The sequence below is a fragment of the Agelaius phoeniceus genome, chromosome 1, assembly GCF_051311805.1.
Source record: "Agelaius phoeniceus isolate bAgePho1 chromosome 1, bAgePho1.hap1, whole genome shotgun sequence".
NCBI classification, from domain to species: Eukaryota; Metazoa; Chordata; class Aves; order Passeriformes; family Icteridae; genus Agelaius; species Agelaius phoeniceus.
In genome coordinates, this window is record NC_135265.1 from 67,841,825 (window position 1) to 67,913,913 (window position 72,089).

Here is a 72,089-nt window from a genome sequence, read left to right on the forward strand (position 1 = left end):
CCACATGATTTTCACATTTACCCTTACAGCAGTCCTCTTTCCAGCTCTTCTCTTCCATTCAAATCCTAGCACATTCCTAACAACCACCTCACATAACTTCTCCCACAAGCAATACTTTGCTATAATTTGTTTTCATTCATTTTGTTCATCCTTTGCACTGAAACAGCAGTCACTGTGTTATAATTCACACACAAACTCACCACAAAACCCAAATTTGTACACCCTTGAAAAGCTTGCAAAGCCCACTCCCACAATATTTAACATAATTAAATACATGTGATACCAGACCTGATCTTGCATTCCAAAAAGGGTTTCATTGAACCAAAATTCCCACGACGCTGAGCAGAGCAGCAACACATCTCATGACACCCCAAGTCTTTCATATCCAATCAGTACAGTCAATCTCCATACAACTTAATTTGTGGCTGAAGAAGCACAGTTACTGACTGATGTGCATTTTGCAATGCTCTGTGCTGCAATCATTTTTATATCAAGCCTGTGTAATCACCAGACCACCCTGGGGAATGCTGCTGACTAAAGAAACAACTGATAACTTAACATTCAAAATGCACAATCTCACCGGATACCCTAAGACCATTGCTGGTATTTTTGCCATCACTAGAAGTTGCTGCTCCTGAGAACAACGATCAAATAGGGGGAAAAACCCTCAAAACCAAAACTAAATGTGTATATTTTCAGCATTATTATTATTATTGTTAACCCAATTTTGAGGTAAGCCAAATCATGGTGCAAAGCAGCTTAATCCTGTGACCTTCCTAAATAGCTGACTTCAGATTTTTATGGCACAAAAAATTCCATACTAAGTAATTTATTTTTAACTGCTTTTCTTTTGCTATTAAGATACTTAATGTCATGAATTATGAAAGAGAATACACATTCATGAAAATTGATATAAAATTCACAATAGGTGAAATTTCATTCAAGAAAAAAGGGCAACCAACAAGTTTAGAGTATTAATTATAGAATGTTGAACTATAGACAGAAATATAGAAACTAGTGGCATTGGTTTTCTTTAGTTTCAAAGGGTTGGCTTTCTGTAGGTTTTGAGCCTTTTTTGATTCATGTACAAATAAAAGTAACAGAAAATTTATCATTCTCTGGTTTTGTCTATTTGTGAGTGTGTGTGATGATCTATGGTACTGCCTAGATGATTATACTTCACCATCTGGTTAACCTTATCAGCAAGACACTAGAAAACAAATCCTGTGCAGTACAATTTTATCTATACTTCAGTTATTCCGATCAGAAGCAGTTACCCAAAACTATGAAAAATTGTTATGGAGACTTGAAATGTGCTGCATAAACCACTTGTGATTGAATTGAACTAAGGGCTCCTGAACTATTCAAGGAAAAATATTATCCCGCAAAACTCCACTCATGATCATGGTTTTCATGAGTGAGAATATGCTATGTTCAATACTAGACAAACAGGTAATACTGATTGGTACCAAAGTACTAAGAAAGCAGAGGACTTGGAAGCAGATTAAGTTCTTCACATGCAAAAAACCACAAAACATTCCCATCTCAGTAACGTTTTTGGAATTTGGAAAATATAAGCAGCTATTAAATTTTGCATTTGATTCTTCAGGACAAAATGGACATGTTTATCCTACAGATCAACAGTTACATTGAAAGTCTCACACAGCTGTTATCCATATACACATGAGAGAGAAAACTCTTGAATTTATAGCATAAGTGCTAAGCAGAACTAAATATCTCATATACCACATGACAGTCATGCTGATGATCATAAGTAATCTCTTATTAAGAAACCTACTTTCTAAAGGATGTATTTCTGTGTTAATTCTGGAAAATTGGTCTTTCTCAGTGTTTGAGAGTCTTCTAAAGAGGCCACTGAAACTTTAGAACAAATTTAGACCATGCTAGAAAGTGAAGTGGAAATCATAAGGCATACTGACTGGTTCTCCTACTTCCTCTGGGAAAAAGATTTGCCAGAGCAGACTTTTTTACTTGTAGGCATACTCAAAGAAAGCACAGTGACCTGCTTTTTCTAAATGGCAGCGAGGAAAATGTTACCGAATAATTTCTCCATTATTGGCAAAGGGAGAAGCCTTTATGAAGTAAAGGCAAACATTCTAACTGAAGTTGATAAAAGAATACATCTCCAAGAAATGGAAAAACCTTGCTAAGCTTTTCTCTTTCAGCTTTCTCTGGCAAAAATACCAGAGTCCCGCTTTCTACTGTAAGGCAGCTTCCAGCTGTCATAGTCATAAAGAAATGAGGAAGAGAAAACAAAGCATAAAGAGGAACATTGTTACTACCTCACAAGAGTCGTTCAATATTCCTCAGGTGATACTCCAAGTGGATTGTCCAGCCTTAACTTTTTGGTGCAGCAGTTTTTTGAAAACAATTAAAATTTATCATAGTTTGAATCCTATTTTGTGTTATGTACTGCACAAGGTCATAAACAAAGAGATTAGCTCTGGAAATGAATGCAAACTGCTCTACTTGGACAGAACATTTTAGTAGTTAAGCAGAGCTGCTTGGATTAACCACTACTAATGTGATAAACAAGCAAAATGAGTAAATCAGAAGGAGGTAGGAAGAAATTACCACAGGAAGGCAACACAGAGTAAACAAAACCGCCTTATAATCCATGCCAGTCCCTAGTACAGAGCAGGATTAGGTGTATGAAAACCTTGGATCTCAGTGCTATGGCAGATACATAGTATATTGCATGCCACTGCTGAAGAAAGGCTGCAATGAATTACAGCACTCCACATAAATTCTCTAATTTATGCCAGAAGCTGTCATAATCCCTCCCTTGACAGAACCTTCTTTATTTCAACTCCCAGGAGAGTTGCATCAAATAATCTGCTGCACTGAGTCATGCATATTACAGACACACACATCCTTTACAGCAGGACTTCAATATAGTGGGCAGCCCAGACTGTTATTTTTAGAAAGAACAAAGCCAGAATCTTCTGATAAACACTTCACTTAAAAGGAATTGAAAAATTTTTGTTTGCAAAAACAAAACACACACTCTTGTGCTTATTGTCACCCAAAAGAAAGACCAGCAATACAAGTTATGTTTTCTCTCAATATAAAATCTCAAAAATTACCCTAGAGGACCACCACATCCTGCTAACACAGAATTTAGTGTTCTACATTCCAGAGGAATTCTATCCTAACCCCTGTTACAATCTCTCTTTTCCTCATACCTACAGAATGCCAAGAGCTTTGAAATGCATTAGTATGCAAATATCTTGGGTGGCTTTACTACACATTTATATTGCAGAGTAATCAATAAATTATTATTTCAATATTTATTGGAATCTCAGAATAAGAAAGAAGACAGATTACACAAATCCATCTTAGTTGATTAATGGGTACTCCAGCAAAAGGCATACACTGATGGAGTGGGTCAGTATGCAGACTATATTACTGAATATTTCAGCTCAGTTGTAAATATAGTATCTGTTTCTCTTAGGGACTGTCACACTGAGTGCAGTATAAAAGGCAATAAATTTCAACAGATTAATTAACTCTTTGGTTACTGGGGCTGTGTGTCACCTATCCTGGCACCTAATAAAAAATCCTTTAATGCCAAGACATAAAGAAGGGCCTCTTTGAAAATGAGTTATTAACAGCATTTCGTGAATAGATGGAGAAATTGTAGCCCAGCCATTTAAGTGTCATAAAGTGCAGCAAAGGCTGCTGGAGGCCTCTGAGGGACGCCAGGCAATACCATAACAATCAAATCTGAGATGGAAGAGGGATTGAGCTGTCCACTCAGAATTTTTATATTGTCAAAGAGCAGCGAGGAAATAATGTGATCAAGAAGTGAATTAACCTTGTGTGTGAAAGAGAGGGGATGATCTGATGGAAAAGGCAGTAAAGTAAAAATCACTCCATAATGCCTACATTGCAGGCTGGTCATGAGGGGCCCCTAATGTCTGCAGGCTGTCAGGGAACAGATCCAGCCCTCTAAGTACCATAAACCCATTACCTGCATTAGTCAGTAATTGGAATACATTTATTCATACTTTCAAAGTTCTTAGGGTCCTGGTGCTGGCTAACTACATGGCATTAATTTCTAAAATGTTTTTTGTTTCTAGCCTTGTGATAGAGCAGGGACAGTCTTCTGGGGCAATTAATACTCAAAAAGGCATGAAAGACTTATATACCTTGTTACATTTATACATATGTCTATATAACACCATACAGTTTAATCTGGTTTCCTTGGTGTCAATTCCCTATGAAGCTATGCTGGCATTTCCAGTGAATAAAAAGCTACAGAAATTTGCACTGTTGGAATTGAGGCAACCATATGAGAGGACTCCACCAAGAAGGAAATAATCCATACCAAGTTTAACAAGGTTGCTTTTGTCTTTAGTAACATGCTAGTCAAGAAAGAGGCTGTGAAAATCATACAGTACATTTCTACTCTGTAGGAGCGTGGAAAGATTTTTCTTCTTCTTACACAAGACAAAAATCTTCCTTGAGCCACTCATTATGGAAATAGACAGAGTCTGGAAGTAGATGATGCCTACTCAGTCCAAACCTCTTGCATATATAAAACTTGCAATGAGATGTGACACCAACAAAGTCTAGTATAAGAATCTTGGATGGACATGCATAAATATGACCCACAAGACGAGATAAAGGACATGAAGAGTGGGCTCACACCTGATGTTTTGCATGTTTAAAAGTATCCTTTTATTCTTAAGGCTGCCTTCCTCATAAAAGAATTGCTAACCATTACCTCAAAGCAGAACATATAACTGTGCATTGAGACCTAAGACCATCTAGTTGCAGCATTACTATATAAAGCAAGCACTAGAAAAGCATCCTCTGGGGAAGGTCTCCCAAATTTTTATTCTATTAGAAGTATATAGAATTACAAAATCAATATGCAATTTTAACAAATATTTCAAAATGTAATATGGTTTTCCAAGAATTCTTACTTTGTGAGGAAATTTCAATTATCATCCATTCCTGCATACTGCAGTTCGTCTAGCAATCAAAATCATGTTGAGAAATGCAAGAATGCAAATTCTCCTTGTTGCTGCCAACAGAATTTGCCAAAAAGAGTATGTTTCCTAGTCAGCCACTGCCATGAGAGGAAAGGCACAGGACTTGTGGGGTAAGCCATGTCCCCTTAATAGCTCGTGTTCAGTCACCATCCTGAGATGGTACTGCTGGTGGTTGTTCTCCACTGGCAAATCCCCCCAGTCCAGGCCCCAGCACTTCTGACTCTCAGCATGTGAACACAGTTTTAGTTTAACAAAGGTCGTTTATTAAGAATTACTCTTGTATTTAAATTTCAGGGGGCCTAGAGTAAATACTAGTGCAGACTATCCTTTCCTTTATCAAACTGACATGAAGAAAACAAAGATTGCAACTGACATTTCTGCAAATACCACTTCTTAGACAAGCTTTTGTGAAACGGTGCTTGTATTTTTGCAGAGGATTTATTAACATAAGAAAGGGATATAAAATAAAAATAATAATAATCAACTAAGTATTTTCCACTCATTGTGAATGCATTATCTTCCTCAAATTCTATTCAGTGGTCAACAATAACAGAACTTGAATGAGTTTGGAAAGCTTTGGACATGCCTATGTAATAAATTACATTAGGAATATAACCATTGAGTTACTCTTCTCTGCTCCATCAAGATTGTCCAGACTCTTTTATGTTCATGACAAACACAGCAAAATACCTTGCTGTCTGTCAGCTTTATATTCACTTATCACCAGAAACTATGCAAAAGCTGCCTCTAGGCACATCTCTCCAGGGCATGGAAAAGAGCATCCCTAATCTCCCTTTCCCTTCTGTTCAAGCAGCCGAATATCCAAAGCAACTAAGTGAGCAAAAAATACTGGAGAATACATTCACAGCTGAAATTAGGTTAGTCACTTTCAACTCTGAAGAACAACAAGTGATGTACCCAAATCCATTGCCCAGGAAAATATGGAATCAAGATGTGCCTTGCTGAGCAGATTAAAAAGCACTTTCACGTAAAAAAAACCAAACCCAAGCATTTTTGCAACAAAACAGATGAATGAAAGTCTTTTTCTGGGTCTGCAGAGCAGCAGAAAGCACCAAACAAGGCTCAAGCACAGGAAAAGTATATCTAGCAGAAGTCCAGGTACAGACTGCCAAGTATTGTGTGCAGCAGGGAAAACTATGCATCCTCCTACCAGACTTTCAGTTCAGTAGTAGGTGAAAACACCTCATTATTTTTAGTGACCTCACACTGATAATCCAATTGCTTGAAATGAAAAATATTTTTGCCAAAGAATATTAAATTCAGGCAACATTTGCTGAGTCTAATAGTGTTCAAGCACATGGCCACAAATGTAGATCAATGTTTCAGACTCCTCCAGATTGGTGGGAAACAGACATTTTACCCCTCAACAAACATTACAGAAATTGAAATCTTCATGAAAAGCTTGTTTAGTTGTTCAATTGCATTTTAATTCCTTAAAATTCATTACTTAATCCACAAGCTTCATGTTCTGGTAATGAAATGGGCACAAACTATTAGGAGGAAAATTTACTTATACAGTAGTACTATTCACATTCACAATCAGAGAAGCCTTAATGATGACTAACTCTTGAATGTCATCCAGTGAAAATCAGGTTGAATTAAACTTTTCCCATGACTATGCTACATGCACAAATATTTCTAAAATAAAATAAATCATAGAACAGAAACATATGAGTAAATTTTAAACAAAAGGTGATAAATGCATCAAGCTAGCAAAATTTTGAGAACAAAAACAAACATGCCTGTCTTTGGCAACAAATTAAAAAATAATATGATAAGAATCAGCCTACATTTTAAATGGCAAAGTAAAGTCAAACCGTCCTTAAAGCTGGAGCATTCTGGGACAATGATCACTGGGCTGTGAAAGGAATTAATGAGCTACAACAGTACAAGTACTACTGCCCACTGTGTTATAAATGCTTCACTCACTTCTTCAGTTTTCTCACCTATAAACAGGAGCTGAAATAAAAACAGCATGGTGTGTTGAAAGACTACTTGTGAGACCTTACATCAGCTTCAGAAATTATCAGACACTGTCCTAGATTAAAGTATTACAGATAAATGGTTAGACTAAAAGGCCACATTTCTATGCAGATGACTTTTCACTTCAGGAAATGAGTAAACAAAATGGTTTTCACTCTTTCATAATAGAAAATACTAAAAATGAATGGTGTGAGTCATGAAACATCAGTGTTCACCCCTTAAGGTCATGCCTACCCCTACACTCCCTTTGAACTGACCTGAGTAGACGCTCAGTTTTGTAGTCGAGCAACTTAAAGACCTAAGTGGACACTCCAGCATGGAAAACACTGAATATTAAGAGACTAAAGAATCCCATGGAAAATTACACAAAGGAACTTTGCTTCAGTACAAATAAAAAATATATTTTTGTTTTGGAAGAGTCACTGAAAAATGTCCAGACATCTCAGCCAAGAACAATCATCCTGGTTAGGGAAAATTGTTCTGGTGATTGAACTATCAAAGAGCTTCTAATAGGGAGCAAACTAACGCAGTTCTAGATAGTTCTTATAAGAAATGGCCTTTAAGATAGCTGAAGTGTAATATCTTACAAGCAAAGGACCATGAAATTATTTTTCTGTACAACCAGGTTCTCTTCTAATACAACTGTAGTATAACATGTTTTCAGAATGGCCAATTGAGATTATTGCTCACACAAACAGAATACTTCTAACCAACTTTACCAGTCAAAGTATTTGCCACAGCCATTACCATTAAAAGAACACTGCTTTATGTTAATGAACCTACAAAATTTATTGTTCTCTTTCTTTAAAAGAATTGATTAATCTTCAAAATTAAATGCAGTGGGTGCACAGGAACTAAAGGCCACTAGTTTTTGCCTAAAAAAAAATGTTTAACACTATCTTTACTGCTTTACAGTGAACTCTGCTGATTCTTGCTTGTAGAAGGAATTTCTGCCACTACTTTTTGTGCCTCAAGTAATTTTCATCTTTCTCACACACCATTAATAATGCTACTGCTCCAGGTATCACTAAACAATATAATTAATGGAGCCCAAGAACACTGCAACCTCGCCATGTTGCGATGTGATTTGGATCTATAAAGAACATGCTGAAGGCTTTGGATGAATTGGCCAGATTAACCCAAATAATAATGCTGTGTAGGTTCAGGAAAAGAAAAAAAAATGCAGAAATACACTACCTTCAACATATCCAAGCAATCAGAATATAACTGTATTAAACTGAGAATAATATGCATGTTATAATGCTGCTTCACTTATTTGTAAGTATCAGTTTAAACTGCTTAGCAAAGGAAAAAAGCTTGTAAGATAGACTATAGGGAAAAAAAGACTTTAGATTATTGGCCTAAGTTCAGCAGCAGAGTTAGCAATTTATGGACTTGATTATACCTTCAAAATGAACAATAACCCAGTAACTACTGCAGTAGAAAGGTACTAAATTTTTATGATATGGGGTAATCAGGTTGGCTACCAAAGACATAGACATGCTGCAAAGAAGAAACAATTCACGTTAAAATAGTCAAGTAACAAATTCCCCTCTTGAAAAGGATATTTTTCTTTATATGATGTCTTTAGCAGACTGTAGGCTGTTTCTTTAAATGAATGCTTATGACACACTTAATTTTCAGGCACACTTCATTACAGAAACAGGCACCACAGTGTACATCATGTTTAGAAATAAATAGAGCTGTCATACTTGGATTCATATTGACATTTACATCAGACTCTTAATCTGTGTAGATTTGACAGATGGGAAAAAGTCAGCCACCCCACATATAAATGACACTTACATATTCATATACAACATATTTTTGGTTGTTTACTCAGTAAAGCAAAACTAGTTTATTTTTACATCTCTACTATGGCAGTAAATAGTCTGACATTTCAGCATATTTGGAGATGGCATACCATTTTATTGCAATTACTATTTCCAAAAAAAAAGGCAAAAAATAGTGCTGCTTTTCAAAAAAAAATATAATGTATTATTTTTGTAGAAGATTAAAAAAAATATATATTCTTTGCTTCATGGTGTAATGGGTACTCACAGACTGTGGAATTAGCAATTTCATGCAAAATCAGTAAACTTTTCCCTTCCATTTAGTGCATGAATTGTTAACAAAAATGAAATAAAAATGAAGTACCTATGGTAACTCAATAAATACCCAAAGAAATGTAGTGCTTTATAATTACCTAATGCCTACAGGAGTAATTCAGTGGCTATTAAAAATATGAAAAAAAAATTATAAAACAGAACTCAAAATTCAATAAAATTCAAAATTTAATAAAAAAATTACATCCAAAATATTTTGGACTCTACTATTTTTTCCAATTTCTTGCTATTATCTAGTATTTAAAACACTTTTTACACTGTCCTCTCATGACTGTTTGTGTAATGAGCTGAGAACACATTTGGGCATGATCCCTGTGTAGTTAGATGCTGAATGCACCCATGAGGATTTTTTAAGAAAGCCATGAAGTCACATAAGACACAGGACAAGACTTAAGGTATTGTACACAACTTTCTAGATATCAATTTATCTTTGTCAGTTGCAATTATTATGCCACAAAATATTATTTCATTCAAACATTTTAGATAGACTTTGGATACAACATAACTTACCCTATTTTGAAAAGCCAATGCTTTAGAAAGCAAAAAGAAAATTTACCAATATACTCAATCCTAATAAAAAGAAGCCAACAAAACACCAACAATGCAGGAAAACCTCAAGCTTTGAGAAGACAAAGGAGTTCCAGCTATCCTTGCATTCTCTTCACACACAGCAGGAGACACACAAAAAACTGTGACCATGCAGAGGGCACACTACACCAAAGGGAATGTGGATCATATGAATTAGTATATATTTCTACTTTTTTCCTAAATTATCCCATATTATAATCTCCCCTGGTTAGAGAGGCTTATTTGCTGTAAATTGATGCAAATTTGGCTACAATTCAAGCTTTGTCTGCTGAAAGAATCTAGATGTTATCATAGCAATAACAACAATTTAAGCATGGACAAACAAGACACTTATTATGTAACAATTTTTTAAAGCATTGCTCTAAAGTAAAATATGATGTAAATAAAATATTTAGAGACCTTCTAGGACATCTGTAACAGAAAACATTCCTGGTGACACTAAATTATACAAACCAACCCAACATGGAACCTTTTAGCAAAGAATAAGCCAAAGGGTGAAGTTGGCACTTACAGAAATGTCTGGCTTTGACAGCTTTGATCACTTGAATTTTGCAGAAATTGAATGACATTTCTCACCAAAAGGACCAGAGAAAGCTGTACCTGGCACATGTCAGTTTAAAAGAGAATATATCCAACGACAAGAAGACAACATCTTTGTCATCAGCTCTGTGACTTCTCTGGAAATTTCTAGTGATTTCATACATGGAAGACATAATTTTATGTTGATTTGGGGCAGGGAGAAATAGGCTCAATTGCACACAGTTTCACTGGTCATTCTTCACTACAGTGTGTCTTATGGATCCATTCTCAGATAACTGCAGAGTAGAGATAAAGATACCTTAACAGAATTTACCACTAAAATGGTTCAGTACACAGAGGACAAATTCCCAACCCTTGTAAAACACCAGGAAGAGTTAACACAAGAGGGAGATCTGCATTCCCTTTTTACCTTAGACATTGGAGCCCATTTAAATGTGAGCATAACATCATATCTTGTAGCATACCAGTTCTGATGCCAATAAAGCAGTGACAAAATTACTTCAGAGGAATGCTGCTTTAGTTTAGAAAGATACTACTAAGACACTATAAAATATCATTAAAACACCCATGAGTACAAAACAAGCGATGTGAAAATTCATTTCAATATCTTCCCATGCATAACACTTTAGTTACTTCAGATTATATTATGCTACAGAGGTTTTTCACAATCTTGCCTTCAGAAAATTTGAGAATACGTATAAAATCCATTTTTTATTACACCACATCTTTAGTAATAAACAGAGTATATTGCTTTTAACTTCAATTGTGACTAATTCCCAGACAATTTTATTTTTTATCACATCAGCAAATACACAGGCTTCTTTGACATCAATTATTAACTTATAAACTAATTCAAAAGAAGAAACCAATGTAGTATAAAAATTACTGAAATCCTCTTTTAAGAGGAATTAAGACATAATGAAGTATGAACTTCAGAAACTCAGGAGTTTTGTTTCAAATTAATTTCAATTCAATATAAAATATGTTTATGCTTATCTAAAAGTGTCATTCTCCAGCCAAGCCTATCCAAACTTACTCTCTCCCTAAAGTTACCAATCAGAAGTATAAAACATACTCCCGTATTCTTCTGTTCTTCTTCTGAGAAATGTCAATCTTTCCTTTTTAGTATCCACTTGAAACCAAAAAACCTGTTTGCTTTGTTTTCCAGGAACATAGCCTGCTTGCCAAACACTAACTTCCAAGTTTATGTACCTGGAAATATATTATATGGTAATATAATAAATAAGTATAATGATGGAGAAAGAGAAACAGAGAAAAAAAAAAGAGAGAGAGAGAAAAATAAAAGGAGAAAAAAGGAAAAGCTGGGGATGTACAGGCCAGTCAGTCTCACCTCTGTGCCCAGCAAGATCATGGAGCAGATCCTCCTGGAAACTATGCTGAGCCATGTGGAAAATAAGGAGGTGATTTGTGACATACAATATGGCTTTAAAAAAGGCAAAATATGCCTTACAAATCTGGTGGGCTTCTATAATGGAATTACAGTGGTGGTGAATGATGGAAAAGCAATTGAAGCCATTGCCTGGTTTGTGCAAAGCATTTGATGTTGTGCCACACTATGCCATTGTCTCTAAAATGGAGAGGACTGATTTGATGGATAAAGAATGGTTACACTCAAACAATTGCAATCAATGGCTCCTGTCCAAGTGGAGACCAGTGACAAGGGGCACTCCTCAAGGGTCAATGTTGAGATTGTCACTGTTTAACATTTTCGTACATGACATGGACAGTGGGAATTGAGCACACCCTCAGCAAGTTGGCCAGAAAGTCAATCATAACCCGGGCTACATCAAAAGATGTGTGACCAGCAGGTCAAGGGAGGTGATTCTGCACTTCTACTCCAGTATTGTATAACCCCATCTGGAGTTCTGTGTCCAGGCTCTGGAGTCCACAACATAAGCAGGACATTGATCTGTTGGAGCAAGTCCAGAGGAGGGTCATGAAGACTATCATGAGCATCTCTCCTATGAAGACAGGCTGAGAGAGTTGGGGTTGTCCAGCCTGGAGAAGAGAAGGCCTAAGGAGAGGCCTTAGGGGAGCCTTCCAGTGCCTAAAGGAGGCCTTGCAGGAAAGCTGAAGAGGGAGTTTTTACAAAGGCATGTAGTGACAGGACAAGGGGGAATGGCTCTAAACTGAAGGAGGGTAGGTTTACATCAGATATAAGGCAGAAATTCTTTCGTGTGATTATGATGAGGTACTGGAACACATTGCCCAGAGAAGTTGTGGATGCCCATCCCTGGAAGCATTCAAGGCCAAACTGGATGGGGCTTTCAGCAACCTGGTCAATGGAAGGGTGTTGCTGACATGACAGGGTGATTGGAACTAGATTATCTTTAAAGTCTCTTCCAACCCAAACCATTCTGTGGTAACTTCACTTATAAATTCCATTACCTCCACTGTACTGTTCAGTCCTAGATTGATCGAGACTGATAATCCATTACAGCTGCCTAACTGAACATTAGAGAGGCCAAAAACTTGAATGACTTCAAAGCAATAGACCAAGTGTAGGAGGAAATGTCTACTAGACGCCGTTAAACAATCTACACACAACCTCCACAAAAGTTACTAGCCCAAGTTGGGCCTATGCTAAGAGAGGGATTACTTGACCTATCCTCAGCTCCCTAGACTCCATCACAGAGAATGACTAAACAAACCTTTGGTCTGACCTAATACTTGTTCTTAGGTTCCTACTCAGATATCCCTCAACCTTTATCAAAACACACATCACATATCCCCAGGACATATAAACAGCTTCATCCTTACTCAGCAAACCTTCCACATCTTATACTTCAAGAAATGTTCACAAGAAAAAACACCCATCACACCTTCCCTTCTCAGAAGCAGGGCTTGAATTCAAATCTTGCACAGCCACAACATACTCTATTATTATAGAATAGTCTTGAAGGCCCAAAATTATTTCAAAAACAATGCAATAGGACAGTGAGAATTTTTTTTTTACAGCAAACTTTCTGTCAATTGACCTGTCTCACTAGTGCATACTCTGCCAGCATAACACAAGACCTGCAGGCACAAGTGAGACCACTTTTACTCCCATGATCTGGAGTGTCATCAGTGTAATGCTGTCAATACCAAGTCATAAGCCCGTTCACAACTGTGTATGAATAAAAAGAAGTTATTTCAAAGAAGGCTGCTTGTGACCTCAACGGAGCAGTTAAAGTTGCTTCAACCACCTCCAATCACGATGTACAAAACTATTTAAGCATGATTTTTCTGATATCAACCAGTTATGACTGCAAAATTTCCTACACTGTTATTCCAAATAAGTTGTAGAATATACATCTGGACACCCACTCTCTCTGAGCAAATTAGTTGCTGTATGCATTTCTAAGTTCTAGCATTTATATGCATCAGTGACGAGACAGAAATAATGAAGTTGTATCTAGACTGCTATCAACACTTGATAGATTACCTGTCTGGCCCTACGTTCCATGTTTTAAGTGCAATTTAAAAATTTAAAAATCAGTATTACAGTACTTTGTAATGTCAAAAGGCAGAACTTTAATTTAACTTTATAATTCTAGATACAATAGCTTTCCCTTGAATATGAAGTGATGTATCACACATTCCAAGCTTTGTATTCTATAATCATAGAGTTTTTTGTTACTGTTAAAGCCACAATTTAGGTTCTGAGGCAGTAAAATGCAGTAGTATAAGGAATACATTAGAAACGGTTTTTAAAATTAGGCTAAGAAAAATCATTGCAGCTGGAATTTAAGTAGAGAAAATTATAGGAAAGTACTCAGAAAACACTTATTACAGAAGTCTAAACAACATACACATTTTGATAACATATATATTAAAACATATGGATTTTCAATTGCATTGCTATTGTGATACTTAGCTAGCCATCCTCAGTTTTGATGGGCACTTATTTCCAATTTTAAAAATATTCCAAGCAAAAAGCCTATCAAGTCTTTCTTGTGTGTGTGTCTTACTTGTTTTGTTCATATTCTACTGCATCTCAGAGTAACAGCAATCAAAACCTGTACAAGGCTGGCAGAAAAATTTTAATGTATTAAATTACCAGAAATATCATTATGTCTGTCAACAGGAGAGGAAAATTATTGTTTTACCCCTTTTCCCCATGCTACAGAGGTAAACAGCTGCTCTTTTTTTCTGCCAGTCAAGCTTCTAGGTTTACCTAACTCCCAGTAAGTCAGCAGAGGACCAGTTATGACAGCCAAACACATTTTCATCTAACCAAAATACTTACTTTTGTGTAATACTTGTCTCAAATGTAAACCCTAAAACAAAATTCACAGAAAAATTGGTCACTTTGCATGTAATTCCCCACCATTTTTGATAAAGATGATAAAAAAATAAATTATATCAGCTTTAGCTGTATCAAGACTCACAAACTGCATCCTCATTGACTTATGCTCTGATTTAGTCAACAGAAGATTCTAAAAAAAATTATCCAAATAACACACATCTCTGAGAGGTGGGTTCAAGCATTTGAAAGGGGTGTTAATTTGCCTTTCATGCTGAAATATAGGAAATGCCCCTCATTGTTCTACTTCATTAGCTTCATTTTATTTATAACCCTAGTGAAAACATTCATGGATCTTTGTGTCACTCATGATATACCTGCACACGTTTCTTGGGGAAACATACCTGTATTGGGTAATTTTGTCACACATAGGAAATATTTTTTACTCCTTTAATTTCTTAATAGCAACACACATTATGCCACAAAGATATTACTGTCCAAAGCCCATTGACAAAATGCAAGATGTGTACCTATTATAAATATTTCATATTTATGTTCTCTTCAAAAATAAGAAGTGCCTAACACCTTTGTTCTGATTAATTCCCAATCTGGTGTATGGGAAGTGGGTACAGGGGTACCATTTCACTGCAGAAAAATTAGAATTGCTCATATTGAATGGGCATGAAAAGAATCTAGACTAGACAACAAAGGCAACAAAGCCTATTATGGACCTAACATTTCTAAATTAGACTGTAGTGTTCAATGTAGTGAACAAAAGCTTTTGTTAATAAAACTACAGTCAACAGCATTACTGTGTAACTTCCAGAAGAAAAAAAATTAGGAGTAAGTTTGTGCACAGACTAAGCTTTCCTATTGGTACCTTGAGTAGGTCAGGATGGAGAAGTACAGACAGAGAGTGGGAGAACTTTGAGATCTTTAATACTTCCACTGCCTCTGCTTGTGATGTACAACATCTATTTCCTGGATAAACAGAGAAGTTAGGTCCCCAGAGCCTGAATCCAGTGCCTTTCATAAGCCCTAACTTCATTTTTACAAACGATAAAAGAAAATGTAATTTGCTTTCCAGCTTTACCAGTAATCCATACGTGTTCATATTGCAGACTGCAAAAGCATCTGTGAGATCAATAATAAACATTCTACTCATCGTTTACTCTTCTGCTTTATTTAAAGAGAACATTCTCCAGCATACCTGCCACTTTCCAGTTGGAATGATGGAATCCAGATAACAGAAATATAAAAATACATTGCAAACAGCAAGATATATGCTGTTTAGCAACAGGCAGGAGACCTCCCAAAATCAAGCAGCCTAATTTCTACATTTCTGAATTAAAAAAACAAAGAATACAATCGGGTATCAACAAGTCTCAGATATGAGGGAATATCAGATCACATCTGCCAGTGCGTTTCTCCTCAATACTCTTCCTAATCAAGAAGCCTCACATACTCAGGTTCCTTCCACTCAGCTACAGGTTATTTAGTCAATCACACTCAGTGGTGCAGTTTAAATCAGATTTTTCCTGCTATCTGCCTGCCTCCACTCAGAGAAACACAGAATAGGTAAAGTTAGAAAGGACCACTGGAGGTCATCTAGTCCAAGTACTCTGTTCAAGCAGGGTCCCCTTGAGCACATTACACAGGATTGGGTCCAGACGGCTTTTGAATATCTCCAGTGAAGGAGAATCCTGAATCTCTCCAGTGAAGGAGAATCCACAGCCTCTCTGGGCAATCTGTTCAGTGCTCAGCCACGCACACAGAAAAGAACTTCTTCCTCACGTTCAGGTGGAACTGCCTGTGTAATCACTCCACTTACATCTGTAACAGTAAAGTTTATTACAGCTGACATATCTAGAGAATTTATTTACATGAAACTTGAAAATCCCAGCTGATCACATGCAAGCTTGAATTTATTTACTTGAGTTACTGGGGAAGTTACTTCTGTCACGGAGATGGTGAAAAGCACCATCCATATTGTTGCAAAAAAGCACAATTGTTTGCTAAATGTGAAATCCCTCAATCAGGTAAAGGAAACTTGAACCAAGAAGCACTGGAACTTCCCAGGGTGGCTGCAAGTATTTTTCTCAGTAATCACTAATCCCATTTTTCAGAAGTAGCTAGTTGCTAAAAGGTTTTAGGGGTTCAATTTTTTGTTTATTTATTTTAAGTAACCATTGCACATTTTCTTTTTGGTGTTTGTCAGTTAATAAATACCCTTAAAAATATGATGTTAAAAGTTGCTACTATCTATAATACACACTGATTTACTACACTAACGTTGGAAAAGGTAAAAAAAAAACTTCTAAAACACTGTAAACATAAAAGCTTGAATTTTCTAAATATGTATCTCTTGTCCTGTAGTGATTATGTATAATGTTAAATACCTCTGCACATACTTACAGAAAACACAGCATTGCCATTTTATAGACTGATATGAATAATAACTGGATTTTATGTATTTTCAAGCTATATCTAATTTGCACATTTTGTCCAAAATGCCTTTAGCTACCTTTTTTCTAAATTCTTTACCTGATTCCTTTGGCCATTAGGCTCTATGCATTCTGCTGTTATTGCTCTCATTTACCTTTTCACTTGTCATTATAAAATATTTTTATTATTTCCTTCGTGCAGCCTCATGCGGAATGATCACAAGAATACCTCTCTCTAAACGTATTTTTTTCTCTTTTTTTTCTTTTTTTTTTTTTTTTTTTTAATGAAAGCAGCAGCTTTGCGTGGGTGATTCATTACTCATATCAGAACAGCAGAGCATCAACCAAACCTCGGAAAAAAAAAAACTTTTTCAGGACTCCAAACAATCTTGATGTCACCGTGGTGCGAAATACGATCTCCTGCTCCGGGAGGCTTTTCCAGAGTACTGAGGCAGTCCCAGTCTCTGCGGACCCACAGCAGCGCCTGACCGCAGCACACCTGGGAGGCGAGGGGACACCCCCACGCGTGTCCCTGTCACTCCTCCTGGCAGCTGCAGGGAGCCCGGGCAGGCACGGAACTCCTCAGCCTCTCCCGGTGCTCCTGCCATGCTGGGCTCCTTCCCCACCTCCCGGCTGCTCTCTGGCGGGGCAGGGCACAGAGGGGTTATTGCCCTGCCAGCAGCACCAGCGGCGCCCTGGGGGACACCGAGAAGAGGTGCGCAGCAGGTGGAAGGAGGCGATTCCCCCTCTCTGCTCGGCCCTAGTGAGGCCACATGTGGAGCGCTGTGCCCAGTTCTGGGCTACTCAGTACAGGAGAGACCAGCAGCTCCTGGAGAGGTTTCAGTGAAAGGACGCAAAGATGATTTGGGGTCTGGAGCATCTCTTATGAAGAGAGAGTGAGGGAGCTGGGCCTTAGTCTGGAGAAAAGAAGACTGAGAGGGCATCTCATTAATGCATACGAATATCTCAGAGGCAGATGCCAAGAGATTGGTGCCAGACTCTTTTCAGTGGCGCCCGGAAAGAGGACGAGGAGCAATGGCCATAAACTGAAACAGAAGTTCCACCTCAACACGAGGAAGAACTTCTCCGCATTGAGGGTGGCAAAGCACTGGAACAGGCTGCCCAGGAAAGTTGTGGAGTCTCCCTCTCTGGAGACATTCAAAACACACCTGGATGTGTTCCCGTGCCACCTGCTCTAGGTCACCCGGCCTTGTCAAGGGGGTTGGACTGGATGTCCAGAGGTCCCTTCCAACCCTAACGATTCTGTGATTCTGTGATCTCCCCCAAAGACACGTGGGGAAGCCCTTCAACAGCCGTCTCTGGCAGCCGAGAGCCGGGAACCGTTTGGTTTTTTTTGTAGGAAAGTCGGGAACGCTGAGTCGAGCTCCAGCCCGGCCCCGCCCCTCAGGCGCGGTAGGCGGTCTCTACCGCGCGCGGGCTCGAGAGCGCCGTCCCCGCCCTCCTCAGGCCGGGTAGCGGAGCGCCGAGCGAGGGACGCTGTGTCGATGCGCTCGCTGCTCGTGCCGACCCCTGGCGCCGGGCGGCCGCCACTTCCGGCGGCGCGGGCCCGCGGAGGCGGCGATCCCGGCGGGCGGGCGGGACGCGCTGGCGGGGGGCGGCCGGCCGGAGCCGCCGTGCCTCTCCTCGCCCGCCGGACAGGTATGGGGGCGGGGCCGCTCCCCGCTCCTTCCCTCCCTCCCTCCCTCCCTCCTCCTCCCTCAGGGCCGGGGGGCGAGGGGGAAGGAGGCGGGGTCGCTTCCCGCGAAGCGTCGCCCGGCATCAGGGGGCCATGGGCGCGACGGTGAGGGGCGCCGGGGACGAGATATGGAGCGGGAGGAGGCCGGCACTGAGTGTCGGGAGGGTTTGGGCCGGCCCGCGGGTTCCCTTTCGCGGGGCAAGGGCGGGGAATGGCGGCCCGTGGCGGCTGGAGAGGCTGTGCCAGCCCTGCCCGGGACAGCTGCCAGGCGCTCGGGAAGGGCACACCTGGCGCAGGCGAGCGAGCAGGAAGGAAGGCTCAGGGCTCCTGCTAGACCCTGTTCCCTTCCCTGTTCTGCCTCCGGAGCAGGACGCAGGTAGCGTCAAGCGAAGTGTCTGCTCAGGTTTCCCGCAGATGGAATTTGGCTTCCCTGTCACCTGGCGCATCCCTGCTGCGGTGCCAGCTGCTGTCCTGCCACCAGGCATTTCTGGCACGGTCTCCGGAGGGTCGTGGCCAAAGCCAACGTGGAGCTCGCCTGGTGTGTCTCAGGCGAGCAGTTCTTCTGAGCGGACTAAGACGCTGGTTTCTGCCAAGATGATGGGTTTAACAGATGTTCTTCAGTGTTAAAAAATCTTGGCCAACCAAGGCTCGAGCTCCTTCATGATGTTTTTTCCATGCTTAGTACAAGTTGGTAACTTTTTGGAGGCAGAGGAAATTTTGCTTTTCTACTCGTTCATTTGTTTCTCCTTCATGTAATAATCACTATTTTGTGTGGTAGGTTGAAGTACTGATCTGCTAGGGACTTTTTTTTTGAAGGGGAAGAAGCAGGAAGTCTTTGATCTAAAGAATATGTTGTTTACACTTTTACACAAGGGAGGAGAAAGAAGAGAGGGAAATTGGTATTTTACACAAATCAGGACAGCTCTTAACTCTTCATAAAACCGATTTTTGGTATATGTTTGTTCAAGACGTGAATTAGGTGCTTGAGGAATTTTGATGAGAGGAGTAGGAATAACAGTTTTCATGCTTAGAAAAATGGCAGTTTGAGAAGTCACTGAATTTCAGAAGAGTTCTGTCACTACTGCTAATGAAATTACTTGGTGGAGACTGTTTCTAATACATACATTTACAGTTTCTTCAGCTGTTAAGTAATTTTCTTTGAAGGATGCAGAGAAAAACAATTACCATGTATCATAGTTTTATGGATGGTTGTGAGTGTGTTTGGAGTGATCAGTTTCCACTTTCCACAGTTTACCACTTTCATGACAGACTCAGTAATCTGCAAAAAATTAAGTGGAGAGACTTTAAAATCTGATGGTGTTCCTGAGGAAATATTTTTAATAGAAATAGTTGAAAATTGAAGGTTATGTTAATTGTGTGATTTAATGCTCTTAGGCAGCTCAGCATTACACAGCCACTTGCTTTCTTTCCTCACTACCCTCAGAGGGGTGGGGTGAGAGGAAAGGAAGAGTAGAAAAAATTATAGGTTGAGGTAAATATTTTTTTAAGAAGTGGAGAAAAATATGGGAAAAGAGAAGCAAACCATAAGTGGTGATGTAAAAATGATCACTCTTAAATCAATGTCCAGCCAGTTCCTGAGCTAACCAGATAGTCTGGAAAGTGTAAATTTGTTCATGATCACTTCTTACCCACTTGTTCTCATTCTCCTGTCCTTAAAGCTGTTTTTTCTCCTTAGTGGTACTCCATACTTGTATTGAAAGCAGGTCTATTTCATTTTCATTGCAGTTTTGTTAGGCTAGACAAGTTATGCTTTCATCTTTTTTCAGTTCCTAAGATGGGCAACCTGCTCCTCCATCCTGATAACCCTTGTTTGCCATTGTTCTTCCAATCTTTCTCTGAGGGTGATCAGAACTCTGTTATATTGTATGTGAAGGCTCACTCACGCCTCATTATCTGACATTAGTGCTTTTCTGGTTTTACTAAAATTAGTCTAAAACTTTTTCTTTGTTTTATGGTCACTTCGTGTTGGGATTAGCTAAAAATCTGCAGAGGTAAACTTTCTATCTCTCACTTTGGATCTTGAATATAAGCCCAAATTATTATTATGGTCCCTGAACACCTGTTATACTCCCCAAGATGTTCTTTCAGAACTCTAGTAGGAGTCTTGTTCCAACCTGATAGTAGCTCATATGAAAAAGAAAACATAAGCACCTTGCAAGCTTCATACTAATACTTAATTTTTCAGCTAACCTTAAAATTTCTAGTATTGTATGATATATTCTATTTACCAGTGTTCTTGCAGACTACAGTGTTTGCATGATCTAGTGTTAATGTACTGGGACATTTTAAATTTGAAAACAATGGGGAAAGCATTTTTTTATGTATGTGTGATGAGGAGAATTATTCTTGAGCTGGGAAAAACAAATCACTAAACGGTTGGGACAAACACAGTGTAATTACTGACTGCTCACGGAACTTGATGCTGACCTACACTTAAAAATCTTGGGACAATTGGCTGACCAGTGTGTTTTATCTTTAAAAAAAACCATCAAATATTTACTGTCTGCTGTGCTGGAGAACAGAATTATTTGCATCTCAGTATACTAAGCTGCTACATTCCTTCTGTAGGCTTCAGTCATCCAGTTTTGTTTTCTATTACATGTGGAAATAGCTGCATGTGATAAATATTAAAGAGATTGCCATATCATAGACCTCATCAGATAAACAGACTGATTTTTGAGACTGGCATCTCAATCTGCTTGTTTCAGTCTCCATGTTCTTTTCTGAAGAACAGTGCGGGAAATAGTGAATAAACATGAGGATGAGGGGATAACTTCTTAGGCTTCCGTGCTTTTAACTGGTCATAGGCTCAGATCTGTAGTTTTTAGCAAGGCTTCCCATGTTGTGAGCTAGTCTGGTGTGTTTTGCTGAGGAGATGAAGGAAGGTCAGCAGAACCACAGTGCTTCAATCCCAGTTCGTTCACTGTTGCTCATGAAGATCACTTCTCTCCCAAGCAGTAACTCCTGTGAGTTAGAGATGTTGGGAAACTCAAGCTGGTTTTCTGTTGCTGGTGTTTTGGGGTTGATTGTTTGATTTGTTTGCTATGTCGAGTGTAGGAATGAGGCAAAACTGCTTTCATGAAGTGTTGTTTGCCTCTGGTGTTAATAAAGTTAACTGATGTTAACTTTGGACATCAGAAAAGATAAGTAAAATTTGTGAGTAAAAACAATTTGACAAAACTCTAAAACCTTTATATTTCCCCTGTAAATGTCACATTCATTTACTGTTGTTGTTGGAAGGCTGTATGTTGTGTCCCATCTGACTTCAGTGTTTCTTTCAGCTTTCAGACAGAAAACACACAGAAGGAGAAAAGCAGGCAGAAGACAACAATAGCCCCGAATGCAGCGAGCCAGGAACCATGGATCTGAAATTCACTTCATCGAGAAAATACATTTCCATCAGTGTACCTTCCAAATCTCAAGCTATGTCTCCCCATATCAAATCAGTAGATGATGTTGTAGTTCTTGGCATGAATCTCAGCAAATTTAGCAAACCTACCCAATTTTTCATCTGTGTTTCTGGAGTTTTTATGTTTTATCTAATCTATGGATATTTACAGGTAAATATTATGAACTTGTGTCTTAGGCCAATTCCTCCTACCCCTTTGTCTTTTTCAATAGCATAATAATATAGTATGTATTTTAATATATGTAGATGTTTTAAACTAAATATTTATTACAAAGTCAGCCTTTCAGTATTCAAGAGCAGAAAGTAATATATAATCTTAGTTGCCATTATGGTTCATGTGCCTGTAAAGTTTAGATCACTTGGACTTTCATAACTTGATCTTTTACTTCTGTGTGCAAGATACATCAAAGTCTTCATTGATGCTGAAACCTGTAGATCTCCCTAAGTTCCATGAGTACTGTACAGTTACAGTCACGTTATTTTTCTCTCCGCTCTCAGGACAGAGCTGAAACATGTACTATGGTAATTTTTTAAGCAGAAGGATAATGTTTATGCCATTTTAGTTAAACATTCACCATTCTGCTAATCTTTTCTCTCTTATCTTGAGCAGCTACATTTCTGTTCCCTTTTTAAAATTATTTTTAAATTCATTGAGTATTCTCAATAAAGCAGTGATTAAAAAACTTGATCATTAAAAATCATGTTTCTAATGCAGTTTTCAAAAGCAGCTGAGAAGTTTGTAAACATAAAGTTACTTCAAAAGAGTTGGGAGAACATGATCAGTAATTAAAAGCAGAATCTCAAAAAGGCAGATATTAGGTAGCCTTTTGTTTCTATAACTGATACACCTACATAAGTCTTTATGACGTGTATGTATTTTTCCAGAACAAATTGCTCTGGTTTGAAATATTCCTACAGCCTACAAATTTTTATGAACTCACATGTGCTGTTTGATGTCGGCACTCAGTATTAGGTGTGCATTCCTAACAGCTGAAAATTATCAGTAAGCATGTTTGTTAGAGAAAATTTGTATTAAATTTATCTGGAGATACTTATAAAATCTGAATAAAAATGGTCTACTGAAGCAAATGAACGGAAGAGCAGCAAAAAGGCAGGCAGGAAGCCATCTGTAATATGAGATAATTAGTATTGCATCAAATGTGTTCCCCTAATGAATTGATCCATTAATTTTATTGTATTTACAACAACAGTAAATTTTCTTCTTTCATTTTGGAGAACCTAAATGGTCTTTTCTTTTTCAATATTTTCACAAGTTACATATGGCAGATAAATCTAGTTAATAACCAGCAACTGCAAAGGCTAGATTTGCATGTACATCAAGGGAAAAGGTCTGTTAATTCTTTTTTGTCCATTTAATATTTTGGTGTGTGTACATGACTGTGGTGGGTTTTTGTTTTTATAGGAATTGATATTTTCAGTGGAAGGTTTTAAACCTTTTGGTTGGTACCTCACTTTAGTGCAATTTGGATTTTATTCCATTTTTGGACTAATAGAATTGCAGTTGATTCAGGACAAAAGAAGAAGGTATGTGTTTTTCCAAGCATTTTGCACTGTCCATGAAATTAGAAGTATTTGATACTTACCATAAATTTAACTTCTGTTTTTTGAATGTGAGTACTGTGAGGCATTGCTAGCAGTTATGTAGATAAAAGGAAGTGAATTTGCTGGATGATGTTAGAGAATATTTTAGAAGCACCCACTTGGATTTTGGACCTGTAAGTAGTTCTGTTGACTCTGCTGTCACTGTCCCACTTACAGAACATATGGTGTCCTTAATGTGGCTGATAGAGACTGAGTCACGTATGTGTTGCTTGGGATTATCACATTTAGAATAGAGCCAATGCACTTCACAGCACTTGAAGCCATCTGTCAGTGAATATGTTTTCCTCAAATATTGGCATCTCCTCACCAAGAGATTCCTCTTACATGCTCTGCATCTTGGAGAATGTCAGAGGTCTGCTCTCTGCTTACCGTGTAGCTGAGTGGGTTTGCTACAAAGGATGTGCTGAAGTGTCATGGTTTTCATTTAAGACAGCACTCATACCACTCTGCCACAAAACTGTTCTGTGTTTTCACTGCAGTGGACCAAAGAAATTTTTGATTTCTAAATTCCACTGGAAATGGGATCTTTTCTGACTCAGTGTAGCCATTCTGCAGCCTCCTACCCATCTATAGTCTCTGCAAAGTGTTTATTGAGGCACTCTGGAAACTTGAATACAGGCTGTCATGGTGTACATGAATTTTAAAGTTGCCTCATATTGTAGTTCAACAGAACTAGTTTTCCTTACCTGGAGTCAGCCTTGGATGATTTTGCATATACTGGTTTCAGATTATAAAATTCTTTTTTAGCCAAACAGCATAACTTCGATAAATTATTCCTTTTACTTTAAACACTGACAGCTTGTATTTCAAGTTACCTGACTTTTTGAGATGAATCAGATAATATTGCACAGTTACCTTTTGGGTTACTTGTATATATGGGATTTTATTACCAGTTGGAAATGCTTAAAGAGCATTTCCCTTTGAATAAGTTGTTTTGGAAATGTAGATCTGAAATATATTTTACATTTTATTTTCTATAACCTAGGCATCTTCTTGTAGGCATGCAGAAATCTATATTTCTTAAATTTTTAATTTTTCTTGCATGCCTCAGAGTATGTGTAGGTCACATAATGAGTTACAGATAAGACAAGATTGCAGCAAGACAGCTCCTTATGTTCTTAGCGTGGTTCTGAGTATGCATGAAAAATAGCTGAACATATGCACAGCAGTAACTGTAAAAAAATCACAAAGTGAGCACAAAAGTGACTGTTGGATCATCTGTTGTCAGGTGATAATTTCATCAGATTGTGAGCAAAACATCTGAAAATGTCCAACAAGCCCCTCTGTTCCTGGTGTCTGAATCACTGCTCTCTTAGTTTCATTAAAAAATGGTACTTTTTTCAACTTTCTTCATTTTAAAAATGTCAAGGTTCATATGAAAACTTCACCAAAGAAGTTGTCACAGTGACCTGTGAGAGAACAAAGATCCAGGTTATTTCAGTATACCAATCTTCCACATTTCCTTTGAAACATTTGTCTTGATTCTTGTGTAAATAGCATACCTTCTCAGAAGGAGGTTAAAGAATTACTTCTTGAATACTTCATGAGCCATGAAGTTTTTATTGTCTTGTATTCGCTTTTTATTTGCAGTAATTGAAAGAAATGAAATATGAAATCAGAGATTTTTGTGCATTTTTAAGTTTCTATTAAATGAAATTCAGTGAGTAAGACGTTGAGGTTGTATTACAAAAGTATTTCTTTAACTGAATTTTCCAAGCTAAATCTCCTCTAGATGAGTCTGTAATGCCAAGATTTGTATGTTTATGTTTTGTAGAATTCCTGGCAAAACGTACATGATAATAGCATTTTTGACAGTGGGAACTATGGGTTTGTCAAATACCTCTTTAGGATATCTGAATTACCCTACTCAAGTCATCTTCAAATGCTGTAAACTGATTCCAGTTATGATAGGTGGGGTTTTTATACAAGGTAAGTGTTAATCTTGCTATTAGATGATTTTTTTAAAAATTCTTTCTTTGGGAGGCAATCATAGGTGGAATCCTGTACTTTTTAAAATTCCGCTGGTAGAATTTTTCTTATAGGAGGAAAAATGAGAATTTCTGAAGCATCTTCTGGGAAAATGTACAAATATATTTAGATCAACAGAAAATATGGGGAAAAACATTCTACTGGTCACTTGCAAAACTTCATTTTTACACAAGCTTTCTTAATTTTTAAGAAGTGTAAGTTTGTTTTCTAATCTAAATCACTTCGTAAATAAAACAATTTCAATATTGAAATGGAAAACTTGAAGTGGAAAAAAGAATGTAACCATGAGTTGTGAAGAAAATCTCTACTCTTGTTTGAAAAGATTAATTCCTAAATTTTGATTAAATGTTTAATCAGAAATACACCTGATTTTGCATGTCCTTGGCTAGTCCTAAAGTCATAGTGCATATTCCAATAAGAGAAAATGGAATATGGAGAAAAACAGAAAAAGTTTGTAGTTATGTGAATAAATATACTTCAGTGTTTCTGGATTTAGAAGGGTTAAGCATATTATAAAAGTTTGTGTTCAATACACAAAAATTTAGTCAGTAACACTCTACATGGACAAGTATAATGAAACAAAATCTAGAATGCTGTATTTCTGTTTCTGTAGGTAATTCTGGCCTTCTGGTTGAAAAACAACTGAATTTTCAGAGGAGTTTTCAACTTTACATATGTACATGCCTACACAGTATTTACCTTTTATTAGAAGTAATTTTATCATTTTCATGCAAAGTGACTGGTATTTCCCTAAAGCTTTATGAAACTTTTTATTGTGTTGTAGTAGTGTTGTAGTCTCAGAAGCTATTTCTTTTTAATATTATTGTTACAAAAATTCAGTTCAACAAACTTCCCTTGGAAGCTTATGTTCAAAGCTCAGCTTCTGAGCAAAGAATACATTATTTTAAACAAGATATACTGACTCCTGCTTTTTCATGCCCTTACTTTCTTTTTCCATTCCCCTCCACAAGCTGTTTCTCCCAAACTATAAGACAATGTAGAGTTCTCAGAGTACCAAAGTTGTCTGTCAGTGTTTGGAATTGACTTCTTTCTGATCAGTAAAGGCAGCTGAAATGTCTTGTGTGAGGCAAAAGTGTTAAGAAACATCTAAGCTGTCCTGAAGTTGCTAAGGGAATGCCTTGTCAGGGAGGATGTGCTTTGTGTCAGTGCTGTAACTGTGAACTCAAACCAAAGCTGATCACAAAAATCAGGTAATTCCCCTGTGGTAGGAATTTCTGTTGTAGAAGAAACTAAGTCTGGTTGTGAAAGACCAGAGCATTGAGTCTTCTGTTTAAATAGAAGAATGACATTGGAACAATGTTTCTGTAATCTTCTAGTCTGTTAAACAGGATAAACATGAAATTCTGAGTGCTAACAGTCTGTTCTTGCTGTTTGTATTTTGTAGGAAAACGTTACAATATTGTAGACGTGTCTGCTGCCCTGTGTATGAGCCTTGGATTAATATGGTTTACTTTAGCTGACAGCACAGTTGCACCAAACTTCAACTTGACAGGTAAAATCATAATTTAGAGTTTAAAAAAATGCTTGGTTTTTCCTACCATAAGCATTCCATTGAAGTTCTGAGTTCTTGCTGGAGTGCCTTCAGGTATCCTACTGAAAACAGTTTCACTGTAGCTTTGCTCTAGCAGAACTCTGTCTGTGGCAGAAGTTTAAATTCCTAGGTTCCTAAAACTTCCAGGAACTACACCCTCTTGGTTGAAATGTCTCATATATTCTCAAGAAAGACTTACCCCAGTACATATATATTAAAATAAATATGATACATTTGGTTGGATTATTTTAAAACTTAAAAAGATAAGTTGTCTTTTCTAGTTAAATTTTTAGGTATTTTTCCATTTCACAACCATTTACGTTATATTAACGGATGATTGCAGTCAGATTTGCTGTAGTTTTTAGGTGGAGTTCTCACATTTTAACCTTTTAATACTATCTAAGTCAGAAGCAAAGCAAGGATTTTAAACTGCTTGGAATGAAAAACTTAATTTAATTTCTTTGTCAAATGACAAAGGGTAATTGAATTCCTGAGTTCATTCCATTGATTTGTATGGAACTGTTTCTATGCAGATTTCTTTTAGAACTAATTTGGGTCCAGTTTTTCCAATTGTTTTTACTCATGCTTTACATCCAATAAAACACTGTTGGTCTTATCCATGACACTGCTGCTGCTGCTTCTGCTCAGCACTGCCACAATGACTGGAGCAATTCTCTTCACACTCCAAAATGTGTAATGGGCATAAGATTAACATTTTTCTTGTTCTCCACGTTTCTCCTCTCCATGTGCACTGGTGCTTCAGGTTCCAGGTAACCTCTTCATCTCAATCCAGTGCTAATCCATGCATTTGTCCAGTGGTGTGCCTGGACCATTAAGCACGGCCAGAACATGAATCATGATGGAGAATGCCCATGGAGACATTCATCCCTCACTTTACAGAGTGGAATTGCTGAACTGGAGCTGTTAATCTTTGGACTAGAGCTGAATCCATGCAGATGAGATACCTATATTTTTAGTGTTACCAATATTATTCATGTTATCATGTCTTTTCCATTGAGTTATACCTTGTCCAGTGCCTGATAATCTTGAAGGATGAAGAGACCTGGAAAGTCTGGCCTTGGAAAGGAAATGGTTCCCGAACTAAAAAACATTGGTTTAAAGTTCTTTCCAAGAAAACACCACCTTAAACTTCCTGGGCCTTAAAAATGTTAAAATCTTCCACCTCTGACTGTTAGAACATAGGACTAAGAAAATAAAACACTGCTTGTTTCTAGTCTTCTAGTTTCTTCCCTGACATGATCTTTTAAGGAACCAAGACTAGAGCGGGTTTTGATTTGCATTTTGATGATTAGTCTATTCTGTAATGTTGTATACTTAGGAAAAGTTTATTTCAACCTGTGTTCATCGTTAAATACAATAGTCATGAAAGTTTGTAGGTTGGGAAATTAGCTGTGACTGACATGACTAGAGTTATCAGGTTTTTTGCTATTGGAAAGCTCATTACAGTAGTGACTATATAGTGACTTCCTTGTCAGCATAAATGGTAACCTAAAACCATGGAGTTTGTACCTGAACAGTAGTTTTTGTTTTAAATTAATGTTTCAGTAATTAAAGATCTCTACTTTTCAATCCTCTTGCATTTGTTTTACCATCACATCTAACATTTCTATTTGCCTTTGTCAGGGAAAAAAAAAAAAAAAGTGGGATTAAGTACTGAAAAAGAGTATTTTCTCTGGTTATTTATCTTCATTAACTAACTGCAAATGATACTCTGTCACTCTTGTTACTACAAAAACTACAGCTGGCTTCTTTATAGCAATGTCCAGATGTTCCCATCAAGCTTAGAGACACACAGTGCTCAGGGGTTAATTGGTGGAGGGAGAGTGGAGGTGGGCACTTTGTACTGATGTAATGAAATATTTTTGCTGACTTTTATAGGGAAGGGCTGGTTATTATTTCTCTATTCCTTCTCTGTTCCTTTTTGCTACCATTCTGCAATGAATATTCTGAAGAATGTTGTTTGTTTGTTTGTTTGTTTGAATAGGTGTGATCCTAATATCCCTTGCCCTCTGCGCAGATGCAGTTATAGGAAACGTACAGGAAAAAGCTATGAAGTTGCACAATGGTTCTAATTCAGAAATGGTAAATACCACATTTGTAATTTTAAAAGAACATGTTTTATCATAGGCAAGGCCTCCATTGACAAAGCATGGGACTTAATGTGCTTTTCTCTTGCTTATGGAGGGAAAAGCTCTTGGTGTACTGTTCTTGGGGTTTTCTGTTTGTCTGAGGAGTTCTGCTGATTTTTCTGTTTCATTTTCAATTTTTCAAGGGTGCTGCTTTCTGAGTGCAACTTCAAATACAAATACAATATAGCTACAGAAACACTCATTTCTATCAACAATTCATTTGTCTACCCTGCAGGCTTGAGCTCAATGTAGTGCTTTTTGTATGATCATGCACTTAATCTCTGAAAAATACACACTGTTCCTCTGGTGTAATTGGGCATGTGTTACATGGAGCATGTTGCTTTACTTTACTTGCTATACTTTATATTCTAGAGTGTGCTAGCACCTGGGAGGCGGGTTTTTTAAAATCTTTTGAGATCTGTAAAACTCTGGGTGAATATTTTTGTTCCTGATTCACTGAAATACAATTTTGATAACGTCTTGCTCCATTTTTTAATATACTTACTTGGAATGCAGATTATCTATTCATATGGTCTGAGGTTATTTTTCTTTTTAGACAAGACTTGTTTGAATTTGGCATATTTTTTCTCTGAAATTGAGTAAATATAAGTAAATCTTTTCCTATAAAAGGCATGATATGAATATGTCACAGGTAAAAAGTTACTGAAATTTGTTTTCTATATTTGGCATGTATTTGATATTTAACTAGAAAAATCTAATTTCTCATGAGAATAGCTTCAGAAATGGAGAAGAATTTAGAAGGCATCTTCATTTAAGGCCAGAAGTGATTTAGGATGGCTTGAGAAGTTTGAGCTACAAGTTTCTGGAAAGTGGAAGAATATATACCTAAAAGTGCCACTGTATTCTTGTTTTTATTCTTGTACTTTTTCTTAAGTGTTCACTGCAGAGGTCTGCTGGGGGCAGAGATTTGGCTATGTGACCTGATGGAGCCTTCTTTGGCTGTCATTTCCAAAATCCAAAACCAAAGTACAATCTGTAGCTTGTTTCTTGCCCATTTTGCATTTGACAGTCGTTGCTGCCTTACCTACAAAACTCCTGCTGTCTCCAGGACTTTGCTTTTTATTCTGCATTAGTCTGACAATGCTGGTCCTCATACTGTATACTCATACTACTTTATAGGGAATGAGTGTAATGGTTTAGGATCTAAAGGTTTTGTTCGTGGTTTAGACATTCCACTTCAGGATTTAGTTCAGAGAATTCAGCGCAGAAGTACAAGCAGAATTTTGGAAATAATTTTCTATACTTGAGACTGTGGGTAAAAATTGAATCTGAATTGGAGATCATATTTAATGGACAGTGATCTGAAAATAAAATTGAACAATAAAGTAACCTGTCATCCACAGGGTCTCTCTTACTTTGTCACATTTGGAAATTGCTCTGGATTTAAGCAATTGTGAAAACAGAAAAGATGTATGCATGTATGCATCCTTCTTTATTATAGAGCAGTGATAAGTGGTCTGTTGTCTCATGGAGTTGCTAACAATTTTTAATATTTTTTTCTCAATAACTGAGATATAACAAGACACTGAGTTTTGAAAGCATAGTAGATCAGCATGTTCTAGCCAGTATTGTGTAGAATAGTTCTGTTGACAAGACTACTAAATGTTGCCCAAACAGCTGAATGCCTCCTGCTGCATGGGAGGATGGATGGATGGATGGATGGACAGTTCCAGTTTCTACTTCTGGCTTAGTTTGGGAAAGGCTAGATGAAGATTGTTTTGTTGCTCAGTGCACCTATTAATTGAGTAAGGGTGCAGACAAATAAAGAGCTTACCTGCTTCCTGAGTGTTCTGAGCACTCAACTAGGCCAAAACTGGTCATATTTAAAAATCCTGCATGTTATAACCATGCATGTGTGCCATGCATGTGAAGTGAAGTGACACAGATGAAACTTACATGACACTTCTGGCGGTTCTGTGCTACCCTTTGCACATTTAATGTAATGCAGGTGTTTACTCTGCTGGATAAATAGCAGAAAATGAAATATGTGTAACATGTTCTTCAGACTATTAAATGGCATAGTTGTGGGAAGTTTTATTTAGGCTGTGAAATCCTGAACCTGAAGGATTTACCACAGTTGACACTGACCTCAGGATATTATTAACTGGCTAGCTTTCCAATCTTTTTATGTTGTTGTGGGTAGGAAGAATGTGTCTAACACTTAATGTTGGCTTTTCACTGTACATCAACTATTATATAAATGCTAGTAAAAATATCATCAAACCCTTCAAATTCAGCTCTGAGTTGCTGAGCATATTAATAAGGCCAAGCATCTGAAAGCATTTAATTTTGTCCTTTTGTAAAGTATCACCTAGTAATTATTTTCTCTTACACTATTCTAGGTTTTGTATTCCTATTCAATAGGTTTTGTGTATATTTTATTTGGATTAACATGCACTAGTGGATTAAGCCCTGCAGTAACATTTTGCTCAAAGGTAGGTGTAAAGATTTCCCTTTTTCTATGAAGAACCTCATTGGAAAACCTTGCTCTGTATGATTCAGAAAATCTTACCACTTCTCTCTCTAAAGTTCTATTTTCATCATGTAAACAGGTTAACTTGTATAATTCATACAGTAAGCAAGCTTTTCAGTCTTTGATGTGTTAGATAGGGTAATGTTTTAAAAGCAACAAAATCACAGGACCAGACTTATGAGCTTATAATTTCATTATTATTTTTCCATTATTTAACTAAAATTAAATAAGGATTTTTGCATGAATGCATTGTTGAACAGCTTATTATTGCTCAAGCAGTTGATTAAAGTCTGTAGTTTTATGTCATTTTGCAATACCTCAGGGTTTGTTTTACATTTTCCTAACCAGCTTTTTTATTGTTGCAGCATCCAGTTCAGACTTATGGTTATGCATTCCTTTTCTCCCTGACTGGGTATTTTGGCATATCCTTTGTTCTAGCTTTGATTAAAATCTTTGGTGCCCTTCTCGCTGTAACAGGTATGAACAAATGATATTTTTACTGCCTTTGTATAAAAACAAAGTAATCCTATTCTATTATGTAGGACAGAGCTTTTGAGAATAGTTCTTACACTGGCTTTTTTTCTGTTCTTTGTGCTGACTGATTTGTGTAGCATGGATCTTCACATGGTAGAATGTGTTTGAGATCTTCCCGATTCTTTTTGTGCGACAGTTTCAACCATGAAGAGCCTGTTAAGTAAACTTGTGCATATAGTCCATGCCATGTTTTAGTGCAGAAGCAAGCACTGTTCTAAGTGGAGGGGTTGAAATTGAATCACAGAATTATTTGGGTTGGAAGGAACTTCAATGACCATCTAGTTCAAACTCCCCTACAATGGACAGGGACACTTTCCACTAGACGAGTTTGCTCAAAAGCACCATCCAGCTTGGCCTTGAGTACTTCCAGGGATAAGGCAGACACATCTTCTCTGGACAATCTGTGTCTCACCACTCTGCCAGTAAAGAGTTTCTTCCTAATATCTCATCTAAAGCAGCCCTCTTTCAGTTTAAAGGCACTCCCCCTTGTCCTGTCACTACATGCCCTTGTAAAGAGTCCCTTTCCAGCTCTCATGCAGGCCTCTTTTAGGTACTGTGAGGTGCAATAGGGTCTCCCCAGAGCCTTCTCTTCTCCAGGCTGAACAATCCCAAGTCTCTCAGCCTGCTTTCATAGGAAAATACAGAAAGGAAAAGACATGTATCAATTAAAATATAAAAGAAAAAGTAAGGATGTTCTATAAGGGCATAGTAGGCAGTAACATTGTTTCTAAGCATGTGAAACTACAAACATTAGTCACAAGGACCTTGTGGGGGGAAAGGTGTAGCAAGATGTCATGTAGCTACTTGCCTTTCTTCTTCTCCTAAAAGACACCCTGGTTTCTGTCAGGTGATGCTCTACTTCATTCACAGTAGTGGAAGGGAAAATACATTGTTCTCTGACCTGAGGGTTACGTGCTCTGATTTCCTATCAGTTATTTCCTATGCAGCATATCTGTTCTGTATTTGCTTTTAACCAAGTTCAGTAGCTCTCCTGACTGGAAATTGACCCAGAGGAGAGGCTTGTTTCATGTATTAAAATACCTCTTAAAAAAAAAAGTCTGACTGTACTAAAAAAAACTTTAAAAATGCTGTAGAATAGTAAACCTTTCCCCAGTTTTCTTATGCCTGACCTTGACAATTCTACCACTTGAGCCCTTTCTGTCTTGCCTGTAGCAATATGAAAATGTTTATTGTTCCTTGGAAGAACACCACATTCATTACTGTCCCTCCCAGCTCCCCCATCCACCCTCCCTCTTCTTGAGGGGAGTGGGGTGAAAGAGTTTAATGAAAATTGTATTTCTATTAGCAGAATGAGAAATTATCAGACTTAATTGGGAAAAAGAAGAAAAGGCACTTAATTTAGAAGGAAATGGTTACATAAATATTTTAATTAATAACTGATTTGAAAGAACAGAAATAATTGTAATTAGAAAAACTGAAGTAATTTAACCATTTTTTTAAATTATTCATTTGTAAACTGTTTTCTAATTAAAACTCAATTTCCTTTTTCATTCTTCTTTAATTTTTCATGTAATAGAAAATCATTTTATTTGATGTGCATAAATTTCTTAAAATGTAAAAAGAAAATTATTACTAAAAAGTTGAAGTTGGGGCAGATGTAGCAGTACTGAAGGCTGTTTCTTCTACTATAAAACACTCTTAAGTGAGTATTTGTTTGTGGGGTAGAGCTGGGAAGAATGAAACTTGCTTTTCTAGCCAAAGCACTGTGGAAATACATCAGTAGTCATTGGTTCCTTTTGCCAGTGTGTTTCAGTAAGACTAATTTGGATGTAGTTACACAAATAGGACTTTCCAGTCTGGTATAGTTAAAGGAACTTCATGGTAAGCAAAATATTTTCTGATAATAATATAATAATATTCTTTAGGTGCAGACGTACTGCACCCTGTGCAAGGTTTTTCTCAAGTGAGAACTCTGTGCCATTACATAAAATAACACCTTCTCAGCCCCTTAGCCTCCATAGCTAAACTTGTGTGCTTTCTTACTTTGTTTTTCAACATTTTCTACAACTTTGAGTGATTTATTGATTTTGTTTCAGTGATAAATTATATAGGTTTCCTGGTACACAGTTCATTAGTAATGCTTTATCCTTGTTCATTGCAGATAGCATTGAAATTGTTAAAAAAATTGTTGGGGCTATAATTAATTTCAGAGCAACCAAAGAGTTTATCTCTATTTTAGAAACAGATTGTGTTCTCCACTCTTCTTACTATTTGATTCTTTTTAGTGAACGGATTAGGTGTGGAAGAATGTCTCTTAGTGGTTTTGAGGGAAACTTCCTAATGCAGTCACTGAAGTCAGACATTCTTGGTCTCTTAAGCTTCTAAGCAAAATTTTAATTCTACTGTTAGGGAAATTTTCAGTAACTTCAAAAGAATGGTGAGAGGATAATCCCATTCCACTCAAAAATAGAGCCCAAAACACCATGGAGCTGTAATAACATGAGGCGGAAACAGCAAGATGTTTGACCTTTGGTCTACATCCAAGCTTTAACAGATGAGTTTATATCATCAGTTATTTGCATGTCTGTCTGTCTCTCAGAGACTGTGGATTGATTACCATGAAGTTATTAAATAGCAAGTCTTGTTCCAGAAATTTCCTTGCTGTGAATAGTGTGACTTGAGATGGCATTACTGACACAGTGTACTTGTTTCCAAAAATCACATGGTTCCAGTGCTGTTTTGCATTGCACTGGAGTCTGCGTTTGCACCAAGGGTGTGATCATCATTTTAGTGAGACAATTATTTTATGAGGTTACCTGCTAAGCCTTTGTTATGTTCTTTTGTTGTAACTGAATTCTTAAAGAGGTTAATACTTGTTTTCCTCTGTAGTAACAACAGGAAGAAAAGCAATGTCCATTGTGCTTTCTTTTTTGTTCTTTGCAAAGCCATTCACGTTACAGTAAGTACTTACAGTTTTTAGTGGTTTATAAAGTATTTTATAAAAAATTATGTTCATCATCAAAATATACCAACACTTACTAATCATATTCGGGGTTTAATGCTTGTCTTTTTATATCTTCTACAAATGTTGGCAATCTATTGTAAATTTTGACTGGCTTGTTGATTCTAATCATGCTAGAGAAAAGAGTTTACATTTTTCTAAAGGTCTGGAAGACAACAAAGAAAATTAATATCTAGTGCTTATGATACATTATAAATTGTTTGGGTACTTTCTCTGTGTTGGAAAACTTGTGTAAAGGAAGGGATTTTCTCCATTATGGTATTGTTCCTGCTTTTATAAGCTCAAATTTGAATTTTTAGCTAGCCCTTTTAAAAAACTGTATTATCTTGATGTATTATAGTGCCAAATGTTTGAGTAAATGCAGCTAAGTTGCTACTTTGATTTTAATTGCTCCAGGTTTGAAACAACATAAAATTCTATTTTATTTCTATATACAAATTGCTTTAAGAAAAAGCTTACATGCAAATCCCAAATGGAATTTGCTACAGCTAAAAATATTGAGGCTTAAAAGAATGGAGAGCTGAAAAAAAATGTGCCTACATTGGGAAGAATGGATATAAGGCACGGAGTGAGAAAACATTTTGGACCAGTATAGCTCTCATAATCATAGGAAGGAAAAACATACCAAAACCCCTCAGGATTATTTTATTCATATGAGAAAGAACAGATACTATTTAGTTATTATTTAACTTATAAGTGCATTTCAATAAGTTCTCCAGCCAGGACAGGAATAAAGAAAGGTGGAAGGATAGTAATAATAAAGATTCTGGGAAATTCTATCTCAGAGCCCACTGATTTTTGGGGGAATTTTCTTTAACTCTTCTCTTCTTAATGTGAGGTTTGCTTAATCCACAAATATTGGTATGTAATTGCTAAAGATGAAGTGCTAATGGTAACTTTTTCCCTGTCCTCTGCCTTCCCTTTAGGTACGTGTGGTCAGGCTTACTGGTTGTCCTTGGTATATTTCTTAATGTTTACAGTAAGAATATGGACAAAATCAAACTGCCTTCACTGCTTGGTCTTTGGAAAAAAAGTGTGGAAGAAAGAAAATCAAGGACGTTGTCACAAACTGTATAGACAGTGGTTCATGCCTTGTCTAGACTTTGACTTACTATTTTATTAGAACAGTCTTCAACTGATTCACTTTCCAAAGGGAATGTTATTAAAACCAAAGGAGCTGAAGGCATATTGTCTGCTTGCAGATTGCTATAAGTGCACACTTTCATGAGCCCTTTCTTCAGAGCACTTGAATTCATCACAAATGGTGTTGTAGGCCATTGCCAGATGGTTTTATCAGCAATGAAGGACAGCAGCTCCTGGCAAACTGCTGAGAAGCTGCACTCAAGTGAGACACAGTAGAAGACTGGTTTGGGCATTTTAATAATATTGGCCATGTGGCTGATCTGAAATTAGTGGTTCTTTGTTAATTGTCTAGGTGGGGTAATTTAAATGTAATACTGTACTAATCACCAACTGGTTGACCAAATCGTGAATTCAAAGGTGGAAGGTTTAGAATACATTATGTTGTCACTCTTTTACATTTTAAATAAAAATGTTGGGGTTTGTTTAAGTTATTGTTTAGATCATCACAGAACTTGATATTTATTTTAATAATTGAAATTTTTATTGAAATCCTAGTGCTCCTCTTTTTGAGTATTGCTTGCAAGTCACAAAACTGAGATTGAGTTTGTGCTGTCAACACTCATGCTTTTGCTAGGAGGAAATGGGCTTTTAAGCTTGAATGGGGTGAGATGTAAACATTGGTGTAAGAAACTGTTATTTGCTTAATCTGTGGTCAAATACATCATTTTTAGTGGCCTGTGGCCCTCTCTATGATAGTGGTATAAAGAGACATGGAAGTTCTTAAATTTATATCATCAAATCAAAATTCTTCAATTTCAGTATGGGGGTAAATAATAACAGCATCAGCTAATGTGATTGGAATATGTATTATGTCAGTCTGTGTGGTCTTCCGATGATGTTAAGAGGATTAGGGTACAGATTACAGTTTTCTTTCTTCAGTGACAGGAGGAGACAATGTGCTACCAGTCTGTCTTTTTCATCATGAATTTAGGAAGACTAAGTCCATTTATCGCTCTTTCTTTTATAGTCAACTTGCTTTTGAATCACTTGCCATCCTTTCGTTTTATATATTTAACAACAGCACTTTAAAAATACTAATCACCTTACAAATCATTGTTCTTACATGGTCATGGTTTTTTTGTTATTGTGTCCCTTAGATGCATCTTGGTGTGTGTTCTTTCAACTTAGGCACAAATTAATTAGATAATAGAAATATATAGTCAGAAAGAACATACTGAGAATTAAAAAATCTCACAGGATGGCCTTCTGTCAAAAATACTAGTTGATGAAAGTATTAGAGATATACAAAATGTTTTTCAGACACTTAAGAAGAATTGCTGTTCAAAGGAGCTTGTAATCAAAGCACAGACACAAAATGTGCCTTAAATTTTTCTTATTTATTTGGTAGCTTGCATCTGCCATGTTAAATATGTTATGGAATAGAGCATGGAGTAACAGCCAGCTGAGCACAAATGGATGAACAAGAGAAGCATTCAGTGCTGACATATCTGCACTGTTCCAGTGCTGACACTTCTCTGGGGTGTCAGCAAAGCTTCTCAACACATACAAACCCACTGTTGCCAAATCAGGAGAATTTATTGCATGGAAGAGTTTCAGGTTTTAAATTCCCAGCTCCTGCATGATTGTGTCCTGGATGAGGTAGAGAGGTAAGAATTTGATGAACAGAGACACCTTGAAGGAGACAGATGGCCTGCCATGGCTGTCCATTTTCATGTTGCAGCCCAAGTTTTATGGTAAGGTATAATAAAGCATTCCAATTTCAAGTGTAAGAGTGCATTTGACCAAATCGAGGAGATTGATACACTTCTTTCCCTGTAATACTTATCAACTCTTACATTCCCTTGCATTCTTTTCACTAAATGAAGTTGGTCTTTCCAGTGAGGTTAAGATAATTTTACAGTCCTCATTCTGCCAGCCATAATCTCTGCCTGTTGCTAAACTTTATTAACCTTTAGAAAAACAAATTTTGTGAAAGCTACAACATATGCAGAAAGTCAGAGTAAATATAATTCATTTGGCATCTGTTTTATTTAAATAGATGAGAAGTCACTCACAAAGTTTCTGACTAGAATTCAAATATAGTATGTATGTTTCTGGATAGCTAATATAATCCAGTTTTGTCTCTATTGTCTCTCTTTGAAGAGAATAGTAATCAGAATAATTCACCTTTTAATTTATTTTCTATTGTATACAGGGCTGAGTTAATGAGCTATCGTTAGGGGAAGTTTTGATTTATTTTTTTATCATTTTCTTAACTGTAGAAGTGTATGTTTTGTTTTACTGGTGTACTTCAAAATTATTTTTATATACAAATGGATATTGTAGGTTTACTGTTAATAGCATAGATTTAAGAGTTAACCCTTTATTTTCATAGGTATGAGTCTAGTACTTGCCAATCAACAATATGTGTGTTAAAGAAAATGCACACACAAATGAGAGTAGTTTATAATTTTCCACACATCATGGTCTGTGCAGTTTGATGCCTTCTTTAAGAAAACCTTCATTTCAGTGAATTACTGTTTGTGGGGTTTTTTTTAATAAGCTTCGTAGTGCACGCAAGCTAGAAAACCTTCCAAACCTGCAAGTGTTCTTACTACAAAATTTTGGGGTTGAGTCTTCTGTACTGTGTATGTATGTTGGTTTTGTGTCGTCTATGAAATATGAATAAGGGCTTGTCCACAAAGTACCTGTAAATTATTTATTTTTTGTGTAAGAGCACTTATATTGGGGTATTGGTTAACCCTTCCCAGTGTTGAAGGCTGGTCATAGTAACTGTTGCATTTTATACTTATTGTTTCCTGGGCTCTGCAGTAGGCATGGTGAAACTATAGGAAAAAGCCAATCAATTCTCTCACCAGAAAATTTGTTATCTAAATATAATGTGAATTAGTTGCTTTTTATTCTTGTGCTACACAACTTTTTCCTCTCTATAAAAAAAGTCTATGATGTAGGAATTAGTTATAACAGCATTGAAATTCTGAGTAAAATTTAAGTCTGACCAGCATCTCCTCTGATGTCAGGAATCTACTTCTGTGATACCTGCTTCTGCCTCCTTTGGATAGCTGAGGGAGCTCTGTTTTTCTAAATCAGCATGCATTTGCAGTTGCTTTCATATTACATTTTTGGATTTTTTGGGCACACTTCAGTAATGAAGTAATTGACTGAGCAGTGGATTTCTTCAGTGTTTCAGTACTTCAGTATCAGCCGAACTGCTGATTACACAGTTACCTGTGTGGGAATACAAGTGTGGAAGAACTAATGCCCTGCCCTCCAAACCTACAGTGTTTCCTGATCTTGCATTAAACTGTTTGTCTTCATCTTGTTTTACCACTCCTGTGCTTTGAACTTACCAAACTTTTTAAGCTAAAGCCTGGGCTTTATATCTTTCCTACTTGACTTCCTTAATTGTATTTCTTGCTTTTGCATGTGAAATCCTTTTTTAACATGTTCTGTTTATGCTCTGTGGATTGTTTCAGGATTGTATTCCTGTATTTAAGGGCTTACATCACACTGTTGTAGGTTGGTCACATTCCAGATTTTCTGTTTGATATCATTTATAACCATCTGGGTGATTACTTTAAATCCTTTATTCTCAATGAAAAAATCTTTCATACTTCTCATTATTTTTGGAAAGGTCTTGATGAGTGCACATATGAGTTAACTCCTTGACCTCATTCCATCTTCCAAGAAAATCTCTCTTCTCCCTTGCCTGCCTGTGAGAACTAGAGGAAGAGGAAATAAATTATTTCAAGTGCTCTTTTTTTCCCTTTAATAAGTGCCTTCCTCACTAACCTGGTATGTCTTAATTGTTTCTTATATTTCTGCCTCCCATGCTCCCAGGCACAAACAAGCCCTTCTCTCATGTTTGACTGCTGCTTGTTCAATCATGGAAACTTTTTGAGTTGTTTACTGTTCTGAAAAGAGGTATAAAATTGCATGTATACTCTGGAGGGCAGGAAATAATAAGTAAACTTCACAAGTTAAGGAAGTAATTAAATGGATTAATACTTTTTTTCTGGAGGGGTTTTTTATATGGTTTAGTTAACAGCTCAGAATTTTTTAGTGGAAGGGGTTTTCTTTTACATTTTACCTGTTTTAAAGTCTTTATATTAATTTTAATATTTAATATAAAACTCCTGATGTTTCAGCTTTTAGAGATTAATTTCAGTCTTGCCTATGAGGCAGGAAAGCCCTATCTCCATTTCAGAGATGTAGCATAAATGGTATCTTGCCTAAAGTTGCCTTGGTAAGTCTGATGAGCAAGGAATAGCTGTTAATACCCTAAGTCCAATGTGCCCCAAGTCCAGCAGAGCCCGTCTGTACTTTAAATGAAATGGTACCAATGTAAGGTCAGTTTTCTGTTACCCCCAGCATTAGAGATGTTAAATTGTTTCTTTTCCTTGTTCTGTACAAGTACAATTTAAAGGGAAAATAAGGCAGCCATAAAATAGCTTTTTCTGCATTTTATTTGAAGTTTTTTGCATTGTCATTTTTTGTTGATTTGTTGTTTTCTGTGAGCACCTCTGTGGAAGCAAGCTGGACAGTAGCAGTTTTAGGAGAAGCATAATATCCTTCACTTTAAGGTGACTGATTCACCTTGCTACTAGTCAAAAGCTGCTGCCATGGGAAAACTATGAGGAATTGTCATCACATGAGGAATTAAGCATAATGATGCATTGTGGGGTCTGTATCACTTTGCCATTCTCTTGTAGAGAAGCAAAGACTATTTCAATAAAGAATATTCATGCACAAATAGTCGGCTTAGAATACAATGCTGACTTAACACTTCTCTACACCTGGATTGTGTTGTTATGCTAGTTTTTTGAGATGTGTTAGTAATGCTTGTCTCTACTTTTTAGATGTTTTCTTTGTTAGATTTCTCAGTTTTATGCTTCCTTTTCTTTTTTTTTATTACTTACGTTTAAGTGTAAAATTTTACATTGTAATTTTCATTACATCTGTAGTGCTGTGACCAGTTCTGGGCTCACCAGCACAAGAGGGAAATGGGGCTACAGGAGAGAGTCCAGCAAAGTGACAAGAAGATGATGGACTCAACCATCTCACCTGTGAGGAAAGGCTGAGAGAGCTGGGATTTTTCATCCTGGAGAAGAGAAGGCTGGGGGGAATTCCATCAATGTGTACAAACACTGAAGGGAGGACACAAAGATGGGGGAGCCAGGAATGACAGCACTGAGGCAGTGGGCACACACTGAAACACAGGGAGTTCCCTCTGAATAGAGGAAATACTTTCTTACTGTGCAGGTGATTGAGCACTGGCATGGATTGCCCAGAGAAGTTGAGAAGGCTCCATCATTGGATATATTCAAAAACTGGGTATGGTCTTGGGCAGCTGGCTGTGGGTGGCTTTGCTTTGAGCAGGGGCAAAGGCACCTTCCAACCTCCGTCACTCTGATCTTTAACCTTGCTGTCTTTGTCTATCTTCCACTTTTTCTCATGTTTGCAAATTGTTAATAAATATGATTAAAACGAGTATCTCTGAGTTGGCTGCAGTAACTGCTGGAGCTGGCAGCGCCACTCTGGAAACGCCTGATAGGGTGGTTCTGGCTACACAGGGAGTACCTCCAGAGCAGAATCCCGTGGGGAGAGAGACACCTTCCTTTGGTAACTGCTGCTCAGTGCAAAACAAGAGTATGCGACTGAGCAAATGCAAGACACTTGTAGATGAAATTGATATCGTCATTATAGAAGGAGTTCAAAGTTGCTTTTTATTTTCTACATTTGGAGGTTGCAAAGCTCTCTGCTGCTCTAGTGCAGCACCTGATTTGCAGGTACACTGGAAGTGCTGCTATGCTGCTTGCTGCCTTCTCGTCAGCATTATGCATGAACGTGGACAGCTGTGGTAGATGCCCTCTCACTTGTTCAGAACCTGAGTCTGAACTCCACTTAAATACAACTCTGTAGTAACAGGCATTCATGGGAGCAGATCTGTGCAAAAGTCCAGTACATAACGGGGTCTGCAAGGAACATGCACAAACCCTTTATTGGGGACTGTTGTGCTGGGGTACTGGTTTTAAACTAAAATAGGGTAGATATAGATTAGATATATGGAAGAAACTGTTTACAATGAGAGTGGCAAACCAGTGGAACAATTACCCAGAGAGGTGGTAGATGCCCCATCCTGGGAAACATTCAGGGTTCTGTTGGACAGGACTCTGAGCCACCTGATCTAATTGAAGGTGTTCCTGCTCATTGCAGAGGGTTAGACCAAGTGACCTTTAGAGGTCTCTTCTAAACCAAACTATTCTATGTTCTCAAAGGCGATTTGAGGCCCCTGGAAGGCTTTAATGCATAAAGAAGAGATTGTATAGGCTTCAGGCAGCAACAAGCAGAATTTAAGCTCTTTAGGCTTTAACATGCCTTTAATCTTTTGTTGATTTAGCCTTAAGTTAGGATTATTCATTTTATGTACTATCCAAATTTTGGTACTGGAAAATCTTTTTAGTGAGAAATACACTAAAAGTTGCCCTTAATAAGCAGTTCAAGCTGACAGCTGGTAGTGCTGTATACCTAGTTTGCACTGTCCTGTGCAGTGCAGTTTATAGACAAATAATTGAGTGAGTGCTTGGCCTCTTCAAATGAAGACTGTTAGGAAATATATAAAAGAAAATAAATTCTGTGTAACTTTGTAGATAAGAACTGGTTTAAAGGTAGCTAATCCTTACTTTGAGTCACACCCGATTTCCCTGGACTCCTTATTCTTAATAAATAGCTCATGCCTGGCTGTACAAGCTTGGCTTGCAGACTTCATCTTTCCTGGGATTAAAACAGCCTGAGATTAAGCTATCATGCTTGCATGCTTGCCAGGTCTGAGACCACTTATTGCCTGAAGCTTTTGGATCCCCAGGCACATAGGTAAAGGCTGCTTGAATAATCGACCATCTTAGACTTGGTAAATTTTGCATCAAAACACAGCTTGAATAGAATCTATTCTTTGATGAGAATTCAGGTTTTTTTCCAGGAAGTTGAAGCATAGGCTGTGTACAAATGATACATAGTTTGGCATCTCAGTAAAAATATCACTAGTGAAGAGAGCTAGCTTTCTTCCTACTGAGAGCTAAATTTGTGTGGAGAACAGGTGTAGCTGTGTATTGGAAAGGTGCAATGTGACATCTTTTACCAGATTATATTTCTGCACTCTGCACTGGGGTAGGATAAGAAAGGAATGAAAATCAAGTATTAATTCTTGGCCATCCTACTTTTACATTGCATAACGTTGAATGTGACAGATACAAAGCAGTTTTCAGTAATCAAACTAAGGCTCAGGACAGGGATTTTTCAAATGAATTGAAGACAATTTAAATACTATTGAGCCTTTACTACTCTACTGTTCTGAAAATATCAAATTCAACAACTACTGAAGAGCATCAGGCTGCCTCTCTCTGTGGAAAGCTTCTCTTCCTGTCTATGGAGATCCACAGTGAAGACAGATTAATCTTAAATATGTATGTTGCTTGATGTAGGTATGCTGAGACTTTGTGACTGGAAAAAGGATGGCTTCTGTCAGTCATCTTCAGTGCAGGTCCTCCAAATCTGAGAATATCTGTGCAAAACTGAAAATTACTGAAAAATGTTTGGTAGGTACACAAGTGGCCAAAGGGAGCCTTTTATAATTTAGTGTGCAATTTCCTCAATATGCTAGATTTCTTCCTCTGGGGCCGTGGTTTTTTGATCAGATTAACTGTTCTCTTTCTGCTAATGACTTAGAGTGTTAAAGTGTGTTTTTTAGAAAATGCAGATACTTGTGTTTTGCACAGTTTAGGGAGTTCAGATTGATTCTTTTTAATTTGTTTTATTTTTCCTAATTAGAATTTTATGGTGCAGGGGATTATTTATAAGTAGTTTTCAATATTAGGCTTTTATCCTCTGTTTAGTTTATTTATTGAGACTCACAGTAAAAACTGCATGTCTTCTTGTCCATCTTCATTTCTATTATTGCAATCTCTCTTCAAGAGAATTGCTAACCTGCATTATTTTCTCAACATCATGTAGTAAATAATGGTACATGTCTGAAACTCATCACAACAGCAAATAAGATGGTGCATAGTGCATCATCCTTTCCAAACTGCCACAGCAGGGAGGCCTGGCAGTACATCCATTACCTCTGTAATTTCTTGCAAAAAGCTTGATTTTTCTGCTCTTTGATGTTTTAAGGCAGCAACAGAAAAAGAGCTGAGGTAGCTACATGGGGATGTGAGCCTTTGGGAGAAAGTTGTTTTATTTTAGTCAGAGGTGCAACCCACATTAAATTGCTTGTGGCTTTATCTCCATATTTGCTCCTCTCCCCTTACCCTTTTCATTTTCTCATAACTGGAGAATACATTTAAAAACCTCGCATCCTAGTTACTAATTTTGTACTGTGCGGGATTTTTTTTGTTGTTTTGTATTCCTTTCACCATGGCAACTATGCCCTTATTGAATGTTCATTTTGTTCTCCTCTTGAGCAGAAGATACATGGACTATGTATCTTTGTGCAAAGATGGACTATGTTTCTTTGTGCAAAGTTCTTGAATTATTAAAAATAAGGACCAGATCCCCAAAAATATGTAAATGTTTTGCTCCTTAAAATGGATGATAGACAGCAAAGAGTTTGTGTCCACAAATTCCTGTGATGTGAGACTCAGAAAAATTCCACACAGTAGGAACTGCCCATATGTGCACACTTCTCACTGGAAAAACCCATAAATTATCTCATATGTGTTGAGCACATGGGATGTCACTGTGGAATAGCTGACATTATAAAATCACATTCTTCCATACTTTGCAGCAGCTTTGATGTGTCTGTGACCTGTACTGTTACATTTTGCAAAGAGCTGGAGAATATCTGGGAGTGAGCAGAGGGATGCAGCCAATACTTCCTTAAATACATGTGTAGCCTCATAACCTCAGCAGTCTCTTTAGCAGAAAAAAATGGTGAAAAAATCACAGCAAAGCCCCCCTGCTTGTGGTCTTTTAATATCCAGCTATCAAAACTGCAGTACCAGTAGCCTGTGAGTTGCCCACTGCTGTAGGGATGAACATTTCCCCTCTCTGCTAAACCAGTTAATATTAAGTCTGAATTTGTACTTGTTATAATATCCTACCAATAAACAAAACCAACACATTTTTCTATCAGGTATAATTTCATTTCTGTTAAAAGTGTGAGCTACATTCTGGCTCTCTTAACTACCATATAGTCAATTGCAGATTTATTTTGACAGTGAAATAACTGACACTTATGAGTCTAACTTAATTTCATCTCTTTGCCTCTGGAATTCTAGTATCCAAAAGCAAACCAAGTGATTTACTTGTATTTGTTGCTCAGAAGTCTGTGTCTGGCACTACTGCATCTTATTTTTTAAACAATGTATTAATAAAGTTCTGTTCAGACACAACTCCCTGTTTCTCCACAGCTATCTGTGAAAATCTGTATTTTTAGTTTGCAAGAAGTGTATTAACTACAAATTTGTCCAAATCCTATTGAATGTAGTGCATTGCACAGTGTACCATGAAGCCTGTTGACACATACGAGCTGCATGGACTGCAGATGTATTGTTATTTCGCTGCAAGAAGACTGTAACTGCTACTTACATTTCAGAAGAGAACAGAATCTCTTATCTTTGGGATCTCCTGTTGAAACAGAGGAGTTAGTTCTGTTCTGCCAAAAAATAACATCTTTCCTGAAGAAAAAGAAAGTATTTGAGACCTTGCCTTGCCAATGGAGGACAGCACACTTGTATGAGTTCATATGTTTAATATGCATGAAATTAGTGTGTTTTTGCAGCATGGACAACAATTAAAGAAACTGTGTATACAAATTGAGACTAGAAGAAATTCTTGAAGAAAAGCAAAAACATACAGTTTACCACAAAATGAGATCAACCACCTCCTCCCTGGGGCTGAGTTTCAGCAATTTTAATTCCTTCAAACTCAACAGCCAAACTGGAGTAATTGTGTGTATGATTTGGCTTGGGCTGAGGACAAATTTCATCCTTAGGGAAAGTGTAGGGAATATTTTGGTGATAGAAAAGGTAGGAACAACAAAAGCTAGGAAAGAACAATTCAGTCTTACTGGAAATGCTGTTTGATCTGAGACAAGATGTTACATTTTTAGTTAAGTGCTGGAATAGATCTTTATCCAGTGATCCAGTTACCACACCAGTCATCCTGACTCCTGGAGTCCCTTTCCTTGAGAAGGCTGTAATGTTACAAGTTCATAGAGGAGGTTTAAATAAGAGGATGAGAAGATGGGCACTTTCCCACCACATTGTGGAACATAATTTACTTGGGCAGTTTCATAGCTAGGAGAGAACTGAAATAAAAGAATTAGGTCTCTATGTAGGTCCTATATTAAAGGTGCATTGTATCTTACCAGTTTTACAGGACAAAATAGAATCAGCACAAAATATTCTTTCCAATTTTATTCTTTATATTTTACTAGCATTATAGTTGGAGCATCAGCACCTGGGAATCTGATCTTCACATTTCTGTTACTCCTCCAGAATAAGGCTGGCATGGCTGTTTAGCAGGGGTTCCAGAGAGCATTCTCAATCCAGAGAAATACGAGGATTTTGTTTTACCTGTCCTTTTAAGATCTTGCCACTCTGAAAGTCCTCTAAAACAGCAAGTAAATGGGAGAAAAAATTGTCAAAATGCATACTTGTTTTCCTCTGATTTTGCTCTAGCCATTTTTTTTTTGAGTAAAAGTCTGCATGAGTGTTCAGGATTTTTAAATTTTAATGGTGCCTTCATTAGGAATATTAAGTGCTAGTACTTAGTAGAGTTTCTTAATTGGCATTAATGTAACAGGATTTTAATAGTTTATCCTAAGGAGTCTTGAGCTAAATTAAATTTGAGTTCACATTTTGATAATGTAAATGTACAGAATATAAATTTTGTGGGAAGGTTATAAGTATCCCCAACCAGAACAGCCCAGTTTATCACTTTGCCCTCCTATCCCAAACAGCCCACACCTTTTCCCTGCTTTGTATCGAAGCATGCAAAGGATAAAACGCTGAAGGAAAAATGCATAGTGGTGTTTTAAAAGTCTTTAATTTGAAGATCTAAAATGCCTGTCTGTCACTGAATAGTTAGAGCTTCACGGCTCTGCATTCTGAGGTGAGACTGAGGGCTTTAGATACTTTCTCTGCTTTGTTCCCCATAGTTTCATAAGTGGAACTTCAATTGAATTTTCTGGATTTACAGTGCTTGTCTTAGGGAGGTTATTTGAACCACGTAGCTGTGGTTGTTTGTGTTGGGGTAACACATACCCAGCTCTGCCTTGCAAACAGCCCTGTGGTGCAAAGTCACCTTTGTCATGGGAAGCAAACCAAACCAACAGGCAGTCAGCCTCATGTGAAAAATGACAATATATTTTTCCCCACTTCAGAGGAAAAGAAAACAGAGTGACTCTAATGTGGACCTGCTGGATTCCAGCCCAGTGCCTTTGTACCATAACCTCTGTATTGCTCTTCCTTTGTCTTATTAATTATTTATTTTATTAATTTCATTAGCTTGATAACTGCTCTCATTCTGACTGATATAACATGAAAAAAAGTAGTTTTAAAATACCTTCCAGGGCTGTTGTGGTGGCCCAGATAGGGCTGTGTCAGAGACCCCAATTCATTTCACAGCCTTTCAGTCCTCTGGATGCCACGTTTACTAACTAGACTCCCACAGGTTTCTCCACAGCAGGCAGAAGGGCAGATGAGCAAAAAGCATAGTCAGTACTTCAGCAAGTGTTGGATGCTTGATAGAGTTTCATCAGGAAATGCTTCTGGTGCAGTAACTTCCTAAGGCTTCCTTAATTAGCACCTAGGCTTGCAACCTTCACTATGCAGGAATGCTCTCTCAGCAGCAGGATAAAAACAGGTCTCCCTCTCATCTTACTACAAAGGAAGCTGTGAGTCTCTTGGGCAATGTGACCTCAGAGCAAAGAGCTACCATTGTCATCTGTGAGTTTTGGATTAAAAGGTTCTTGTACTCAATTTAGGGGAAATAATATTTGAATCCTCAAAGCATGGGTGTTCAGCAAGTAAAATTCAAAATGCCTCGACTAGCTACTGTCAAGCACCCAACTCTTCCTGGATAAACAACAGGCTACAAATACGTCACAAAAAATGGAAAATAATGTTAAATTATAAATATATATGAGAAAATTGTACTGCGCTGGCTAGCAATTCATTTTAAAAGAGGAGTTGAAATTGATCAAATTAATTGTTTGTTACTAATTATTTGCGTAGTGCTAGCTGTGATGTGAGACCTTGAGGGTGGGAATAAATTATCTTAATGAGGGATTAGGTTAAAGCATGTTATAAATTCTCATTTCAAGAGCCAACCCCACTATTAATATATTTGCCTATAACTGTGAATCTTCTTTAATAGCTGCCTTTTTCTGCACTGCATAAAATGTTCCTCTCTTTTTAAATCCGTGTTCTGAAGAGGAAGTCTTGGCCTCCCTGATTTTATCTTCATTAGAAACCACTCAGAAATATCAGCAAGGAAAGAACAGTAATGTAGAATGTAAGTTATATTTCATTATAGAGAGAGAAATGTTCACATCCCAAGGATGAAGTACCAGAGACCTTTTAGCAGGAGCTGAACACATCCCTGCTTTCAGAAGTCCTGTTGTGTAGAAACCTCACAGAGTGTTTTCCAAGTGAAATGAGGATGGAGAAATGCTGATAAACTGTTAATACAACCTTGAAGGGAAAAGAGGAACAAGGAGATATGTACTGCTTCCTGGTGAGAGTCAATAGCTGCCTCTCATGATCCAAATGCTGTGCAGGCTCATCATGGTTTGCCTCAGACAATCTAAGTAGCAAGGATTTTAAATCCTATCTTCGTCTACTAAGCCTCTGTAGTCACATTATTAGCATACTTAATTATTATAACTGCTATTAATAATTCATAGCAAATTCTGAGGTATATCATAGGCAGATTGAAATGGGGACAATTTCTCTTTATGTATGTAGGCAATATTTTGGGAGTCTAGATATTAACACAATCTAACAACCACGTAATAATAAAACATTATGTTTTTTCTCTCCCTTTCCTTAGTTGTCCTCAAAATACTTTTAAAAGAAAGGGCATGTGAGTATCTGTATTCCTACAGGTAGGTCAACACCCACAGTCAGCACTCAGCAGGTCAATGTGGCAATCAACACTCACACACCTCCCTGTGCCTCCTGTGTGTGCTCTTTTCTTTAGATACTGCTTTGTCACAAGGCCATCACTGCTGGCAGTTTTCTAAGGTGGGAGTGGAGAAGCAGGAGGATGTGTTAGAAAGTCTTGCCTTTCCATTAACTTGGTTTGTTTCAGAGTTCATTTCATTGGATTTCCTCTGTATTTTTCAGGCATGATATAATGCCTCAGTTTGCCAAGAACTTTTGAGGACTTTTTGAAGAGATATTTTATTTCCCTTCTTTTTTACTCTTTAAATATACACTGCTGGTTTTGACTCATTACCTGTCTCTCCTTTTCTGCAGCACTTGGTGTATAATTGCTTCAGCTCTGGAAACACACAGGAGATGATACACTATCCTTCTGATTGTCAAAGCTTTTGGGGGATGCTGTTCATCTCACTGGAAACAGAGCTGGGCCCTCTCTACTTTCAGAAAGACTATTTTCCAAGGACTGCCAAGCCCCTTGCTATTGAAATTCAGAACAGTAGCAAACTTCCCAGTATTCATTATTCTATTCAGTCTCAATTCAGAAGCAGTACTTGTGTGTTTGGTTTGTGCAGGAAAGATTCATCACATTCTTGGGTCAGCTACCTTGTCAGCTTAACAAACACAAACACACGGACACACAGAGAGGGGAGAAAAAATGAGCTTCATATGCTTCATTCATGTCAGAACTCAACAACTTTAAGAGTGCAAATATTCTGCAGTCACTCATGAAAAGAAATTTTTAATAATAAATATCTAACAATTAATGGGCTGGTAGCTGCAGTTGTCTTCAGGGCATAATATCTAATTTCCTTGCAATGTTTCATATCCTTACTTTTCATGCTGCAACAGTCTATCATTAAAACCAAATGCAGGTTTCTATCACTTTTATTTATTTTTCAAATCAACTTATAAATCAGTGCCAGACCTTGTTACAGATGAGTTCCAATAAATTATCAGCTGTGGACAAATTCTGAATGTTAAACATTCTCTGTTTTTTCCTTTTTTTTTTTCCACCACCACATACTATGGTCCTATGTCACCCTTTGAGAATGGAACTCATGCAGGAGCTTTTGGAGGGGTTTTGCCCTCTTTAACAAGATGGAAACCTGGCTACATTTTTAAATAATGTAAAAATATAAAAATGTTTGTTTCTCTAGGGAAACTGTTTCACACAACCTGCAACAAAATTTACATCTCTGGACTTCAGTAAAATAGACATCATTTCTTCTACTTCTAACTGACAGGCAATTCCCAGAGCAACTTGTAACCCTAATCTAACTCACATTAATACTTTTACCAAAATGCTGTGTTGCCCTTCAGAAGAAGGTCAAAAATGCTATCATGTGCTGATGCTTAACTTTTCCTTGGCTGGTTTGTCACTTCTAAATTGGATTGTTGCAATTAGCAGTGTATTGCTAGTTTTGATATGACTCTATCAGTTAAGTAAATTTTATTGCTAGTTTTACCAGTAGGCTGAGATATATCAAATGGCCTGAAGTGGCACAGCCTTGCATGGTTGATGGGAAGCTCTGAATATAGTAATTAGCAAAATAACCTCTAAAAACATTCTAGGTTCAATTAGCCTGAATGAACTCTGTAAGATGTGAACATATATGGAAGATGCACCCAAAAAATATCATTTACAGAAGGCCCTCTCCAAAATGTTGTGTTCTCTCACAGTTTCCCTATTTTAGGTCTCCTCTATTCTGCTTGTTTTCTTCTTTCTTCTTTCTTTTTTAATCATTATGCTTCTTTTTTTTTTTCACATCTCTTGGGTTTTCAAAACTTTCCCTTTATTATTTATTAGACAACATAGACTTTAATTCCCACAGACAGAGTATGATTTAGTTGATTTTATCTCTTTGAATTCAAGTAAACTTCAACCCATTCCAACCTTAAAAGGAATCAAATGAAAACTACCCAGTGTTCTTTTTTTTTGTTTTGTTTTGTTTTTTGTTTTTTGTTTTGATAAAACCCCTTGTTATTAGACTCTACTGTTACTTTACCAAGTGGTATTTCTGGTCATTGTCTAATATTTACCTTACTGGGTAAATTAGGTCATTTGATATATTGTTGAGTGACAGACGACATTAATCCTTAGCAGAAAATAGGAAATCCTTGAAGAAAAACAGGAAGAATTTCTACACAATGTGGCTAGACCATGGCATGGATGAGAGCCAAAAGTGCAGATTATGCAGCAGTTTTACACACTTTCCATCTGAATTTAAAAAAAAAAAAATTGTAATTATAAAGTGACAACTTTTGGCTTCATCTGAATGCAGCGAAAAAATCCTTGATGTGCATTTGAGCTCTCTTCTGATTCCTGCCTAATGAATCATTTGTAGTCTTTTTTATGCATCTCCTCCCAGGTACCTGCCATTATTTCAATAAAGCAATTACTTTCTTCCCCTGAATTCTTCATTTAAATACTTATCCTTGTAATCGGCCAGATGAAACTGCCTTATTCCTATGGCAAAGTAATTATATGTATGACTGGTTGTTTCTCCTTGTCCCTCAGATTAAATGCTCTTCAGGGCAAAGATGCTGTTGGTTTCATGGTCTGCTCTGCATCCACTATCAGCACAACAGCAAATGCACAGGTACAGAGCTGAGCCACATAATCTCCTTCTGATTAAAGATGTAACTTTTGCTGCTACACAGAAGCACCTGCTTTGTTTGGTTTATCAGTCCCTGTGAAAGACCAACAAGGAAAATCAAGGATGTCTTGAGTTGCAAAACATGCAAATCTGGGGACAGAGCAAAACTTAGACTTTGCTGCCCTGTCCTACTAAATTTCAGTCAGCCCATTTACACTGTTTGTGTGATACAAAAAGCTGTCTAGAGCAAGTACTGAGCTGGGAATGTGCAATTCACAGCTTTCCTGGGGAGGTGTATTTTTAAATCTGGACCCAGTGAGGAAGACAAATTGATTTGATCCTTCCCCTTAATTCTATGTATGTGACAAAGAAATTGGGGTAAGAAGCGGAGATAACCTTTTCCATTCTCTGCAGTGAGTCTTTTGAGTTTATTTCAAAAGTATTTAATATTGCTGAGAGGAGTGCACTTATATATCCATTTAAATAGGGGATAAGCTACAGGAGAGATGTAACCACAAAATGGGGACATATTTGTGCTTATAGAAGGATTCGGGTTCCTGGGTCAGTATGAAGAAAAGTTCCACAGACTTTTGTCACTTTTGCACTCAGGTGATGCCACTGAAGCCACACAGGACTTGGGGCTCTCAGCAGTGGTTCTGCCTGTCAGCCAAATGTCTTTGCAGCATAACCTGGTCCTATGAGTAAAACAGATCTATTATAGACCTATGGTTCTATTAGTATAACATAGACATGTTGCACCCTAACTACAACACAGACAGATCAGTTGTACATCAAGAAAATAACCAGATTCCATTAGCTATGATGCTGAATTGCCTCCAATTTGAATCCCAGATCCTTTCAACAAAAGTTTAAATTCATATTGAGGTGCCTAGACTTAAACTGAGATCTAGCTGTGTGTACTCAGTGTCACTGAAAAGCAGGGCAGTTTTATGTATTTATACAGAAGCTGATTTCAGGAACCCAGACTTAAAGATAACTGATATGGATACTTTATTTATGAGAAATTTCTTTCTCCATCTTCTAAACTCCCCGTGTTCTTTGCACTGTATAGATGAAGTTGCCTTATAGTCTGACTTCAGGGAAGTATGAATTGGGACTACAGCTTCTATCCACAGCTCTCCCATTGACTTCCCTTGGAGTTTAGGGCAAATCTCACTCTTTTCCCATCTACATTCTCTCAGATCCCACAACAGATTGTTGGGAATGCAATGTACCAGAATTGCTGTCAGGCCTAATTAATTTTCAGGATGCTTGGAGTTGTTTGAATGAAAGGTGCCATAGAAGGGGGATAAAAAGTACCAACTTTGTTATCATTGCTGTTGTTATTTCACAGGAGCCCTGTCCATTGTTCTCAGGAGGAGCCTATGCCTGGTGGAGGACTGCCTTCCAATCTTTCTAGACTTAAGCTCTATTAACATACAAACGAACAGGTCACACTATTCTTGAAGCAGAACTCTTTAGCATGTTAATGACATTCACACTGGTGGCCCCTCAGTGCTCTGGAGAAATACAGGTTTTGCTTAGTGCTTAATAAAATAAGGCAGTCATACAATATGTCACTTGGGGCCAATGAATATTATCGCAAGAGATAAAACGGAAGAGGAAAATGACATGGATTTATCTTTTCTTGGGTGTCAAGTGTAGCTTCCACTTGTGCTGGAACCTCCTTGTTACTATAGCATTTATTCATGGTTTCCTGGCAGAGGCATATAGAAGGCTAAATTTTCAAGTAAAGGCTCAAAAAAAGGGTTTAACTTCTGTTTCTGGGCACCTGAAATGACAACCTTTATCTGTGGCTTAGAAAAGAGACCACTGTAAATATGGACTAATGTGGTGATGGACACTAGAAGCCATGGGATGGATCCACAGCCATCATATCCTGCCCTAAGGCCACCAGAGGACTACAACTGATGTCATCCAAGGACTGGTCTCACACCTTTGGCTATCTAATTTGGTCCTCCTGTGCAGGATAAGCATTTCTGAACATGTGGTCCTGCATATAAACAGGTGAGATCTTTTTACATTTATGGCCACAGTAATATTCAGTACTTCTATATTATACAGCTTCAGGTATATTTTAGATGTGACAAGGCATGGAAAAAACTTCTGCTCCTCATTTCTTACAAAGGACAATTTATGGAACACTTTTTTGGATCAGAGTTTCTACAAGTCACTTACATGAGCTGTGGATGAGAGAAAAAAAAATCTTTGCTTGAAGGGTTTCATCCATAGCCCAAAGTGAAGAGAAATCACTCTCCTTGATTTTCTTGGGCTTTGTATCAAGCCTTCAGTTAGGAATTACATTTTATTGTTGAAAAAATTGTTTGGTGGCAAGATATGTATGCATGCCTTTAAAAACAGTCTCCTGTTAAAACATACTAGATTAATTTTTCCCTGTCATTTTTAGTTGAGAAGCAAACAGCTTCAACAGGGTGCAGGAGTGCACAGCAGCATTACCTATATCCAGTGCTTGTTGCTTGCTCCATTGTCCATTACAGCAAAGGTGCGTTGTTCCATAAGGGGAAGAAAACACTTTAGGGCTTCCAGCAGCCAAGCAGAGAGATCAAGCAGAGATCTGCACCAGCCAGAGGCTGTCCACATGCTGCTCCAGCCAGAAATGCTCTGTACACATGCTGAAAATCATGGTAGGGATTTCAGATGTCATGCTGACACTGATGTTGCCATTTTAAATTCAATCAATTAATATTCTAAAGAGGCAAAAACATTGCAGTAGTAGGTTTACCGCTGCTGCCCTCATGGAGCTCAACATTATAACAAGTGCTGGTACTAAGTGGTTTTCTGAGTCCCATAAAGGTTAGATCATATCTGTGAGGATTTCATGCATTTCTTCTTTTTTTTTTCTCTTTTTCTGATTAGTTCTTTTTTTATTATTATTAGCTATAGTAAGGGAGTTTACCCAGAAGTGAATGAGAAAATGAAACTGAAAAGCAGTTAATTGGTACTTTAATTGCACAGATACAGGCTTTGAAATTCCAGCAGCAAACCGAAGTTACAATATTTACAGGGAAAAGAGCAACAGAGATATTTCTTCGCAGGCTTTTAATTGGAATCCTAATGAAATCACCTTGTGAAGGTGTGAGATGCCTGAAGCATGTACGTGATGGTGAAGGAGGTGACTCTGTGCATTAGCATTCACAAAGAGAACAGCCTGTGACATGGTTTAGGAACAGTCTACTCAAAGCTTCCCAGATGGGGGGAAAGCAAACTTTGCCACTTCAAGAGCAGGAAGCTGAGCTTTCCAGTATATCTTTCTAGGCTTTGTCAGCAGTGGGTGGAAAAAGAGGGATTCCTCCAAGAGGCAGAAGTGGCTACAGGTAAGGACCCCTGTGAGATGCGATGGGACTCTTTGGCTGTCATTCATGTTTACACTTAAGAAAACCAGAGCACCAAGTAGGTGTGCACGGCTGATTTTCAGATGGAATGAAAAGCTGACACAGAACATGGCTGTACCCAGCTCTGTACACAGGAGAGTTTTCCCAGGCTCTACAGCAATAACCTAGACCCAAATCACCTTCCTGTAACTCTCCATCAATCAAAGAGGAATAAGGGCCTGAACAGATAACACTAAATCAGTATGGCTTGGGTACTCCTGCAAGTGTAGACTAATAACCACCATTTTACATTTCCTAAAGATAGATAAGTCTAGGGTATGTCCATATTCTTAGTCCACTGCAACTTTGGAAATGGCAGAAAAAGATTAGACTTTATTTTTCTGCCAGTGGTTTTATGCAGGAGGAACTATCCTGACCCATGTGAAATCGCTATTTCCATAACTGTGATTGTACAAATAAGAGTACTAGTGTACTTACAATGGTAAACCATCATGAGACTAATTTCTTAACATTTGAAAAACTTGGCCTCGAATAAGGAATATTTGTGTCACATGGGAGTCTGCCTCTGAGGGAACAGTGGTATTTTGGTCAGGATTCTCAGGGTTTTTTCACCTACAATGAGCATCTGGTTTTCAAAGATGTTTCCTACCTAGCAGGCTTCATAGGACTTAGCAGAACATCATGTTTTGATGAACATTTTGAGACATTAAATAAGGCTCCACCTGAAAACTCCCTATTTATCTGGTTTCAACTCTCTTCTAGTGCATTGCTTGATCACAGAAATTTTCCATTCCTGAGATAGCAAAGAAGACAGAAGAAACTAACTTATCAGCCCAACTGAAGATGAACATGACCTCACTAATTCATCAAACAGAACCAAAGCTGAAACAACAGAGTCAGGAAATCCCATTTAATGATCTCTCACAAAAGCCCCTTTATTAATGTACCACTTTGAAATATAATTCAGTGCACACCAAAGGCTCAATAAGCCACAAGGGCAGCAAAAATTTCTAAGAGAACCTCATGTTTTACCATAATCACTAAAACAGTCCAAGGTGCTAAGAACAATGATGGTAGTTGAAAGATCGCTTTATATTCTGATGTCTGGTGAAAGAATTCTATTAAACATTACATTGGCAAGGGAATCCAAAATGTGACACTACCCAGGTATCTACTGCACTGCTAGACCAATTAAATGAAACTTTAAGCAGGGCAAGAATTTTGTTTCATTTGAAGAGTTAAATTCACTTTCAGAGGAAAGCCCCAGTTTCCATATGAACATCTCAAGTCCTGTTTCCCATCCCTCATATCTTCTTTCCTTTGCAGAATATCTTTTTTAAAATGCAACTTTCAACCAAAGATGCATGTGGGTTTTAGCCTGCATGACAAACAAGCCTGCACACATTTAAGTTGAATTAACGCCATCAATTGCATTGTGCCCATCCCTACTCTCCCTGAACTCAGCAGGAAGCTGGTAAGAGCAGAGTACTGACTTATTTGGCATCAGCAAGGATTCTAAAGGCTTTTGGAATTTATGGAAGCACAAGAGGCCATGCCTATGTAAGATCGTACCCCAGAGTGAAGAGTAGGAGAATGGAAAAAGAGTAGGAATATTTATATATGCTAGCAAGTGACATTTTATAGCAAATTTTACTCAAGAGATCATTCTCTTCCATTCTGGTCAAATGTGCAAAATTTTGAGACTATAGAATTTAATTGTAAATTCAATGATACTAACTTTCAGACAGAGATGGATTATCCATTCCATCAGCTAAGTAACCTTTTGATGCACCTTTGATCTATTCATTTGCAAATATTCTTACACATTAAACTTACAGCCTCTCTTTCATTTGGATAAATTCAATTGTGCAACTTCAGGGCATTTATTCATGAATATCTTAGAAAATCTTTCTGAGAGCCAGTAAAGAAAACACAAAACCTTGTTTCTGAGAATAAAGCAGTATGTATCTGGTTAGAGTATTCAGGATGTTCCACAATCAACATGATACTGTATTTAGGGGAAAAAAAGACTAATTTTTGCTTGTTGGGACAGATCCAAAACACACCAATATAAGAGGTCTGTTAAGTTCACTGAGTTCTGGATGAAGCTTCCAGTCTAGGAAGAAGGATGCTGCTGTGCACTCCAACAGCGGCAGTAGCCCTGGCAGTTATCTTTGCCCCTAAACATATCCAAAAAGCAATTTAACGCACCAGCAGCAGATGCCTGTTAATCGGGCTAGAAAAAATGGTAGCCTGGGAGGGTGGGTTTAAAAAGAGGAATGTGGCACTATTATGTATTGCTTGCAAAGTAAACAAGCAACATCAGTATAGTTATTTCCTAATTACGAGCTGTTTCATAAACTGTAAATGCTAACATGGGAGAGGTAAATCATAGCAATTTAATTAATAAAACACTTTAGACAATTAAATCCATATGTGCATGTCCTGGGGCACAACATCAATAATAGAAGCTTGAAGGCATATTTTGGAAATTTTATGCAGTCATTTGCTGATCTTGTAGTCAATAATTGGTACAAACTGTTTTAACCCTCCCTTGCCCAGTCTGGAAAACTGAAAGGAATTGCTAATTACAATTATTATTTTTGATTTCATTACTGTTACTTTGTTGCCCATTTTTCCATTCTGTGTGTATATTTTAAAATTATTTCTGTACAGGCTACAAAATTAATCTGAAATAAAATTCTTGTAAGAAAGAAACTAAAATTTCTTTTTTACATGTGTGTTAGCTTTCTACACAGTATAATGAATAACTGAATCCTGGGAAAGTAATAGACTTGTTTTTCTGGTCCACAGAGCTAAACTAAAATTTGCACATACTGTTCAGCTTTGGACTCTGAAGTCTGAGTACAATTTCTGAACAATTGGACTTGAACTCTGAAGTTTAAGGATCTATCTGTGAGCAAAGTATCTTTGTAGCTTTTGGAGACTCTAAGCACAGAGCTGAAAGGTGATTTACAGCTAAAAGATGTTCAGAGAGACTGCCTCATGTGTGCAATAAGGCAGACTCGTGCACAGACTGTTATCCTGATACTTCACAAACCAGGTTGACAACAATCCAGAAAAGAAACTAAATTCCTGTGTACCCAAAAAGTGCCAGGGTCTTCCAAGGCTCATTAAGCCTGGAGAAGGAAATACCATGGTTCCCATCCTGGCACTGGCTCCCAGCTAATTTCCAGTGTCCATGTAAAGCTTTGTTCTTACAATTTCAGGCAATAATGAATCCAGCCCTGGCAACATCAAAGCATGGTATGATCTTTGAATCACTATAACTGCATGTCCTCTGGGACAATGCAAATCACAAAGACTTTTAAAGCAATTAATGGATTCAGCCCCATTTACATCAAAGTTCCAGTTCTGATTTATGCACTGCCATGATAGCAGTGCTTCCTGGGGACAAGGCAGTTCACACAGCCCCAGAAGCAGCATATAAATGCTCTGGACATCTTCAGTTAAGGGGATCTCACAGCGCATAGTCTTCCAGTAGAGATCAAACAGATGTTCAGTCTCCGGGGAAAACAGCCAAGCCTTCGGAGAAACTCCACTTTGAGTCAAACATGTAGTTTAAGCCTCTGAAGCTTAACTGTCTACTCACTGTAAACCTTAAATGTCCATATGCTTCCCAAAAAGAGACAAAGAAGAGATTTAATCCCAGAAAGGGAAGATTTGCCAAAGACTATATGAAATTCAACAGGGGTTTCACCATGTCTATTAGTTTCATATAAAAAACAAGGGATGATGATTTTAAATTGTTGAAAAGGTAAGTAGAGAGACGAATTAGTTGGCAAAGTGTCTTTGCTCTTTACTTATGAAGATAGTATGGGGAAAAAATCCATTCTCAAGAACACACTACCAATAACCATGAATTCCATCTTCCCTTGAATATTTGTTGTCACAAGTTGTGTTAAGTATTGCTATAACCTTTCTCTCTGCAGAAAATTGAGATTAAACATATGTCCTTCTTCCTGATCTGTAACAGATGATGTATCCAGTGCCTGTTGTTATATGCAGGGTCAGAATTTCATACACTTCAATCTGCAGAGCATTTAAGGCTTTCTGAGAGAGTAAAGTAAGTATGAATCACTGGTGCTGCTACTGATAATGATGCAAAAATATTTGTCTGTTTGTAGGGAGAGAAAAAATCAGTAACCTTTGAGAAATGAGGATTAAAGAACCTAAGAGATATAAAACTTTCAGTGTTCAATTGCAAATCGTTGTAAATTAAAGCTTAGTTTTTTCAAATTCCTTTTAAATTATTATTATTCAGTTATTTGGTAATTCAACAGAGCATACCAGAGCAGTTTTATTTTAAACTGTGAGGGCACTTGTAGCATGAAATTCTGACATAAGGGATGTTGGTTGCAACTATGTGGGCCATTATGAAGTAAATTGCCAATATATAATAATGACTATTTGCTTTTTGGTTTTATTTATAATTGTTTTTTCTACCCTGTAGAACACAGTAAAGCTCTTCTGGCTCATGCATGTTTTCACAGCGTGGAGTGATATCAAAATGAATAATGTTGAGGTGGTTCCTGGCAAAGCATTATGGGGAATATGTTTGTTTGACATCATTTATATGTAAATCCTACTCCAGTTCATCGAGATGTGAGGCAATTTCAGAGCCATGCTGCACTGCCTTACTACCTTCTCACAGGAGTTTCTTCTGTTATACTGCTTTGATGCCTGATACAGGCTGGCCTCCTTCCTTGAATGAGAACTGAGCAAATGCCCCCACCACACTTCAAGTCCCATTGCTCAGCTGGGCTGGTACATGTTGCCTCTGTTAACACTACTGCTGACTCCTGCTGCTCCACATCTAAGACTGTCTTGGCATGTGAGAATAATTTTCCCATCTTTTTTTTTGGTGACTTGGTACTCCTTTACTGCAGAAAATCTTGATTGAAAAGGGAAAACAGGCATTCAGTGCTCTGAACTGGCACCCCTGTTGGCTGTCTCCTTCCTCCACTTTGCAGCTGTGAGAGAGCTGAGACATCACCTTGTGTAGCACAGTCCCTAGAGTGGGGCTCTGCAGGGCTCCATCCTCAGCCCTGTGCTCCTTGATATCTTTATAAACAACTTGGATGTGGGACTTAAAGAAATACTAACTAATTTTGCAGATAACACTAAATTGGAGGAGCTGTCAACTTCCTCAAGGGCGGAGAGGTCCTGCAAAGATACCTTAACAAATCAGAGGAATTGGCAAGCACCAGCTGTATGAGATTCCACAAGGGAAGGTTATGGAACATTAATCCCAATATTTCCGGGTGGGGTGTGCCTGGCCTCATCTGACCCTTGCTGCTGGGCCAAAGGCTGCAGCTGTGGTGTTTTCACCTCAGAGATACCTTTGGCTGGCTGGATGCTGCAGCTGGGCACTCGGAACAAATCCAGGCATAGTAGGAACTCAGTTTACCTCTGGTGGAAAAGGTTCAGGCGACAGTGAAGAGAAACAGGAGAGGATTCTATCGTAGAGTCTTAATCCAGAGTTTTATTCCAGGATAGTAGACCTCTGAATCTTGTAACAGCTCCCAACAGAATCCCGACCGCATGGTCCCGTCTCCTTTTAAGCCCGGGGACAGGGGGAGGGGAAGGGACAGGTGAGGCACCAACCAGGTGTGAGGAGGGGAAGGCTCAAGGGACAAAGACACTTGGACAGGCCAATGAGCCCGGACCTGAGGAGCATCTTTTGAACTTCTGCCAACCACATGATGCCCTTGCTGGAATGTTAAGATTGATGGACAGCTCTCAGCAGGAGGGCAAAGGGGGAGGGGAAAGGAGAGATTGGCACACCTGAGGGGTTGGGATAGGTGAAACAGGAAATAGCATCACACTGCAGAAGGTGACAAATTCTGCACCTGGGGCAGAAAAACCCTGGATGTACAGACAGACTGGGGAATGAGAGGCTGGAAAGCAGCCCCATGGAAAGGGACCTAGGGGTCCTGGTCAATGGCAAGTTGAACATGAGCCAGTGGTGCCCTGGCAGCCAGGAGGGCCAACCCTGTCCTGGGGGGCATCAGGCACAGCATGGCCAGGCAGGCAAGGGAGGGGATTGTCCTGCTCTGCTCTGAGCTGGGGCAGCCTCACCTCCAGTGCTGGGGGCAGTTTTGGGTGCTACAATATAAAAAAATATAAAGGTATTAGAGAGGGTCCAAAGGAGGGCTGCAAAGATGGTGAAGGATATGGAGGGAAAACCTTACAAGGAGCAATTGATGTCATTTCAATTAGCTTCAATTTTTATTGAGTCTGAGGTGCAGCAGCAAACCACCCCATGTGATTTGAATTCATGATAGGCAGACTGTGTGAAACACAGGCCTTACTGTGAGATGTGGCCTACAGAATGCTGCTGCCACCAGGGTTGCACCTTTTGCTGTGTGCCTAAAAAAAGGAGTGAAACTCCCAAACAAGGGTGATGTTGGTCTTTTTATACTGTAAGAGCCTGCTTTCATCTTACCTAGAAAAGATATTCATAAAACAGTAGCTGCTACTGGCAGCCAGATATGCTCACCTGTAAAGAGTACATCATGACCAAGGGTGAACTTGGGAGGAAGCACTGTGTGTGTTTGACAGCCTTCCCTCAGGCCCTGGGCAGCTGGAGGGAGGCCATTGCAAGGGAGGTGGTCAGAGGTTACCTCACGGATGGAATATTGTCCTTCTAGACTGGATTCCCTCCTGTCATCACCAGATTGAGGTAGAATCTTAGAAGTGTTCCAGACACTGAGTATTTTTGTGGGCTCTGTCAGGGAATGGAGATTGGATTTTATCCCAATTGGTGGGATAAAATCATCATCATCATAAAATATTGCTGTTATTATAGTAATAGTTATTATAACAATGACACTAGCAACCACCAAAAAAAAAGAAAAAAAAGTCCTCACTTGATGCTTTCAAAGTTTTCTGGCCAGATCATTGATATTTAGAGAACACTGGAAGTGTTTAGCACATATGCTCAATTTCGAGGGACACATTTGTTTATTAAAAGGAAGGAATCATACTGTCATTATTAGAGAAGGAAAGCGGTGTGAATCCCAACAGCTCTCTGATATATACAAAAGTGATTGCAGTCAAAAACTAAACATGGTCTATTTCTCACTTTAATAGCAGGGGAGTTGTTAAAAATATTATTGCAATCCATGAGATTGCAATAATCCACTGTCAAAATTCAACGCTTTTTCTCTCTTCACTTCATTTGGTAATAATAAAAATATATTTTCAGGACATTACATGACATCATGGGGATTTTTTTATAATAATAGCTACATGGGTTTAGCTATCTCCCCAATAAATTATAATTTAATTTTCAGCTATTTAAAGGTCACTCTGAATAATATATATGCTGCTTAATAATCATTTAAAATAAAGGCACCTTTCAGGAGTGTAGGCTAATAGCAGTATTGCCTTTGCACAGGCCTTTGCTGTTTTCATTTGGTGTATGATCAATGAAGCAAGAGATAAGTTCCCCTCATACACCCGAGCCAGATCTTCAGTCTTTCTTTCTTTCTCTTTTTAATGGGAGGAACAAAAACCTTTTCGCAATCAGCAGTAATCTCTCCAAAGGTCTTTTAATTTAAAAAGTCATAAGTGTTAATTAGCTATTATTAAGTGCCCCCTGTATAAATTAACGTGATTGATGAAAAAATTAAGGGTAATGAAAAATGTAGCAATGCATGTATTTTTAAGAGACTATATTAAAGATGAAAGTCCCCAAAGACAGAAACTAAGGCCTGCTGCACCCGTGCCCTGCCTTTATTAGTATTAGTAATAAAAAATATATAGATATATATCTCAAGAATGCACACGGATATGTTGGATAGACCTGTTTTAATATACTTCTCATTTCACTGAACTTTGAATACCTCTTTGTCACAGAGGCTTATTCCAGTGTGATATACTGTCCAAATTCTGTTTGGTTTGTGGACCAAAATGAGTTCCTTTGAAATTGGAAACTGAGATCCTGAGTTAGAATGAAAAGAGAACTGAACTAACTGAATGACTGCTGTTCTCCTAATTTTGCATATACCTCAGTAGGGCACTACAGTATTTTACAAAACAAGTTCTTGTTTTATCTGTTATCAGAATAAAAAAATCAACAAACAAACAAACAAACAATTTTTTTTTCTCCACACAGGTGATTTTCTTTTCTGTTATAAAGAGTTTATATCTTCTCTGTGTTCTGCCACCTATTTGTCTACACGAAGCTGATTGAACCATTGTTTGTTTTAACAGCATTTCACAAGAAAAAGGTTAGATTAGGCCACAGCAACTGCACATCAAGAGATATTTTTCCAGTGAAAACCATTTGAATAAATTATATCAGATCTGGATATTTTATTTTTCTTCTTCTTAACTACCCAGAAAATATTACTACCATCATGTAGTCACTAGTTTACTTGCATTTCTGGCCTCACATAAAATCATAATCATAATGGGACCTACGCTACATTAACACCCATTAAGGAATAGTTCCCACCAAAACCAGGCTGCCACTACAAAGAGAAGGACTAGGAGAAATTTATTACTAGCCTTCTTACAGGCTACAAACTCAGAATCCCTCTCAAAGAGACAGAGACTTAACCCTAGACTACAGGACTCCATTGAGGTGTGTGAGCAGTCAGAAGTTTCACAATCTGCAGCTGTGAAAAGGCCTGGCTTTCTATGGCACCATGTCATATAGTGTGGCTTTCATACCTGCATCATATCCCCCTGTTGCCTGGGGCTGTGAATCTGTGTATTGTGGGCTGGCTGGCCAGACCAGGGATTCTGCATGGCAAAATTGGTTTGTGTTTGCTGGCTCTGGGTAGCCTGCAAAATGTCCAATCTCTCATGAGCATGTAGTCCCCAAAAATGGCTTCAGAGGGTTCATTCCTCTTCTTCCCTCAACCCAGCCTCACAGAAATTAATATGTAGAACTACCATAGGAGTACCTCTCTGTAATCCTACCTTATGAATCTGAAGCTGAACGTGATTCAAGGTATTGGATGGTCATGAACAGTACAAGCTTATAAGCCTGTTCTGCTTATTTTATTTTGTTTTCAGTCCATAGTTTCTTCACCCCAGTTCTGTATCTTGTTAACTAAACTAAAAGGGATTTAAACTGCCCTGTGAGCCCTGGAAGTCCAGGCCAAACTTGTATGGTTTAGAAACCAGCATAACTCAAAGTATAGGGGTTACATGTGACATATGTTATTAAATCTGTCCAACACCTTCCAATATGAGACCATATTTTTCATTTTTGCATCACCTTTTTATTTAATTAAGTAATTGTAATGAAATAATTTTTCAGGGCAAGAATCTGCCTCACTAATAGTTTTAAAGCAAAAAGGGCTAAATATTTTTGAGAGAAAATGTGGTTTTCTGGTTCTAATAAAAGAATCTTGCAGTTATTCGCTGATTATATGCCCCACATTTTATGCTCTAGTGCAAAAGTTGGAAAGTGGGAAAAACATACTAGATATATGCCTTTAGCACAAATTTGATCAATTCTCAAATCTCTATAAACCCTCTGTGAAGTCTGCTGTCAAGAATTGGAAAGATTTTGACAGCTGAAGTCTCTGAAGAGCCTGACTGCATTAAGCAGCCCCATGCAATGAGCAAGGTGCATGTGCACTGCTCCCAGAGGGCTGGGCATTCTTTAGCCAAGAGCTCCAGGGGAGAAGAAAAAAATTATCTCAACACACCAGAAAAGGAGAAAAGACCAAAAGAACAGCTATATTAAGTCAGATCAAAAGATCATCTAATCCAATACCTTTTTTCTGAAGGCGATAAATAGTAGATGCATAAGGAAAAGTACAAGAATAAAGTAAGTATGAAACAATACTAACCTTGAATATACTTCAGTTTTCTGAAAATTTGCAACTCTAGGACTTCTGGAGTCAGAGGTAGTTTCTGTTTATGAAATCATCACCAGATTTCTCCTCAATGAGCCTGTCCAGTCTGGGACTCCACATGAACCTCAAGCTTCCATAGTACAGAAGGAATTCCTATGAAGGAATTCCTATTCCTCTTTCCTTTGCTTTGAATTTGTTCCTATTCCTTTAATATCCCAACAGCTGTTGTATTGGAGATACATAACAGAGTAAATGCTTATTAATTTACATTTAAATGTAGAAGAAAATACTGTCTGAAGATCTAGTAGATCTGCTGACTTGGAAAAAAGTCTACCACAGCAGCAGAAAGATTCCCAGAGATTTAAGTGGACTACATTTGACTTTTTCATGAAATTTACACTCAATTATCAGGTACTATTATTCCTCATAATCCACAGCACAAGAAGTCACTCTGGCACAGATCTTATGCCACCTATCTGCACAGTCTCAATTATTCAAGAGCAAAGTCCTTATGAACTTCATTTAATATGGAAAATAAATAGATCAAACCACCAAGCCAACATTTACGAACAAGAAAGATATATTTTTTTTTACTAGAAACCTGTAGAAATTTCTATCCACTTCAGTAAAATCAAAGAATGCTTTCAATTGTACAAGGCCTTACTTTGTAAAAAAGAATACCCTTAGATTGTGTTTAAATATGTACAAAAAAAATCTGCAAATTTTGTGCCTCTCTATACTATAAATCACTCCTCCATAATAATGCCTTCCTGTCCAAGCACACTAATCAAATCTCTTCCCTGTCACTGGAATTATTACATTTTAACAAGCACAGGATTTAATCATCAGTGCAGGCTTTTCACGCATTTGCTTCATTCAGGTCTTGACAGCAGACCTTTACTCATGAGTTGTCCTTACAGTGGTGGTTTGATTACCATTTTGACTACTCATGTGAGTAATACTTTCCTGTGTCAGGCCTTTAATTAGCTGAATGCTTTCAGAGATATTTCTATAAACTGCATTTTCTCTGTGAACCATGGTATCCTTTCTCCCTCCCTAATGTTAATGACTTGGGCAGGTATGTATTTGCCTAGTGTATCAATCACTTTCTTCTCACTTTAAAGTCTTTCTGATTACTTCTCATGAATTTTAAGAAGCTCCTTTGATAAAAAAGACGTTGGCATCTGTACTGCCAGATAGGATGGCATATCATGTAGGATTTAATGTTTTATGACTGAAATACAGGGCACTGCCCAGATAAAACTTTGGCCCATGTTGTTCTCAAACTTGTCAGCTGTTTTGCTTCTTTGTCTTTCTGATGCCCTCTCATGGCTTCTGCAGCTTGAAGGTCATCTGTGCATATTCACAGGTCTCCATCAGCATCCAGGAGTGACTACAGATGTTGCTAAGGTGATTTCTTTAATTAGATAAGTTGCTGTTCATTGGCAGAATGTGCTGCACCTGGGACTAACAAAGACTTTCTGTAATATATTAATCTATTCCTGTTAGAGACTTGAGGTGAGAAAGGAGAAGGAACTTATAAAACTCGATGAACTGTCTAAATTGACTTTTTGTTCAAAATGTTCCATTTTCTACATAAACTGATGGATAATCAAAAGTTAAAACTCATCAGCAATACCAGGGATGTCCTGCACCCAAATGTTTGCTTACAAACATTTTTGTTCTGTGTCATATATTCAAGGAAGACCAATCTTACAAGATTTTACAAGTTGTGGAAGGATTAAAAATCCCACATCAGAGCCTGAAGAGTGGTCACCCTACAGCTGCTTTTCCAGTAACTCAGATAAGTAACTCAGTTCAGTGGACTTTGCAGGACAGCAGCTAAATGAAACCTGTGCAAATTAAATCCTGCTAGCTCATTGTGGTAACAGTAATATCTATAGAAGGCTGAAATGAAGCTGGGGAGCTAACTTGTAAGGCTCTGTTGGATTAGTCAGGGCTTACCTGTCATCATGTTTGAGTTAGAGGCTGGAATGCCGACTAAAAGAAAGTAAGTTTGACAAGGAAATTCCCACTGTGCTCTGGTCCATTTCTCATTGACCCCCTGTGATACATCATATTGCAACAAATTCTGACAAGTGATGAAGAATCTGAGTTCTCAAGCTCATCCAGGAATTATTCTCCCTTCTTCACCTTCAGGGAAAATTAATTTGTTTGCTTATAAAATATTTATTTTATATTCAAGTGTTATTCACAGTTTCAAATGTAAAACATTCAAACCTTATTTGGTTTGGAGGAAGGAGAAAGTGGATCCAGTTTTCACATCAGATAATGATGCTGTTTTTTCTCTATTGCATCAAGTTTCAAAAAGGGCTGGTTTTCCACATCCTTCAAACATTTTTTTCAATGAAATTGTGAGCAAAAAGCAGAAATCTAAAAACAAACAAACAAACCAGTTTGGTTCACATAACTCATATTTGTTCATTTCTATAATGCCTGCCAAGATTGAGAAAAGGCTACACAATTTCTGTAAGATCTCACAAATAGCAAGGTGAATACAGACTCTTTTTTTTCTGGGATGAAAAAGGCCTAAGCAAACAAGGGAAAAGGGGATTGCAAATGAGGATTTTCAGAATTGCACCCAAACTCTAGACAACACAAAGTATCTAAGTAATGAAATTAATTTTCCAATGCAACTATTTCTATTTTACTACCACCACTATTCCTAGTGAGGATTTGAGGTTATATCAAGCAGACTGGTCAGTCCATATCCTCAGATCAGAAACAACTTCATCAGTTTCCAAATCCACCCTTGGGTATTGCAGATCATATGGGAAACAAGATAATTGAATGTTCTGAGAACCCTAGAAGCTGATTCAAGCAACTGCCCTAGATAAGCCTGATAGGTGAAACGAGGAGAGAATTTTAGCCATAACTCTGAATATCCCTGCATTCACCATTCAAGCAGGCAATACTTCACTAGGCAACTACAGCCTTGGGAATGCAGGGGGCAGTCTGCACTAATGTTATGAGTCCTGTGATATTAAGAAATGTCCACTGGCTCAATGGATCAAGTTCAGTCACTTCATAAGCTACCTCAGTAACACTGGGGGATTGTTCTACCTCCTTAATATCAGCAACTACAAGACAGCAAAAAATTCAATATTTTTCTCTTTTTGTTACTCCTGTTTCACATATGCATATCCTTCTGCTACTAACTGCAATTGTACCACCTTAAGGCACAGATTTACACACCTACAACACAAGACATATGAGTGGGATGTCCATACCTAAAAATGAAGGGGCCTTATAGCTGTGACTTCCACTCTGTCAAGTTCAATTTCAAACAGCTTCCAGAAGTTCTTGAGACACAGATATGTTTTCCCACTCTAGGTCTTCTTAAAAAGCATTGGAAAGCTCAGCTGTATGAGGGAAAAACATCACAACTGTCTTGCTAAAGGATAAAAGCAGAGCAAACCACACTGCCACTGAAAGCCCCTCCCTGTCAATAAAGCAGTTTTACAGCAAAAACATTTAATTTTATTTTGTTTTTCATTCAGTGCCATCAAGTCCCAGTGTCTTCAGGAAAAGAATGAATTTGACAGTTTCATGTTGACTTTTACATTTCCCATTACTGACTCTTTTCATCTCTGTCCTAGAGCAAAAATACATTTCCCTTTTTAAGCTTTTGATGATAAAAATCTCATCTGTAACCTCATAAATGATCCTTTATTATCTATATTAATAATGAATAAATGTCTGTTGAATACCCCTGATCCTTTGCATTAATAGTGCCAGATGTATTATAGATAACCTTTTGATTTAACAGCACAAACTGTGAAACAATATTAAAGCAGCAAAGGACTGATCTTACTGGAGTCGCTGAGGTCAAAATTATAAACATTTCTTTCATTTCTATTTGTAAATTGTTCCATTATGCAGCACCAGTCTCCATCATTTATTTTTGAGAGAGGTACCACACTAGCAGCACTCCTAGAAATAGAGCTCATAAATAATACCTTGAATAATTTTTTTAAACATTTCCGTCTCTTCTACTTCTCCTTCCTCATGCCTCCTGATGATCTTAATTAATAGAGCATTACTACACGAGCAGATCCACTTCCATTTACTGCACTATCATTTAAAAATATGTTGCTTGCCTCTTTTCCCATTAGCCCTGTCAGAATGAGGTACAAACTTCACTCAATCATTTTTTGAGATAACACTGAGAGAACTGTAGTTATTCCTGAACAAAGGGATAAAGCTCCCATTAGTTTAGCAGAACTGCATCTCGTAAGTTTGACTGCTTTCCTCTTACATACCTGTCGTGATCATTCCTTTATGGTCATTTTCAAGTGGGTTTCTGCTTTACACAGATGGCCATAACATCTGAGAAGGCATTTGCCTGTAACTCTGGATAACACTGATCCTAAATATTCCCTTCCACCTGCTGTCCTGTGGCTCCTGTTCCAACTTCCAATGCCTTGAGCAGAGGAGAAGAACCTTCTTCAATATTAGGTAACAAAATACAGTGTGTCTTTTTTTTTTTTCAGGGGAAGAAGAAAAATATTCCCACTAAAGTCAGGTAGAAAATATCCTAGTTTTGTGCTTATTCTTAACTGTAGTTTCTGAAATAGATCATGCTACTGAGGCTAAAGCACAGCAATTCCCCACACCCACTTACCTGTAGCAATAAGTGTAGTTATACTATTACCAGGCCAATTCAAAAAAACCTGAAAAGTTCCTATTGCCTATGCAGCACTTTATTTCTAGGATGGGTGCCCTGACAGGGTCATTTTTCAGGGTCACCTGAAAAATGTTAGTTGAGAAACAAGGTGGCAGATGGAGCTGCCTTAGTGCAGCCCAGCTTTTATTCCCAGCTCCATGCTACCAAGTTTGCCTAAGAACCATCCTTAGGAATACTCTTGTACCTCAATAGCTGTGGCACAGTTTATCCCCAGATACTTGTGGGTTTTTTAGAAGCATTAAAATTCTGCAGTGATAAAATTGCTACCAGTACAATTCAGTAACTACTAGTTTGATGTCTAAGCATAGTTAGTAGTGCAGTGACCCCTTAGGATCTGTTCAGAACCTTGCAGTGGCTGCAGTTACTCCCAATTTAACTATCAAGAAAGTATTTCAAGACTTGGACATGAAAAATGTAAAATTGCTTTGGAGTCTAATATTAAAGTCAATTGCAACAGTTCTCTTGGAATTTAAGAAAGAAAACTCAATAGGTTTTGATACAGCAAAAGCGTACCAGGTATCAATTATAAAATGTGATGATAAACACCAGCGGAAAAAATAAATTTCAGAATTATTGAATTGTACCATTGGTCAAGTTTTGATGAGCCACCAGCAAAACAGCTTTTAGGGCTTTGATTTTCAATTACATATATTGTAATAAACACTGTCTGCAAGGACTATTCTCTGATTCTATCACTGCTGGAATTACCCAGGCACAATAAAGGCTCTCAAAATGTTCTTATAGGCATATACGTAAGAAAGTAGCATGCTTTGGGCAGTTTAGCAATCTGTAGGCTAAAAAAATCCTATTTCCGTAATCTTACAGCTGAATTTGGATTTGCATGTCAGTTCAAACCATGCTGGAAGCTGTGAGTGAAAACCTGATACCATTGAAGTCAACCATTGAATATTCGGCTATTCCAAAGAAAGTCAAAGGTAGCTTTTGACAAATAACCAACCAAAAAGAAAAAAGATGAAACAATTTAAATAAAATTAAATTGCTGAGATAATAATGGCTAAAGTTGACATTAAAATCTATGGTGTTTGTTATTGCTTCAAAGGCAAAAATAAGTACCTCTCTTCTGCCAGTGTTGTAACATTATCATACATCAACTAATTCCATTTGATTCATGAGTTACATCCATAACAGTTACGGCTGTTAGGCAAGATCTGCTTTAAAGGCCTAATCCAAGAAACACCTGCATACTTAATCACTTCAGTCACAAGCACAAGTGTTCCCTGTCTTGCAGACTCCTTTTCAGTAAATGCATGCATCTGTCAGGAAAGGCATGTAAGAAACATTTGGCCAAGTTCCTGGCTAATCTGTTCTGGAAAGTGGCATGGTAATATCCTCATTCTGCGTATCATCCTGTCACGTCACTGGGTGAGTGCTGTTTTGGTTGTTTCAGAGAACACCCAAGACCAACAGAATTAGATGGACACATTGGTAAGTGCCAAAATGAATCTGCCTGTCAAATCTTGGCTAAGTGGGTCCAAGAGCAGTTTTGTTGCTGGCTTGGAGTGGACTTGGAGGACTTCACTCTAACTTCAGCTGCTAGTATTGGTCATACATAATATATGCATCTCAATAATAGCTACCTTAAACCTCCTCTGTAATCTCAAACCAGAGAAAGAGATTTTCCAGACTACTCAGGTAATTAAAGAAAAGTTCAAAATATATGTAATTTACTTAGGCTAAGCCCTGACAGAGGGATTTGTAACAAAATGCATATTTTTGCTACATTCTTTCTTAACTGCATAACAAAACACTGCAGACTTCATGGTTTGCTTTCTTGTTGATTGATAAATAGTGCCTCAAATTAAACATGATTGTTCTCTGTGAAACTAAACTACAGCTTCCTAAAGACAGTAA

General features: G+C 37.8%; 1 protein-coding gene across 5 annotated transcripts; it reads left to right on the top strand.

The window, feature by feature from the left end:
* Nucleotides 1–18,439: 18,439 nt before the first annotated feature.
* SLC35B3 (solute carrier family 35 member B3) lies at nucleotides 18,440–52,234 on the top strand. Of its 5 annotated transcripts, none has more exons than XM_054633510.2 (10): nucleotides 18,440–18,631; nucleotides 21,971–22,249; nucleotides 23,522–23,643; nucleotides 25,496–25,650; nucleotides 27,116–27,223; nucleotides 29,268–29,365; nucleotides 31,776–31,868; nucleotides 32,272–32,383; nucleotides 35,291–35,360; nucleotides 36,350–46,342. In XM_054633510.2, exons 2-10 carry the CDS (start codon nucleotides 22,049–22,051, stop codon nucleotides 36,498–36,500), a joined length of 1,110 nt encoding a protein of 369 aa, XP_054489485.2. In that variant the 5' UTR covers nucleotides 18,440–18,631; nucleotides 21,971–22,048; the 3' UTR covers nucleotides 36,501–46,342. The 5 variants fall into 5 exon arrangements, 4 of the variants coding, with proteins under 4 accessions (XP_054489485.2, XP_077037026.1, XP_077037034.1 ...); XR_013182930.1 differs by lacking the exon at nucleotides 18,440–18,631 and adding an exon at nucleotides 18,642–18,773 and having other exon boundaries at nucleotides 34,823–35,360; nucleotides 36,350–36,428; XM_077180911.1 differs by lacking the exon at nucleotides 18,440–18,631 and adding an exon at nucleotides 18,642–18,773.
* The last annotated feature ends 19,855 nt before the right edge of the window (nucleotides 52,235–72,089 follow it).

Coding starts and splice junctions, on each gene's coding strand:
- SLC35B3 (XM_077180911.1), top strand. Junction 23,644..25,495: donor ATTCAGGACAAAAGAAGAAG/GTATGTGTTTTT, acceptor TATGTTTTGTAG/AATTCCTGGCAAAACGTACA. Junction 35,361..36,349: donor GCAAAGCCATTCACGTTACA/GTAAGTACTTAC, acceptor CCTTCCCTTTAG/GTACGTGTGGTCAGGCTTAC.